The sequence below is a fragment of the Corylus avellana genome, chromosome ca2 (genome assembly GCF_901000735.1).
Source record: "Corylus avellana chromosome ca2, CavTom2PMs-1.0".
In the NCBI taxonomy this organism is placed as follows: domain Eukaryota; kingdom Viridiplantae; phylum Streptophyta; class Magnoliopsida; order Fagales; family Betulaceae; genus Corylus; species Corylus avellana.
Genome location: NC_081542.1, coordinates 9093279 through 9164277, shown reverse-complemented (window position 1 = coordinate 9164277; position 70999 = coordinate 9093279). Strand labels below are relative to the sequence as shown.

Here is a 70999-nt window from a genome sequence, read left to right as displayed (position 1 = left end):
TCATTTCCAACTCACAGAATGCATTCATTGGGGGAAGGCAAATTTTCATTGCTAATGAATGCCTCAATAACAGGATCAAATCTGGGGAGTTGAGTGTGATTTAAATTGAATATTGAAAAGATTTATGATCATGTGAATTGGAGTTTTTTGTTGCATATGTTGAGGAGGTGCGGTTTTGGAGATAAATGGTGTAAGTGGATAGCTCATTAAATTTCTTTGGTATGTTTCCCTGTCTTGGTGAACGACACTTTGATGGGTTTTTTTATTAGCTCTCGTGGCCTGAGACAAGGAGATTCTTTGTCTCCTTCGTTGTTTGTCATCATTATGAAGGTTTTAAGTAAAATGATTTCTGCTATAGTGAAGGAGGTTTGTTATTAGGCTTTTCTATGGGGTCGAGGAATGTTGGCGGGCTTAACTCTTCATCATGTGCCCTTTCACTTATTAATAAATTTCGATTACCTATAAAAATAAAAATAAATATAGCTTTTAACTTGTCTACTAAAACCACCTCCCTATTGAAAGTTTGATTATTTCTTTCATGCCAAGTAGTCCACATAATACATAGGGGATGACTCTTCAAAAAACTTTTATGATACACCCCTTTTCAACAAAAAAGCACTTTAACAATCTCTTCAGCATCACCCAGTGAACCCCAAAGAAAGAAGAAACAAGGGACCATAGGCTTCTCATAGTGATCAATTGTCTCGCCACTAGATTTACATATGCAACACCAATTTAATTGACAATATTCCTTTTAATAAGATTATCCACCATCAAAAGCTTTCTCAAGGGAAAAGAATAGCAATAAACACTCTCAAATCCTCATAAAAGGTCTGAACATTGTTTCAATTTGGTCTCCAAATCCTCTTATTAGCTCCTTCATCAGACGACATTAGAATACAACTCAAGCAAGGAATCCACCAATAATTCCCAATCATGAAAAACACACACAAGTCTCAAATTTCAAGCTTGAACCACTCCTCCCTCCAAAATGGCCAAATAAGAATCTACCGTTATCCTCAGTTGTAGAAAATAAATCAGAAAAGATGTCTTTTAAGGCAATCTCACCACCCCACATGTCATGCCAAAAATAATCCTCTTACTGTCCCTCGTCATATACTTAATAAAACTAGAAAATTGCTCCATCCCTAATACTTTTCCGTAGGGTACACAACTGTGTGGCTGTCATACAAAAGATGTTCTCCAAGTCCCAAAATCCCCATATTTCTCACCACTTACACACCTCCAACACTGCTCCCTTTCTTCACCATACCTTCAAAACCACTTCCCTAGAGTTGCTACATTAGAGGCGCTTAACATCGTCACTTCCACTATGTATGGTCTCCCATTTGCATCAGCTTTTGACGATGCATATGGGTAGTCATTGAAGCATTAGAGACGGGTCAATCTGACCATCTTCATTCTAAATAATCTTGAAATTGGAGATAATCATCTTCATCAAATCTCAGAAAGAACACCTGGTCTTTAATATCTATATTCACTAGGCACAAGGATAACTGGGTAATGGTTTACAAAGGTGCTCTCACTAAAAATATGTTGAATAATATCTTGAGAAATCTGATAGGCAACATTATGCTTGGGTTTTAGAAGAGACTGATACAAACTACTCTAAGCTTCATAAATAAGCGTGCACATATGGTCCTATTTCTGGCCTCTTAGGTGAGAATCCAAGAAATTTAATAACATTTTCCTGCCAAGGTGCTCAAATAAGATGGTGTCTGGTGTCTTTCTGAATGCAATGAACTTCAAATCCTAGCATCTTTACATGGGGAGCAAGTGAAATATCATGCCAGAAATAGGACCATATGTGCACGCTTATGTATGAAGCTTAGAGTAGTTTGTTGTATGAGTTCCTTGTTGTATCCTAGTTTAATCATATGTCTGATTCAGTGTAATTTGGAGTAACTTTGTGGAAGGTTTGAGAAAGTCCTATTTTATAGTTTTTTTAATATATATATTTTTTCCTATTTTATAGTTGAATGCTAAACATACCTTCTTATTTGGGTCATGCCTTAAGATGTGTGACCAGACTCGAAACATTTTACTATCTATTTGGTTGATATATAATCCACAAAAGTAGACCTTCCTGATCTGGAATTTACTAGTGAACCCAGAAAAGCATTGCAAATGCTTTAGCTAATCCATCATCGAGACAGAACTTAGCATGTTACCAAATTGGTTAGAGGAAAAATTGCAATAATCTCAACTGGAAATGGATAAATCAATCCATCAAATGACAACACGTCCAGACATTCCTATGGAAAGGAAATGGTTCATTGTATTCAACAATGATCCACCAAAGGTCCATGTATTATGGTGTAAGCATGGCATCTGAAGAGGTGAAGAAGGTTCAAGGATTAATCTTAATTTCATATGATCAGAAAATTCAATATAACAGTAATTTCTTTACAAGCAAATGTTTTTGATAACTTATTGGCCCCAAGAGGAGGGGGAAGGGGAAGGGGAAATTCAAACAAGTGACCTCCAAGGAGTGGTCGCAAGCCGATTGACCTACTGCTAGGGGTTTTTTTTCTCTACATGCAAATTGAAAGTAGTTTAAAAAATTCAATGAATTGAAAGGGCAATAATTCATTTCTGACAGGTAAAATTTATCACTTCCGATGCAGCAATCAACAAAGTAAAGCAATCAAAACAGAAAACTGATATATACCAAATAATTAGATTACCTACCTGCACGAGCTTCTTGCACATGCTGAAGCTCAGACCCTCCTTAACTTCATTGCTGTTGTACCGCCTACCAGCATAATTTGCTGCTGAGATTGATCCATCTGACTGAGAATCTTTCTCGCTAATCTCAGTTTGAAACTTTATGTAAACATGTTCATCTGGCATGCTTGATCTCCACATTCCCAACATTTTATCATCCTTGGCCTCAGTACCACTCTCCTGAAAAACCCGAAAGATGACAGTCCCCCGTCCATCATAGACATTCAGTAGATATCCAACCATATGCAAAATCAATTGAAAAGCCCTTCTCTCGTCACCTATGACCTGATCAGGCAAAGAGCTTTGAATATCAATCTCAAAACCAAAGCCTTTGTACACGCACAAGCACTTGGCAAGACAAGAAGCTTCCTTGATTATGGAATGTAGCCCAAAAGGCCTCATCTCTAACGGGAACCTTCCATTATCCTTTCTTGAAATGTCCATCACGTCATTTATCAAAGTTGACAGAACATTGCCAGTTTTCACCATTGTGTCAACAATAATCCTCTGTTTGAAGCTCATATTCTCCTCTTGAACTATTGACAGCAGGCCCAGGATTGAATGCATTGGCCTCCTCATTCCGTGACTCATCACCTTCTGAAAGGTGTTCCTTGCCTGACTTGCCATCATTGCGTTCTTCCTGGCTTGTTGCAATGCACGATTTTTCTCTCCCAGTTGCTCTCTCATTAGCCGAGACTCTTCAAGAACTGCAGCATGAGAGAGAGCCACAGCCACCTGGTCGGCAACCACATCCACTATCTCCATTTCATGATAACTCCAGACTCTAAAGTTTGAAGCTGGAAGAACCAAAACCAGTATAGCATAACAAGTGTCAACCAACTCCGGTGTCCCCCCTTTGAAATTCGAAACCTGAAGCATCGGCATTCGAATTGCTGCCACGGCACCTGAAACAGAAGGACCACCACTGCTTGCAGCCCCCAGGGCCGACTCAGGCCTTAGAATCCTCACTCCCTTGCTCCCTCTTATCTCCAACACATCAGGATCATTGATTGGGATAGAATGGCGGAAATTCTCCGAATAACTTGTTTTCAACTCGTGCGTCAGGTTCATCTCTGTTCTACTCTCATTCGGCATCCAAACCACACAATTCTGCAAATCCAAAGTCTTGGAAAGCTCAACCAAAGTGGTGTATAGTATAGTATGCTTGTCAAGTGACTTTCTGATTTCTCTGGTTAGCATTCGTACATGCCAACTCGTTTCCTTCTGTTTCTTCATCATCCCAACCTCTTGATCTAACTCCAACACATTTTGCCTCAAGAAAAGCTCCCTCACTTTTACTTTGAGAAGTAGAGGGATCAAAGTCAAAAGGGTTATTGCAGTTGCACATGAAACCAAAGCTGTCAGGAATTTGAAAATGGTAAGGGACAGCATCAACTGGAACGAGTGAGGGCCATAATAAGTCCATCCGTTGAGCAAATGGGTCAATCCACAAAGCACTATAAATGCTATGAACTGAAGAAGTACCCATTTGAATGGAACGTTCGAGCAGCTAACAAAGTAAAGGAGCTCAATGGGGATCGAAAAATATGCTACTGCAATCAAGAAATCACTCACTTTTTGGCACTCTAAAATGCTTTGTATGCTCCAAAAGCCCTCATCGTCACAGTTCCAGTTCACAAACTCATTATCAACGGCGGCAACGTAGATAACCAGATAAGAAATCAACAAAGAAAGAGCTAATGCTCTTGACATCGCAGTCAAACGCTTGCTTGTTTACTCCAATCTTCTCACCAAAACAGCAATAGCATTCATTCAACCACAGCCCTTGAACCCCATTCTGAATTCTGATTCCCTATAACAGAACTCCTCAAGGAAATACCAACACAACCCGCATTACAGAAACCAATTTTCCGTAACTCGTTATAAAAAAAAATTACTAAGCAAGCTTTGTCAAGAGTTAAATACCCATTAATAGATCCAATGATCTAAGACACCCAATTATCAAGAACGTCTGGTTTCCCTATAACTATGGGTTCTCACATTTTTCTAGTAGCTTATATCTCCTCCTAGTTTTACAATCAACAAGTGAAAAGAATACAGAAAAGGAAATGATTTGTTCAACCCCACATAACCAAAACAACCCATCAAGAAGACGAATTGAAAACCACCCAAGTTCAATCTATCCAAAAAAAAAAAAAAAAAAAGAATAAAAAAAGAACAGAAATAATGATAAAGTGAAAAAGGGTATCTAAAAGCACAAACCTCCTGCCTCCTGCGGCAAAACCAACTTCAAACCTTAAAAGTATTACCAAAACAAATTGAAACACTACACGAATCCTACCACCGCCTTTCCTTGACCCAGTGGGCTATCTTCAAGTTCAACCCTCAGATTACCCAGAAAGAAAAATGGCAGAGAGAGAGAGAGCCAGGAAAACAAAGCACGACCCAATACAAAAAACCCAGAAAAATCAGAGAAACGTTGGAAATAGACAGAGAAACGACAAGGACAGAATAAAGGAAAATACTCAAAAAGAGTAGTGAGAAAGGCGTATCTGAAAGCTGGAGAAGTGGGTTTAAGGTTGGAGTGGGACCCAGGGAGGTTTACGTGAAGAGAACCTGGACTCTCCCTTTCCTTTTCCCTCTGCATACTGCGTTTGACATCTGAGTATCTGACCCCGTAAAACTGCTTTCTTTTATTATATTCTATCACCTTCTTTTTCTTATTACAACTTGTTTTTTATTATTTATTATTTATTGGAAAACAGAGTGCTTGGTGTTTCTCACGAGTAAGCATGTCCGTCCGGTTAACCGTCCGATCTTGTGACTTTTTTTTTCTTCAAAGAAAAACAATCTAGAAGAAGAAGAATATCATTTTTTTTTTCCAATTCTAAAACATATGAAGGGGAGATCAACCATAAGATATTATTATTTGTTCCATGGAAGCTGCACAAAAGGGGCATAATAGCTTGACATGACTATAATAGCACATGTCAATGGAAGCTGAGCAAAAAGGGCCTAATTGTTGGTTGTGATCTTAGTAACACATATTCAGTAGAGGTTGCACATGAAAGTTTTAAATGGCGAGAGCTAGATGCGCTCTCTTAAGTCTGATTAAGCTATAGGCTGGACTCAAGGCAGCTAATACGAATAAGATTGAAGATTCTCTATTTTAGGGAGTCGAACTCTCACCCTAATACGTGTCCAATCACTTTGAGAATTTTTTTTAGACCACTAAACCATCACCATTGACAGTGCAGAGTTTCATATCAATGTAAATAGTAATGTTATTTACTAGATTTATTAGGTAATTATCATACTACTAGAATAATTTGACAGTAAAACTTAATGTTTAATTATTATATTTTTTTTACTAATTTCCAACCCTAAGATAAACCTAGAGGCAGGAATTACCATTTCAAAGGGGTAGGAGGAGTTGAGGCCCGCCGTGGCTCCCTTTGAAGTAGCTCTTCATACACGCTAAATTCTTATTGAACATATGTTGAAAAATACCATCTACTGCATCTACCATTGAAAATTGGATAGAAAATACATCTTCATTATTTGTTATTAGATCAAAACTCCTATTATTTTGTTAAATTTTAAAACTTGGAGCCTTATTTGTTATACAACTTGTTAGGGCAATTTTTGGCTCTAGACAAACTACACGGCTAATTAAACTGAGATGGGCTCTCCTAGTGTAAAAATGGTATGTCTGCAAAATAAGAAAGTTGTTACAGAGTCCTTGGCCGGAGTTAAAGACACTTTGATGCTTCTGATGCTTTCTTGTTTTGCAAGTAACTAAAATTCAAGAATTTATTTTAGATAATTTCTCAACATAAAATGCGAGGAGACGCCGTAGTTTGTTATGGAGACTTGGAAAATATTTTTTTTTTTTGATAAGTAATGTTTATATATCAAAAGCGTAGAGTGGCGCAACCCTAGTATACGTGAAGTATACAAGGAAAACGTCTAACTAGAAAAAGATAAAAGAATAAGGGAATCAAGATAGCTAATTACTAAGGGAGCGAGTTAAGCTGCTGTCAAAGTGTAAAGCGTATAGAAAAAGAAGGCCGTGAGTTCCTCCAAGGATCTCGCAGAATCCTCAAAGCATCTCTCATTCCTTTCTAACCATAGACATCACACGATGCATAGAGAAACTATTTTCCAAACAACGGCACTCTGAGAGCGACCTCTCGACCACCAATAAGCAAACAAGTCTGCCACCTTGTTAGGCATGACCCATGACAAACCAAAACAACTGAAGATGGCATATCATAAGGATGGAATATATATATATATATATATATATATATATAATGACACTCAAATGTGTAATACAACATATTTTAGTGAAGAATACAAAACAATTAGAAAATGATTAGATAAAAAAGCGAAGAAAGTGAATATGTTGATAAAATATCATATTCTCTTTTTAGAAATAAATATGATGCAAGTTGATGAAAGAATTCAATAGTGGCAAGTGGCAACCTCGTGGGATTAGATGTAGACCACATGCCCTGTTTGGGGCTTATTTTATTGTACTTTTACTATTTTGGGGACCCCAAAAACAAACAAATTGTTGTTCGTTAGTTTACGAAGGCAGATTTGAGCATCAAGAATTATGACTCAATGAAATGAATATTGAGGCAGAGGGCGTCTGCTATCGTGCTTCACTCGCAGGGAAATCGAATCACTCTCGGCACGTGTCCTACAACAGAGGGGTCAACCCGACCTATTTATTGTTCCAACAAAAGACGATAAAATCGATTACTTTATTTAAAAAATAAAGAAAAAACCTAATTCTGGAATTTTCTTTTAATTTACAGCCGAATTGTTGGAAATATTACGAAATTAAAAGGCAAAATATGAAGGCAAAATAAAATTGGGACTTCAAAGCTCGATCGTAATGATGATATTTTTGGAATGTACGTATTTTCTCTCGTTTCTAAGTGTTAAGGGATTTGACAAAAATAGTTGACCGATACTTACGTATGTGTAGGAAAATAAAAATGAAGTTACGTGATTGTGCGTCTTTGCAAATGAGCAAAGGTTCATATTTATAGTGATTTTAAACACATTTAATGGTCCAAAACCGTTTGATCCAATGATCACGAATTGTAACTACCAAATCTAATTTACTAGACACTTTAAATTGCACATTTAACCTTTCCAACAATTAGAAAACGTTTAGATTTTCATTAATTTTACATTTGAAACGTCTCATAGCGCTCATTGCCCATGCGAGTGTTGCATCATACGGGCCAATATCTCTTTTCTTTATCACTCAATTTATTGTTAAGTGAGGATGATGAATTATGATTCTCTCCGGTTTATTTGAACTCGTAGTTAGAGTAGATGGATATTTTTGTCCCTTCAAAAAGTGAAAAAACAAAAATACCCCTAAAATATAACTAATTGTTATTCTCAAGTTCATTTGAAATGGAGAGGATCTTGTTCTGATAATGATTCCTTATAAAATAGTTGACTTCTTTGTATCTAATCAATGTGGGACAAAATTTTTTTCCCTACACTTTAAAATTTAGGATCGAATTGAAAGATGTTCAATGTAAAAAAAAAAAACTTTTTGATATAAAATATGTTTAATAATTATTTAAATTAATCAAAATAAATAATTTTATAAATCTAACATATTAGAAAGTGGAAATTCGCGTTGGCGAGCCTCTTCAGATGATAGCCAACGGCCCAAACCCATCTCCCAATTCGGGGGCCCACCAGCTTCAATATTAATATCATATACTAAAAATAAACACACCCAATGGCCATGGCGATGACTACATATCTTGTGTGTGCCAATTATTATTGCATGATTGATGTGTCACATGGCTCATGATTTGTTTTGCACAAATTATTTTTTATTCCATTTGTTGAGGGTTGGGTTGCTTACACGTGTTTAATAGACGACCATGAGGGAAAAATCAACAAACATGTCAGTCGATGAAATTGACTATTAAGTATTAATAAGAGAGTTACAAAAACTTAAATAATGATAAAGAGTAACAATTATGATTATTAATGTACAAAGAATAGGGATATGTAATATTCATACTACTTTTTTATAAATAGATCGTTGTATACAATCAAATGAGAAAGTGAAACAAAAGATGTAGCAAAAAAAAACTTTAATGTATGAACATAAGCAATATGCCAAACTACCTAAAATCTCTGTGTTTCATTTTTTTTCTTTTCCTATTTAGTTTCTTATTTGTTCTAATACTAAGATGGTTGAACTTAGAACCCAAAAGGTTTCGGCACCTCTAGACACTAAGGACCATTGACCAACTGAGTTGTTGACACGAAGCATATTATCTCTTATCCATTTCTTTTATTATGTAATTTTATCTTTTTCCATGTTTATCTTATCAATAAATGGTTAATTAGTAAGTTATACACACCGTCAAATATTTTGACGAAATTTGATTATAGGAACTAAATTGATATTTTGGCCTATTTTGATAATTTTTGAATTATTTTTATTTTTATTTTTATATCCTATAGATGGATTTTTAATTTAGACAACCACATTGACTGATTTTGTGGTTATATATTTTTTAATTTAGGTCTTTTTTAACTGTTTTTTAGTTTTTTATATTTAGTTTTTTATATTTTTATAAATAAATTTATAAGCGTTTTTTAATTTTAATATATTTATATTTTTTGTTTTAATTTTTATTTAGTTTTTTAATTTTGGTTTTTGATTTTTTTTTTATTGATGGTACGAATATATTAATAATATATATTTTTGAATTTGTTTAATTTTAAGGGCATTATATGTAATTTTTGTTTATAAAGTAAGGGTATTTAGGTCATTTCAAATTTTTTAACGAGTTTGACAAATGGAATGAAGGTTTTGAGAAGAAAATTGTAGTATGATAGGATCGGACAATAAGGTTGATAGTTCATGTGAGAAAATTGACAATACGTTAAAGTTGATGAGAGAAAATAATTACCTTATAAATTTTTTGGGGTTATAAACTAGGAACAACTTGAAAGAGACTGTTTGCCCAAGATCTCACTTACATACTATTATTTTAATAACATATATGCTGTAGTTAATTTACTTTAAGAAACTTTTAATAGAAGAAAAAAAATTAAAAATAAAATTAAAAATTAAAAAATTTAATCTTAACCATTGATTAACGGCAACATATATACCGCAAATGAGCCAGATCCGTTTGCCCAACGCCATGATTTCTTTCACCCTTTCTGAAACAGCATAGGAAACTGTGTAGAAGAAAGAGATAGAGATAGAGAAAGATAGAGATCGAGATAGGAAACATGAACTGACGACATTTTTCAGCTTTTTTTGCGGGATTTGTTTTTGGGTACAAGATAAGAGATTTAGAGAGCGACAAGTTGGGTGTTTGAGAGGCTTATGTGGTTGGTGTGGGTGATGCTAATTATGAGCCTTTTGAAAAGGGTTGTGTCATCTGTGAGTTAGGCGGTTTGGATGTTGACTCACCCTGGTAGCCATGATATTTTTTTATGCATCAAGGAATAATTATTTAAGGAGTAATACTAAAATTTATATTTATATTATCTAAATATCTAAAAATGCTATAGTTTTAAATAATTTTTATATATTTCTTTTTATTTTAAATGACTTATTTAAATATTGGCTGAAATTGTTACATTAACATTCTAAAACATTTGTACGATAAAAATATAATTTTTAACGTTACTCATATGTCTTAAGAATATATAAATACATGGGTCAATACAAGCACAACACTATTAATGAATTGTTTCAAAACTCACAATCCCAACACAACATATTCCACAACACATTCAATAAACAAGTCATCCAAGTAAACCATTTAACAAACAAGTTGGGTATTTAAAAGAAGAGTCATATTACACATTATTCTCAATTTCATCTCATATTCATCTATTTTACAAATTCAACATTGAAATTGTCTATCCACTATACAAGACGAGTAAGAGATAAGATGAATAATTTCTATCATTTTTCATAATAGTCGTACTTGGTTGACACGAATATTTTTTCTCCAACAAATTAGTCTTATATTTATATTGCGATACAACCCTAACTCGACGCACAAACATGAATTACCACCCAAAGTCGTGAATGTGAACCTATCGAGGAAGCCAATAATAAGAAAAAGAAAAAAAAAAGGTGATGGGCTCTCTCATGCTGCCTTAGGGTATGCAAAAGGAAAAAAAGGAAAAATAATAATAAAAATTTGATAACAGAAACAAAATAAATAAATAAAATAAGGGGTTGGACAGCGACCTTGCATCTCAATATATTAATTCAATAAATCAGGTCAAAAATGGGCTTTGCATACATTCTCTGCCAACACCACCATTGACATGATGAATAAGGGTTTGACTACTTCAGCCACAATTCAAGTCTCATTCACACATGCTTGTATTTCAATTTTTCTACTAATATTCTATTTGGTAGGGTTGGGGACGCCTCATAGAATGGCTTCAAACAAACTTTCCAAATCAAATGCAAAAATATGACTACTTTTATGATGAAATTTTAAATAAAAACAAAATTGCATATAGCTAGAAGCCTAGAACCCTAATTATTTTAGCATAAACAGGATTTAGCCCAGCCACCCAGTATGCAAATAAACTAGCAAAAATAAACGGCATTACACCATGAGCAGTGGAGACAGGGAAGGGAAATATTTAAACAAAATGCACAAGCATGTGATTTTCATGGTGCATATTATAAACAGCATTAGCTGACACAGCAAAAGAGTGCCGGTGTGCATAAATATCATACATCTATCTACCACAAAACAGTGCCTTCCAACCCCAAAAGCAATCCCCCCTATTCTGGAAGTTGCTCATAGTCCCCATTTTCCCCCTATTCTGGAAGTTGCTCATAGTCCCCATTTTCCGGAGATTGATGCGCTCCACGACCTGTTCTTCCTGCAAAAGAAACCATTCAGTTTCACTATCTTTCTCGCTCTCTATCTATCTATCTAGTATGTTATTTAGTAGACTGCTATACGACTGAATGATGTAGTAGTAAAAATCAGTCATTGGATCAACACTTGTAAAAAAAAAAAAATGACGGGTTAATTTTCACTGCAACATCATCCATCATCCCAATTGTATGACAATCGTATAGTTGTATACTAAATAGCATTACTCCTTTATTTAAGTGGGTGTGTGTTAGAGGGAAATGATACCTGTCAAATCATAACCAGCAGCACTTCTAGCATCAGGACCAACCCTCCAATCTGTGGGCCGTGAAGTTGTCATATGCATTGCCTGAATCATGAAATGACTTCCTCCAATAGCTTGGTGATCATCATTTCCCCTTACTGAATTTCTACCAGACGCATCAACAGCTGAGTGGAAGCCGATATTTGACATTGATGCCCCACCAACTGGTGATGACATTTTGCCAGCAGAAGCATCACCTTTTGCACCCGCATTGACATCCTCCTTGGTGTCAAACAGAAATGTACCAACAATAACCTGTGGATGCAATTAACAACTGACTCAAATAGCTGATTATCCAACCTGCTAACTAAAACAGAAAATGCCATGAACTTGGGCAAAGGAATCTTTTAATGTCTGATTACATGGTGAAGAATCATTTCAAAAACTAGACACCATTCAAAGCACCAAGACTAAGTGAATGCTACAGTCATGTACCCTACCCATGTCCCTTGTGCGCACACGTGCATATGGGAGATGACAAAAATCTCAGCTAATAGTCATGCCGTACATGATACAATAGGATCTTTTCTTCAACCAAATAACATTTTGACAAAGTACCTGTACCGGGCCTGCAGCCTTTAGTGGTCCACCAACACCTCCTCCAACAATTTGGCCATCTGTACTGGATAGACAAACACTGAGCCCGCCAGTCCTCCCTCCAAGCTCAGTACGTACATAAGATCCAGAGAGTGAAATAATCTCGAACCGACCCTAATATCAGGGCATTCAGGAAACAGTAATACATTGACAAAGCAATAAACAAATTGTAGACGACTAAGAAACCACACTTCAATTTATCAAGTTCTCAAGTGGCACAAAGGAATTAACCAGATGAAACTCAAATTCTAAGTAATGAACAAACCAGAATTAGACTAGTACATCACCTTCTGAGAATTCAGGCACAGAATAATAATGATACAATTTCAATTTTCATAGAAGCTGAAATAATAAGATTTATTCAAAACTAAAGAAGTGTATTTGCTTTTCTTAAAATTTCATAATAACAAGAGTCAGTTTGCCAAATCTCACATTGGGTGGTTCAGACATACAAACAGCTGTTCTAGCCAGCCAGAACCAACTAACTAAATTGGGAAATTTGCAAAAGGCAGTCTGAGCAATTTTTTGTACTTGCATCCATCCATACCACTGGACCATCATCATCAGACCAGAATAAGTGGCCAAATATTTTCAATTTCCAAACAGCCCCTAAAGTCATTTTAGGATCTTCATAGAACTTGTCCAAATCTTAATTTTTTCTTTTCCCAGCCAGATAAGCTGGGAGAAGAAAGAGATTACCTAATCATACTTAATTACAATTCTAGCAATAATTCACATTGACTAATTTTGTGAACTCACAAGCTATAAAATCAACACTCGAAGTCAACACGGAGGTGGTTGACATAACAATGAAATTGATCCTGTCTTTCACATTGAATCGAAATAGACAAGTTGGTAACCTAAAATACCACCAAAATATAAAAAATTAAACAGAACAAAAACACCCACTAAAACCCTATATGCCAAGTCAAAACAGTTTTGAATCAAAATAAACTAATTTAGATGCTGTGAGAACAAACTATAGATATTTAAACCTTAATTAGAAAAAAAAAAAAAAAAAAATGCAACCCTACGGTATACTAAGCATAATTTTTAAAAACCACTAACAATAAGGGGAAAAATATCAACAAAATGCCCTAAGATTAAGCCTCATTTGAGATCCTATACGACGTAGAATTAGAGGCAAATAAATTTGTAACAGGGTGTATAATTAGTGTTACAACATTATGCACCAATCAATAAAACTTTAAATACATTTCTTGGCCTTTTATTTGGAAAATTTAGATTTTTAAAGAGAACATATAATAGATTAGAGACGCATAAGACTCATAAGATTTTTCCTTCCTACCAAAAGACTCATAAGAATTACTTATCACCAAAGTAATTAGAGGTAAAAGATTACAAAATTAGAGGCAAATAAATTTACCTATCAAAAAAAAGATTTTTCCTTCCTACCTAATACTTACTTATCACCAAAGGGCTTGCCTTTGAAAACTGAACATTATAAGATCAATCTAAAAAACTTGGAATAATTAGCGCATGTATCAACATAAGATGTTGTCCTCATAGTTTTTTCTGTCTTATATATTCAGACTAATTTAGTATCTTGTCTTTCCTCTTTTAGAATAACCTTTAACCCCATGATATTGTCCATAATGAATTGAACCCAAAACCTTACACCTTTGAAAGTAGTACACTTGGACTACAAGGCCATTGATATAATATCTTATTATTGGTTGGGGGTGCTTTCAGATTTCAATATCTGGCATTTTTTATAAATGTAGAAACGTTTTCAAAATAGTTAATGAAGGACAAAGAGCACATATGTACTATGAAATAATTATTTTTCTGGCTTGATATTTGATGTGGGGATTGGTCCCTGAAGGAAGTCTTCTTGGAATTATTTCGTATTGCGAGACATAAGGAGGCGTGGGTTAAGGATAATATGCAGATTTCTAATGGTGTTATTCAATGGACTGTACCTTTTTTATGAGTGGCCCAGGACTAGGAGGTCAAGGTGGTGATGGCTTTTTTTTTGGGATGTTGTATGCTCTCCGACAACGGATAGAGGGGGAGGATTGTATTTGGTGAACTCATTCAAAGTGGAAGAAATTAGAGGTGCGGTTAATTTTTTCCCGTGTGTTCTTCTTCAGGGATGTCTACATTGGGGGTTTCTTCCTTTCGTGGAGGAGTATATGGAGAGTTAAAGTTCCATTGAGAGTGAGTGTTTTTGTGTGGACGGCAACTCTCGGTAAGATTCAGACTTTGGATAATCTGCATAAGAGAAGAATTACTGTGGTGGAATGGTGTTGCATGTGTAAGAGGAGTGGCGAATATGTCAATCATCTCCTTCTTCATTGCGAAGTGGCACGAGCCTTATGGAGTGTAATATTTACTCTCTTTGACGTCACATGGGTCATGCCTAGAAGGGTGTTAGAATTGTTAGCATGTTGGCGAGATCAGAGAGGTAATCGTTCAATTATGGATGTCTGGAGAATAGCCACATTGTGCTTAATGTGGACTATTTGGAGAGAGTGGAATGCACGATGTTTTGAAGATCATGAGAAGATGCCTGGCGAGCTCAAAAACATGTTTGTTAAGACCTTATTCAATTGTGCGGGGATGTTTAATGTTTCCCAATTTTCTACTTTGCCTCAATTTGTAGATTTTTGCTCCTCTTTTTGCCTTAAGGGGGCCTTTCTTTGTATACATCTTGTGTACTAGAGTTGCGTCCCTCTGCGTTTTTCAATGAATTAATTATTTATAAAAATAAAAAAAATAAAAAAAAGAAGTTCTTGACTAAATACTTCCACTGAATTTCATAAACTAATTCCATAACTTCATAGTCCAAAGTATGACCTGAAATTTCATGTGAAAACTTGACACTGCCATAATGAAAGGAGTCCAATAATGAACAAGTTTAGATGGGAATTTTACATGCCAATATAAAATTAAGTAATACAAAATTAGTAGAATGTACATATTACTATGAGCAAAAGATATTAGAAACTAAACTCATACCTTTAGGCCACTTCCAACGAATAATTTGAAAGCCTAGTTATTAATTCAGTGCATCTACGTGACTTCTTCCAATTGTTGCCCACCAAGAATATTTGGGACTAAGGCAAAGCAGTGGCCAGCCAATGCCCAATGCCAATGCGATGCTTTAAGTGCATTGGCACAGGCATCCATGCTCATACACACAACATTTATGAAAAATGCTGATTCTATCTACCCAATACTGAATAAGAATTACCCCCTTTACATCACAATATAGATTTTTGATATATAAGAAAAGGTTTTTTGCATTACAATATACCTCAGTGAAAAGATTCACCTATAGGTAAACTGGAAAACTACGCTGGAATCCCAAGACTTACAAAAGTTAAGCGCGTGTCTTTGGACCTGGGCTACTGTGAAGATATTTACTGAAAAATAAATGAGTGTGTGATAACACCCACAGAAAAAATTGAAGCATGGCACGTTTTGCTACTAACTTGAATTTACTGGTCAAAATCTAATAATCCAATAGAACCATGTTGTTTTCATCAAGTAACTTCCACTCTTGAAAGATCCTAACCTTGAAACCTCTATAAGAAACTCCTAAGTTTTGTGCTGAAAGGATATGAGATGGCACACATGAAATAAATTCTCACAATTTCTTACAAATATGAATATACCGATCAGAATCTAAGGATCTAAGTCAACACTGAGCTTATTTTTGACACAGGCTCTACCTGTACCTTCTACCCCTGAAGAAGCCCAAACTTGAATTTCATCAAAGACCGTGTGAGTGTGGGTGCGTGTTAATAGTGTCATGCATCTTTTTTTTTTTCCCAGTTCAGTGTAATCACATAATACAACATTAAAGCAAACTAACAAGTCACCATATAATGGACAAATGACAGCATACTTGATTAGGGTACACAAGATTCTAAAGCATCTGTTCTTTCTAATATTTAACCTAATTTCTTGACTCACTTATTAAAAAAAATAACTAATTTTTTTTCACTCAAATTAGGCATTCTGGTAGTACTCTTTTGACAAATAACAGAAAATCTATTTACCTCATATGTAATGTTGCCTCCAGAAGTTGCTGGCTGTCGGAGAGAAGCATTAGAGATCGAACCAGATGCAGACAAAATGCATATTTCACGCTTACTTTGTTGCATGAAAAACATAATTTTCTGGCCCACATCCTAGTGAAGGCACCCATATTTTGTGTTAGGAGGTAAACACTTAAACATATCATCCAACTTAACTAGTTAAACATGTAATGTTAATACCAACAAGCAAGGTAAGGATAACTATCAAGGATAGATATACATCTGTGGTGAGATGCAGCACGCGATAATGAGAAAAAAAAAAAAGTGGAAACCAAGCAAGTTAGGCTGTTCATCAGATGCAAGGACAAAGCTGACAAAAAGACTATATCCAACATTGGCACATGCAGTTATAAGATGAAAATGTATCAAAATATTTTCATGCACACAATCAAACTCGTGGAAGCTGCTATAAAGTTTATTCTATTGGATTTAACTTCAGTCCCTTTCATAAAGTGAAATGACGCATCCTTTACTTTTAAATTGGTCCATGCATGACAAATGGGACCTTCCAGTATCCAGTTGACCTGTGCAGTGAAGTGCTGGTGGGTCCCATATTACACATGGCCCAATTTGAAGTAAACAAAGAATTATGTTAAAAGGAACACAACCGCGCCCTATTCAATGAATTTGAGATAAGTTTATAAATTAGGGAAAGATATTTCCATGGATAATTCAAGTTAACTGCCTTTCAATACAAAAAGAATAAGAGAACAAATGGATGAAGGTAACCCACCAATCGAGTCATAGTTATAAGAACCATGAAACTCCTATCAACAATCAAATAAATTTTAATACAATGATTAATTCAGTAGAAGCATGCTAGAAGCATCTAAAATATAGTATAAAATTTAATATCAGCCTGAGCAAAGTTCTCCAAGCACTAATTCCCTTAGGCTGGGGTTAATCCGATACAGATCACCTTCAACTTCTACTAGATTACGACAAACCATGCATGACAGGTAATGTTCCATAATTTGTCAACCTGATATTTTCATGTTATCTATCCTACGTTACTTTCAATATTTCCACAAATCATTCTATTATTCAGATAATAAAATTAACATTATCAATATTGAATGAGGCATTCTCTATAGATGTGACTTCTCAGATGAATTACAAGCATTTCCAAACCATCTCTATCTCCATCAATATTCTCTATCACCTTCATCATAATCTTCAATAGTATCTTGTAATCATATTTTTTTTTAACGATGATGTCTTCTTTTATTCTCATCTTATCTCAAAGCAGTACCTAGTATTCATAGTTTAATACCGAGAGTTGTCCAACCCTTTCAATACATTGCATTATGGGGCAGAACCACCATTCATCATTGATTCCCGTTTTCATACATTCTAACAAATTTCTCAAATTCTCATGTGGTTCTATCATGATGAATGCAGAAGCTCCTTGACTGAAGCGCATCAACGTATTTACTTGGTTCTATTGGAAGTAAATACAATTTGTATCCTTGCTTGTTGCATATCACGTTGATTGTGCATCTGATGTAATCAAAGATATCCATCCATTCACGACTATCACATTGATAACCGACTTTTTTCTTGTTTAGATCCGTGTTTACACAAATATTTGACTGATTTGGAAGCCAAAGAAACTCGAAAGAGCCAAATTAACCAAAACTGACTAACAGAAAAGATGAACCCCCTGAAATACTGCATGTACTTATTTCTAACCCCAAATAATATATATATATATATATATATATTCCCAATCGAAAAAGACCTGGAAACCCCTATAACATTCTCAGTTTCCCTTTGAAATAATGACTATTCATGCTTGGAGATTTTTCTTTTAAAAGAAAAATCTCAAACAATAAGAACTGAAAGCTATGTAAATTTAATTAGAGCAGTAACAGCTATCTGTAACAAACAACAGTTACAGACCCAAAGAAGAAATGTTGACTAGTATCCAGAAAACTCCAAAAAGTTTCATATGGCCAAGCTGGATGCAAGTAGTACTGGTCATTGTGGAGACCAAATATGGAACTTCCACTCCCTCTAACAGAGGTCGGGGCTTCTACACAGACCAGATTCTGTCTCACAAAGACACATGGTAGTGGTACCCATGTTCGACCAACTGCACCAAGAGGCACAGGCAGGTAAAATAGGACAAGGAGCCCATCTTCTATGCCTAAAACATTGGCAAACTTGATGTAATTCGGAACAGAATTCAAAGGTTACAAGAGGTGATATGTCCTCGAATAACACTCAAATATATGGCCTAGATGCTTGCAGATTTGTTTTTATTGATGATTCCCAGCAAGAATGTCTGGAATTTCACAAGCTATAGGGCTCAAAACTAAGTTTATATTTTGAAAAAAAAAAATGGTTTATGCTACTTTGACAGCACATATGAATAGACTTTTATCAGACTTGGCCTCCAAGTTACTAATTTGCAACCACTTTAGAGTTTAGACCATAAAATTTCACTCTTAAAACCCTAAACCAAAACAAAAACAAAAAAACGAAAAAGGAATTCAAAAGACTAACCTGATCCATAACTAAAAAGAGGAAATTGAACTTGAACAGAAAGTAAATAATAAAACCTAAATCAACTTAACCCTTGCTAAGACTATGCGAATGTTATAAGCATGTGCAATAAGCACACATGGATATACATGTGCATCTTCAAGAATGTGTTGCATGCCTGTGTGCACATCTACAAAGAAAAGAACATTAAAAGACTTCAAGCAATACAGAAAATGTATACCTCGCCCGCAGCTACGTTAATAACATGTGGTGTAAAACCTTGCCCAGCATTGCCTGCATCAAACAGTTGCAAATAGGGGCACCACATAAGTATTGTAAAATAAACCTAATGATCAGAAATCAATACAAAATAAATAAATATAAATGTTATCCGAAAGAACATCCAAGCAAAGCAGAATAAGTTTACATCAATTTTTGTTTTTGGTCAGGGGAATATGATATTGTTAAATAATATAAATGTTTTAAGACAACACAAATACATTGACCACCTCTTTGCGCGTTGTTGGACGTACATACATACATATTTACATACAGTGACAACCTCTTTGTGCGTTGTTGAAGAAGACACATGGCACACTAGTAGAGCAAGAAATCACGGCCATAAGTTATCAGCAAAATTTAGGTGTCATAAAATAGAACAATTAGGCCTTCTTGAGCTATTGCATTAAGTTACCAACAAAATCTGCTACAGGTCATGATTTGTCACTCATTTTAAATGTATGCTATTCCAGTGGAATTATCCATGCCACTTAGCCCCTACATTATGTTTACTATCTGAACCAACACCAGATTTTCTCAGAAGCTTATTGTTCAAATTTTTTTCAAGCTATTGCATTCCATGACAACCTTATTGTCTCAACCACATCCACCTACAGGAATTATTAGTTTAAAGGTTAATCAGCACTTTTCTCACAAAATAATTATTTGTTTTGTTACTTCACTACAAAAATTCCTATTGTTTAAAAAATGAAAAGCACATAGCAACCATAAGATATCATTTTTATTCCCAATTCCCAGCTATAACGTCTCAAAGAACATCCATCCTCAACCAATCTGATGTTACTAACAGTCAACACACACCAATAAATGTGGTAATTTGTATAATTGACCACAACTTACTGATCTTAAATATCACTAATATTTTTACTTCTACTTGCCAAACAAAAAAAAAAAAAAACAAAAAAAAGGAATTTTTAGTTCTCTCATCTGAGTTCTATATTATATTATTATGAGCCAAATAATATCAGAAACAATAACAGATTTCAATCATGCATGCAAATGGCATTCTGGGCTGCCATATTTGAAACCAATTTTTTATTTATTTTTTTTCAAAAAATAATAATAAAATAAAAATTTGCAACAAAACCACCAACAGTTACGAAACATCTGAGAGAGCTAAGAATAGAATCTCAACAGCATAGTAAGGCACGCAAAGCAGGGACAAAAAACCCCATATCACATTCAAAAATCTGAGTGCACTGGAATTGGTAAGAAAAAGAGGCGTACCGGGAGCGAAGTGGGACTTCTTGGAGGCGGTGGGCTCTTTCCTGTCCTTGGAAGAGGAGGAGTGGGACGACGACGTTTGCTGGGCCTTCCTGGCGGCCAGGGCCTGCTCGGGCGTGCCGTACTTCCTGGGCCTCCCTCGCTTGCGCTTGGCGCTGGCGGTCCCTTCCAGGGCAGAAGACGACGTCGTCGTGGCGGAGGAGAAGGGAGGGTGAGGGTAGACCGCGTGGGGCCCGCCGCCCTCGGGAGGTGGGAGGAGGCCATTGGTCGGTGAGGCCCCGCTGGTGGCAGTGCTGGTGGGGTTCTGGTGGAAGTAGGAGCTCAGTTGGTTCTCATTGGGTTCCATTTGAGGAGTGAGAGAAAGCGTGAGTGTGTTGTGTGGAATGAGGATTTTTTATTTATTTTTTTATTTTTTTGTTGGGAGGAATTGATTTTTATGTTGTGAAAGAAACGAAACACAAAACAAAAACAAAACAATTGTGTGTTCTCAGCCGCTGGATTGGATTTGTGTTTTCTTTTTTTCCTTTTTTTTTTATTCAGATTTGACTTTAGTTTTTTGACTTCTATTTTAGCGTATCTTCGTCGCTTTTTTTTTTTTAATGATTTATTTTATATTTTAAGCGCCCCACATTTGTGAGTTGCGACCGTGGATTCATTTCTTTCCCACTGCTTCCACAGACCACCATTTTTTTTTTTTAATCCTAATCAAATAGCAAAGGAAAAGAGGTGGGGACCATTACAATATATCAAACACATAAAAATAAAATAAAAGATTAGACAATCCAACAATAAGCCTCAAATATAACTATTGTAGTGTGGGTAAACATAAAATAAGAGTGAGTGTGTCAAATGAAGGACACGGCCATGTGAATTCTTTTAGCATAGAAGCCAAGAAAATTGGAACTGCCTTAACTAGCGATTTAAGAAAAGATAAGGAATATGAATCTTGAAAGATCATTCAACCCTTCCAAGTGGTACAAGAAGGAGTATGAACCTCGAAAGGTCTTTCAACTCGTCCCGAACTCTCGTTATGAAACCACTATCTTAGCACATTGGAAAGAGAATCACATCAACAATAATGGCATTGATGGAGGTCGAATTAGAGCTACTGGCGAAAGGCACTAGCTTGATGCTCGAAAAACATCTCAAAACCACATACAACTAGATCTAGAAATCACCATGAGCAGAAACAAGAAAATAAGGAAATTTGGTGTGGGAGAGAGTAGGGAGCCAAAGACCAGTCGCGTGAAACTCAGAACAACAAGAAAGGTAGTGGCTTGTCCACCACGAGCATGTCGGATTTGCACATGACAGACACGCATAGAGGCGAAGGTACCGAAGCGGAGAAGAACATGCGGGAGAAGGGGTTAGTTAACACAGTGGCCACACAACGCCAACCAAGGCAGGTAATCTAGAACGAAGAAATGGGTCAGAAGGCTCGCCAACAATGGATCTGGCAATACCACTCTAACGCTTAAGTCAAAAATGGTAGGTAAGATGGAAGTTTAGCAAAGTAAGGATATGTTCAATTAGGTGTACTTGAACTAGGGTCCTCTCGCCTCTTATATAGGCATTGGTGGCCCGCCCTCTCCTTTAGGGTTTCAGAAATTTCCTCCAATAGTTTTGTACTGATGTGGAGATTCCTTCCTAGGTTTGTCAGGGGAGGGAGCGCATGGCATGAGCAGGCTGTTTCATGAGCTAAGAAGGTCTTTAATCAAATGCTGGAAATGGTATTTTGGAGAGGGTGCATCTAGGGTCCTTGTTGAACTGCTTGGGTGGCGGGTCTTCAAGCCCTTTAGGCTTTAGTTGTCGGTTGCTGGCTCTTTAGGCCTTTAAGCCATAGGTTGCCGGTCCTCAAAATTGGTTTTTGGCGGGTGGATTTTAGTGGGCTTGCTAATAGTAACCCTCCAGGAGTCTCCTAATTCATATGAATGACTTGAGTTGGTAGTCATTCATAGGAATTTATCTTGTGAGCCCATCAGTAGTTCGACTCTCTTGAAGTCCCTCAATTCCTTTGAATAACTTAGGCTGGTAGTCTTTCATCGGAATTTGTCTTGTGGGCCCGTTAGTAATCCGACCCTCAAATTGCATTGAAAGGTATAAAACATAAATTTATGGTGTACATGTTGTCAATGATGAATATGTTGTCCTTGTAAGCGACTACCTACCTGAAGCGCTTAATGTCCGAAAACCATTCGGACCATATGAAAAGCACTAAGCGGTTTTTAATAGGGCTGGCAAAACGAGTAATCGGGTAGACCCGATTAGGACCCGTTAAGACCCGCGACCCGATTACCTGAGATACGAACACGACCCGTTTAGATAAACGGGTTAGCGGGTCTGACACGATTATAACACGGAAAATATCCGGGTAACCCGACACGACCTGATTAACCCGTTTAGCATAACCGGATCATATCGGGTAGACACGACCCGACACAACTTGTGCACTAAACGGGCAACACGACTCGACCCGTTTAAAAAAAAAAAAAAAAAACCCTTAATCAAAATTGGAAAAAATAATTTAATAAATGGATCTCTTAGGCCAAAGGACTAGTCAAATTTATCCTAACCATCCAAGAAGAATAAAAAGTTTTAAAAGACAATGTTTTAATATATAGACCCACATAGAAAAAGTAACGGAAAAACAAGGAATAGGCCAGTGAAGTGAAGACTATGAAGTCGTGAAGTGAAGAGTGAAATGAAGCCGTGAGTGAGTCAGTAAGTATTAGGGTTAACTTAGTTAGAACTTAGACATAGGTTTTTTTTAAAAAAAAATAAAAAAATAAAAATAAATAAAAATAAATTAATTAATTAATTAATTAAATGGGTCTGGCGGGTCACTCGAGACCCGCCAGACTCATTTATTAAACGTGTTTGGCGGGTTGACCCGTGGACCTGCCGGGTGAACCCGCTAAACACGAATTCAATCGTGTCTTAATCAGGTAGACCCGATTAAGACTTGAACCCGATAAGCCCAAACCCAATACCTGTTAACCTCGTGTCGTGTTCGTGTCGGGTTCGCGGGTCGTGTCAAAATTGTCAGCCCTAGTTTTTAACATTGTTCCAACGGTTTCGTCACATAATGCATTTTTGAGTTTTTCACCCAACCAACTCCCATTTTCCAATCTCACTTGGTCCTTGGGTGGCGTAAAACCCCACTTGTATCTAAAGTGGGGGCTACCATATCTTGTAACGCCCAAAAAATGAACTAACTAGTAGTTAACTCAGCCCGCCTTCCAAGACTTATTTACCACATAAATAAGCCATAAAAGTTCTCTTAAATTGTCAACTTTGCATTTAAGTAGTGGAAAATTAAATACTTTTTTCAAGATAACAATCTAAATAAACAATAAAGCACTAAATTACTATATCAAATACTAAATCTCCAAAATCTCACAAAAATAAACTTCAAATCTAAATACAAAACATACTCCTCAAAACATCCTTAAAACAACATAAAATAAAGTAAAGTCTCCCAAAATGTCTCACTAAAAATCAAGGTAAAACTTGAGAATCTGAGCTATCTATGTCTTGAGAAATCCACTCCAAAGCATCAGGATGACACCGAGCAAAGTAAACCAAAAATAGAACTTCCATGAAATCATTAAGTTTCCTATCAAAACCATTCCACAATCTAGGCTCTATGTCCTCAAATACCATTCTCGCTAAGTCCTCCACAATCATATGCCTTCTCACAAAGCTCGTCATTAGTTGTTGGCTAACTGTAAAACATAAACATGTTTTATACAGGAAAAGAAAATCGAGTATAAGTTCACGATTTAGTAATTCAACATCACATGAAGGCAGTTATCTATGTTGTGAACTCAAGAGTTTAATAAAAATTTTCCATATCAAAAGTATCATCGTGTAAGATAGTTCTTTACCAAAATATTAATGGAATAATGTTGGAATCGTTTACGTAAATTTAAAAATAAATTCTTTTTACGCAGCGGAATAAAATACGATCCCCAAGACCTTTTACCATAAACACAAACATGTTTAGATCTAAGACAAACACATAAGTTAGATTACTTACATGTAGCTTCAACTTTTCCTGGGCATTGGGGCGTAGGAGTGTGCATTCGTTCTTCCCATGGTGTTGGACTGAGTAGTTGAAGTTCCAACAAACTTGAATACTTCAAGTATAAGTCCATACTCATCTCACATTCATCGTGTTCTTCATTGTATTTATAAAGAACATCTTGAAAACTTTGGGAGTTTATCAAGGTCTTCAAGATCTTCAAACAGTTGGGGAGAAGATTGTTCCATTAGATTTTATCTTTGATGACTGAATATGACTCACAAAGTTTTCTTAAGAATAAGAGAAAACTAGATGCAAAACTTTGAGAGAATAAATCTCCCTAGTGGCCATGTATTCACTCTTGTGGGAGAGCAATGTTGTGTTTTTCGTTTTCACAAAAATCACAAGTTTATGAATTGTTTCAGGCACTTTGCTTCTCAATTGAACCTTTAGTTATAATATTAGGATCCCAGAAGAAAAGTATTTTTAAACCATGTGGGAATGGGATTAGAAATCCCAGTCCTCGTAGAAGTCGGCTAAGGGACTCAAAAGACTTCCCTTTCCCCTCTACTTACACGGCCATGGGGAGAAAATACATTCCCCATGCACCTAGGCTAGGGCTATAAAAGCCCTAGCTTACTCCCACTTGGTTTAGCACTTGGGCTTGAGTTTTATCTTCAAGCCCAATGCTCATTTCGCTTAACTTTGGCCATTGAAATTAATTTCATTAATCCCAAAGTTTATTTACAAGTTTAAATAATTAAAATTATAAGCCCAAGACTTATTTTAATTCTTTAGCCTGTAGGAATTAAATTATGAGCCCAATGCTCTATTTAATTCTCAAACCCAATTTCTCCAAATAACCAATAAGATTAATAAATATTATGGTCCATGTTTTATTAAAATAAAACATTTTAATAAATGAATAAATAACTGAGGAACAATATAATTTATCATCCAATTTATATTAGCTCAAAGAGGGACCTAAAGGAAAAATATCACTAGCTTAATAGGTTTGTGACCATATCTTCCTAGACCATGTCACACGACTCTATTTAATCACAATTAATTCCATTAAATAATTGTGACTACACGCTAATGATTATTTTTATTTAATCAATTAATCATTATGACGTACTTCTTAATAGCATGTTACCCCTCTATGGAATCATTCCGTAGTCGAACTAAAGTCTATCAATTGTCACTTTGTTCACTACCTCTTTTCCTTGAGTCGCTGATTTAAATTCATGATTATTCTTATGCACTTTGTGAGAATACATCTCACCTTGTACATGTATAAGATTTTCAGTCTACCTACTGAAAACACTTGGGCTTGAGCTTTAGGATAATCTTTCCTATTAAATCTAAAATAAGAGGAAAATTGCTTATCACTTTGTTTTCTGACAAAGGATTTGGATTCCTTCTTGAAGTTGGTGTTCCCACAATGTTACATGCGATTACCCAACGTACTGAGGTTGTTTCGACCGACGATAGGTCTTACTCTATGATACATCTAAGTAATTAACATTTCACATTTGAGTTCATGAACTCCTTAGGATTTAGAGTAAATGTTAAGTCTTCGTGCATATACATAATTTGTTATGACAATATCAACAAATGATAACTCACGTAGTCGTGTTCGGTGTATGACATAACCTTACAAATATCCCAACATATTAACCTGAAGCCTCCTTGCTTCTCATGACCAAGACAAGTCATTTGAGGTTTAATATGTTATGGTCTAGATGGCGTTTCTGTAACGCCCCCAAATCCGGCCTTGACCAATCTAGTAGGATTACTAGCAATTATCCCAGTTTAGCCAACTGGTGGCTAAATGGGGAACCGCCCCTCTAAGCATCATCAGAGTTAATGCACAGGAAGGTGAAATAATCTAAGTAACCTATTAGTCATCAAAGGAACAAGTATAATCCTCAAAATATGAACACATAGCAACTAATAATAACTTAAGCAAACATGATAACAATGTGAAGATCTTTCTTAAGCAAAGTTATTAGTGGCAACCGTGCCACTTTTTGGTTCTAGAAACAGGTTCCCTACAAGAGTAATAACCGTGTAAATCTAACGACTTAGTAAGTAAACCTCACAGTTAGGTACGACATGAGCCAGTTACCAATAAGCATAAATAAACGTGTAGTGTTGGTAAACAGTTGAAAGAGGTGTTGTCTTCATTAATACACCATAAAAGTATTGTTTGGTTGATAAAAGATGGTGTACTTCCGGCGGTAATCGCGTAAGTATTTTAATGTAGAAAACTAATGCTTCATAGGTCATAACTATCATATATGGTCTACCCGAGATACTACCCATTGTCAACAGGGTTAACTCTGTCTTGAGGGACCTGTAATACAATGTTGGTGCCCCGGCCATTATACGCTACCGTCTATAACACTAGCAGCCGGATCGAGTTCGACCTCGGGTGGCCCACGCTACTAATGATGTATGTCCTGTAGTGACCTGCCTGTTAAGGCTGCGTCAGTCACGAAATAATCATTCGATCAAAGGCCTATATATCACATCCATACACAATTTGACCATAGAATCAAGTCTAAATAATAAGCTCATTGCCATTATACCGCGCGTACTAGTGTCCCATGTCATACAATGCTCTTATCAACCAATTGTTAAAGCAGTTATCAAGTTGTGCAAAATATAGGCATGCTCATATCATACGTGTGCTCAGTCAGCTGACATATCACACGTTTTTAAGGAAAATGTTCGTAAGTGTTTACTTACCTCGCTCGCTTGCTTAAGTCCTCCGACATCACAAATCCCTGTTATAACGAAATACGACATGTCGTTATGTGCAGTACTAAAGAACTCATATTAGTAATGTACTAGGTCCTATCTAACAAAAAGTGTCGTTAAACCCTAATATTACACATTTGGAGCTAAGGGGTGAACGCCTTGCTTCCTGGGCAAACGCTCGAGCTTGAGAGTGAACGTTCGGCCAGTAAGTTAGAAATCTCGGCCAAAAGCTCCAAACTGTGTTTTGAGGCTTCTATCTAAAACTAAGGGTTGATATATCTCACCTTATGCTACTAAGTAGACACATGCACAATAACGCATCATGCTATCACGCAACTCAAAGCAATAAAAGAAGAGTTTAAAACTATTTCGAAACATTCTTGGTTCTTGTAAGAAAATAGGTGCAAGGACTTGTCAAAACATCTTTAAAACTTGTAATGCTAGTAACAACAATAAAAAGGTAGGAGGGATGGGTAAGGAAATTACATTAGAAGATGGCAAAAGTACCAAGCTTTCTTCCTTCTCTCTCCATGTCACTTCTCACACTAGGGTTAGAGCTTTTATGAGGTTAGGGGAGGCCGAGGGTCGAAGGCATGGTTTATGTAGAGGCTTGGGGTGTGCCTTGCTCTGAAAAGGTGGAGAATGGGTTAAAATTGCTTTTTAGTGTGTCAATGAACGTTCGTGTAATATTTGGGTGAACATTTAAGTACTATTACATGTTGGGTAAAAGGGTCCAAGCGTAAGTTCTAGGGTATTGTCCATTAGCTCAAAGATTGGTCAACGAACGCTCGTGGCAGTCCCCAAGCAAATGCTCGTACTTAAGTTAGAAGCGTACGATCGTGTGGTCCCCCATCGAATGTTTGGTCAGAGAGTGGAGTTCTTAGACTTTGGGCTTGGAAACCTCAAGGGGTTGTGCTACTCATAAGGGTTTTAGGTCTTTTTGTTTTAAAACTTTGTTGTATGGAAACATTAACCCTTTTTTGTAGTAAGTCATTAATCTATTTAAAAAGGGTGTTTTGTTGGGGTATTACAATTGCCAGTTCCATTTACAACTACGAACAACATGTTTTATAAGTTGTAAGGACCTTTGAGTATGATCTTCTATGATACCCACACCATCACTCAAATACAATGCATCTTAGGAGTCTCACATGCATATAATTAGATAATACACAATCACGCGTATCGGCCATCCAAGAATAAGTCTATATGTCTTTTGTTCTAATCAAAACATTATCCAAAGAATTGGAGTTTTGGACACCATTCCCAACAAATAATGCAATGTCGCATACATGTATGTACATCATAAGTGGTAAAGTAAATCATAGCTCTACTCCATATAGTATATCCGAACCCTTAACCCTTTTTCAGTAGGGTTTACACATTATCGAAAAAACCTTTAGTAGAACACTAGTACACTAGCAGCCTAACCGAGTTCGACACCAAGTACTAGTGATTCCTTGCTATCATGACTGATAGCCGCTGAATGTTGCACATTCAAGCCCCTTAACTCACATATGTTAATTCATTAGCATCGTTATCTTTTTGATTTTGTGTTGTTTTAGTATTTTCAGGTTCTAAATAAAGATGCAAGAAATTCCATTGATTTTGGGTTTAAAACATGACATTTTGAGACGCTGAAGCCAATGGGCTCAAGCTCACCAATAGATCGACTGCTCGAGCACACAAGTGGCCTCGAGAGCAACATAATTGGGCTCGAGTGCATTCGCATAGAAATGTCAGACAATAACACATAACTAAAAAGGAAACAATTTTAGGTCTTCTAATTCAACTAGAAGACGAAAGTATGGTGTTTCTGGAATTCCAAGGGCTCCTAGGGTTTATTTTAATACTCTATAAATATGTCATAAACTCTTCCTACAAAAGATGCCCCTGGGGGGTGGGGGGTGTGGGAGAAATTACACAAAAACATTCTTGGAGTCTTGAAGAGTTGAAAAGAAGATAAACATGACATAAGACCATTCCGACACCACTATGAGCAACTAAATTTGTAATAAAGTATTGATGTAACCATTTCTATATGACCATATGCTGATCAATTGCCCAATCTAACGTGGGATATAAGACAAATTTCCTAATGTAATCTAATTTGATCTAGGGTACATGGTTACTTTCCCAATTTATCATGGGGTATATGACCAATTTGATCTAGGGTACATGGTTAGTTTCCGACTCTAGTTCATGCCCCTTTGTAGGATTATGGGTGTTTGACGGCCTTTTGCCTATTTAACAACACATGCGTATGTTCACTATGTTGTGCAACAACCTCTCTTTCTTTCTCTTTTTGGGGGTTACCTGGGGTCGTGGACCCAACATTTGGGCCTTTTTCTAATTTTCGGCCCACATTATTACGTGCGTATGTTGCGAGTAATCAACTTTTTATTTATTTATTGTTATTATTATTTTTAGATTTGAACCTGACTTGTTGGTTGTAATGAAATTATGTTAGTTTGTAAAGCTGTCATGTAACACCTTTATGATCATGTGTGCTTTCAAAATTTAGGCCACGAGTCATTTTACACCCTAAATGTCTCCTTTTCCACTGACTTTTTGCCTGTACTCAACATTGGAGGAAAAAAAAAACAAAATTGGAGAATATGAAAAACATTTTTAGAAAAATAAAAAAGATTCCGTCAAAACGAACAGAGTTTTTTTTTTTTTTTTTTCTTTGACCCAACATATTTTTTTGCAATACTAATCACCAAAAAAATATTCTATACCAAACAAAATAAAATCTAAGATGAAATAGAATATATTAATCTCTTAACAATGTTGAGTTTAGGAACATTTAAACAAGACCGTGGGTCATCTTTATTAAATTTTCATTAGCATAAGATGGGATGATGTGGATGATAAAACGCATATATATATATAATAAGCGAAAGCCTTGTTAGATAAATGCAAAATAGTAGTGGCAGTTTTTGACGGTTACAAAAAAAGAGCAAGTTAACCTTTTTAATTTCAAACAAGAACATAAAAGACCCTCTCCTCTCGATCCCCTCCTTCTCTGTCTGTCATGTCCTGAGATGGGTGTTTTTCAGTTTTCTCAAAATTTGGCCCATTTTATCTCACCAACCATTTTTCTTGAGAGCAAACATGTTCTTAATAACTTCATACTTGGTTCAACTTGATCGGCAGCAACGCAGGGAAGATGGAAGCACAGCCTTTGTCTATGGAACACCATCCTAATAAGAAAGTTACATTCTTGGACCAAGGTTATTGTCTTTTGTCCATGCAAACAAATGTGCCATCGACGGAAAGTGTGAAAGAAGTCGGTCCGTATACGACCGACTTCTGTAGTTTTTTCAACCGTTCAGATTAGTTTTTCTATTGTAACTTTTTGCAGTATTCTTGGGATTTTGTTTTTTATTTTTATTTTTTATTTTTTAATGGTGGTGTTGTAGGTGGGGATCATGAGATGAAGGAGATGATGGTTGAAGTGCAACTCAACGGTGACGCAGGGAATTTCAGTTTGCTAGAACCTGCAAATGTAGGGCACTCCGGTGGGCTTTATGATAAGCCTCTTTCATGCTTTGGTTGTGGCATTGGCTGGTTCTCGTAAGTTTTCTTTTTCTTTTTCTTTTTTGTTATTCATCATGTTTATCATAAAGTTGGTTCCTTAATTTTCATTCTTGAGCGACATAAACATGAAACAGAGATTTATGTGTCAGATTTGTTTTGGGATTTGCATTTCCGCCACTCTGGTATTACGCTACGGTGCTTTATTTTGGAAATTATTATCTCAAAGACCCGAGGGAACGGCCTGGCCTCGCAGCGTCTGCAATTGCTGTAAGTTTATTTTTACTGACACGTTATTTCAATTATATATCAATCTACTAAATGACATTGTTAAATTTATACTGATTTAATTTTACTTGCTTGCAATAATCTTGCAGGCATTAATTTGCTCCATCATTGTCTTGATTTCCCTGCTTGCCGTTTTCTGTTAGCATAGACAATGCACATCTTGGAAATTTGTCTTTCCTTCTGTCCTGCAAAAATCGACCAAATTCTCAGTGTTGGGCTTCTGAATGATTTTGGACATAATTGTAGCCAGATGAATGACTTTGTAACTCTATTTTCAGAGTGGGATCTATTATTTGCAATCGGATAATATTTTAGTTGGCTGTTTAAGGAAGCCGATTTCAAGTTCGGCAACGGGAGTTTTACTTTTCTAGTTTCCTTTCTTCCAATGCATGTTAAATCTATAACAATCTACTAAAGAACATTACTTTTACTGGAATGAAAGAAGAAGAAACAACTTTTCGGCAATGGGCATAACTTAATGGGAATACATCATGTCATATTCTCTAGCTAAACAACCACAGAAATACAACAAAGAAAAATGCTGGAGGGGGGTGGGGGGGATGCGGGCTGAAATCGAACTTCTATACTATTGAAATAAGCCAAATGTGAAAGGCCCCCTCCCTCCTTTTCTCCAGGAGAAAACAACCAAAGGGAAAATAACACAAAGATAAGTCCGGGTGGGTCCGTGCTATGGATACAACACTCTGGAAAACAATGGTTTCTCACTTGTTCAATTCAGCATAACAATGTAAAACTTCTTCCACTGCTCCTTCAGAACCCATCCTTGTGAGCCTCCCCATCAATGCTCTCCTTTGTGGATGCCATTGCTGTGGCATGTGAGTTCTTATGTTCCTCCAACTGCAGCACAATTTAGAATTTGGTGACTTGAATAAAGGCAGTGATATGGCCATAAAGGGGAATGCATCGCTAAAAAATGAAACAGTTGACAGCAGGAAAGATTGTCATGAGGCCAAGTCATTATGCTCAAATTTTGACTTGTGGGCACCCACCTGTAAGAATAACTATTGAGTTTATGTTGCAAACATCCTTTTTGGCAACAATTTTTGAACATCAGAAGGATAGGAATAGTTTCTTATTGTTATTCATCAATTACACTGGACAATTATAAAAATGCACATCTTTTTTTTTTTTTTTTTTTCCGTAAGGATGTTAAATGCAATCTCCCAAGTTCATCAGTGTCAGAGCAAAAGCAGTTATAAACACACCATATAGTTTCTGATTATCTTGATCTTCATTTTGTGCCTTGGTTAAGTAGGTGGTGGAATAGTGATGAGTCTGAGGAGAACCTAATGTGAAGCATACAGAAGAAAGGTTATCTACCATGATCCACTTTCACCACGTACGGATGTTGTCACTATGAACAAAATTGCAAAGTACCCCAAATCAATTAAGGCATTGTTTACATGAGACGTTATACACTTAAATCACGAAAACATCAAAATTGGGAACCATAAGAAACGTTGTACTAGCTTGTCCGATCTTCAACAGAGCAAAACGAGCAAGATTTCAAGTGATGAAAGTGAGTTCGAGCTGGGGTAGCATTCCAGTCTTAAGCAAAGGCACCCTACCCACTGCCCAGCCATATATCCCACAAACCATTAAAGCTGCTTATGCCTGTAATTGATAAAAGCAGTGTCCACTTCATAACTGCTTTAATCTCAAAAGCATCTAAGCTGGACATTTTCACATCTATCACTCTCAAGGTCCAACTCAAGCCAACTAAGCCTTAGTCCTACCCAATTGGGTATTCCATTGGTAGAACTAAAAAGTAATCTTTCTTGCTAAAACTGAGTGAAGGAATGCCTCATACTTGATCAAATTAGTAAGTACTTTAGCAATGCTTATAAAAGACCATCATCAAAAAAAAAAAAAAAATAATGGAAACTGTACTTATAAATAGTAGTCATGAAAGTAATCAAGGGTTTAGACATAAATATCAATCAACACACATAAACATTGCTTATAGAATCGGAGGCTAGAGACTAATAATTCTTTTTACATGTGAAAACAAACACATGAAAAACATTCCAAATGTTTCCTTTTCCTAAGGAGTTGAAGAAAAAAATCATCATCGTTTAAATAAAGATCTTTAACTAAATGATGTTTGCTTGAGATCTCTACGTAATTTCTCTTCTATTGTATATTAGTACTTTCCATTTCAAATGCCAAAATACCAAAGGCCAGGTAAGTGGCAGATATAACTCCATATCAAACAAGAAACTCTCAGTGCATCTGAACATGTCAGACAAGTCTTGTATGTGTAAAAATCTAGAGGATTAATTGAATTCCAACAACATAGTTTACATATCAATGACAGTAGTCAGACACATAGTGGCAGGAGAAAAATCGGTCCTTTACCTCCACAGAGAGCATAATCATAAAGAAACATTAATATAATATATTTTACAGAGACTACCATTTCAGACCTGGTTGCCAGCATAATTTTATCATTTTGTGTTAAGGTGGGTACTGGCATTTAGGAATGATTTATGAATGTTGTTTCATCATAAAAATTGAGGCACTTTGATCAATTCAAATAGAGGTGATGTAATCACCTAAATCTACAGCAAACTTGAAAAGCAGGGAGCTTGAAATCCAAAAGATTTTTCTTAAGAAATGAGATGTCTCCTAGCATCAAAAACCCTTCGCTAAATTTGTGTTATTTAGCTTAGAAACTTGCTGAAGTAAGAGATCAATAAGGAGGATGAATTTCCTCACCACGTCCATATAAAGCTTTCACTAAATTTGCCATTTGACCTATTCATACCACTCAACCTATATGTGCACATATGCAACAAGGAATAAATAAAACCAATAAATCATATCAATTGATGATGATCTATGAGCTAGCAATATTGTATTAAAAGTCTATATTGTGGAACTTTGGCAGTGCCCCTTGGATCTTTGATGAATTTACTACTAAAAGAAAATTCTGTTTAGTGAAACTCTGATCACAGACAAAATGATCCACATTTGCACTGCAACCTATCCCTCAAATTATATGATTTTGTACTTTTTTTTTTTGATAAGTTGAAAGTAAATTAAGAAAGCATTTGGTAAGAAAATTGTACTTTCATTTAACAAATAGCACTTTTGATGATGGTGCCACCATAAACTCATCAATGTAGTTATTAATCTTTACACTCAAATTTCTGATCAACATTTTCTTTTTTGATAAGTAACTTCCTCCGAAGGTAAGTGAGCCAGCAAAGGCCTTCCTCTAAAGCCCCCACAGGCTGAGCATATGGCCCAAATTGAAAACCTTCTGATCAACATTTTCTTAACTGCTTTATTCATCTGCACTCATTTTAGTTATTTTCACATTGTTTTATCACCTATTGACAAGTGCATATTTGAGATCCAAAAATGAGGAAATAATCCGATATTATTAGCCACTATTTGTAGAAAGTACAAAAATGCTGGCATATTTCAAAATCATAAACGCACCTCTTTGCAGGTTTCCTGGTGTTCTGCTACAAGCTCGTCATATTTTATTTGCAAATTTGACATTTCAGCTTGTAGCTTTTCATATTCTGAAGCAGATGGACCACCTAATTTTTGTTGGATGAATCTGCCAAAAGAAATAAGGAAGATATCGTATCTGAAAACTTCTAAGCACATGCAGTCACATGCACAAGCATAAGCATTGGCATGGTAACTCTTTTTATGATGTATATGGCATTGATGTATTTTATCCAAACAAGCAAACATAGAATGATGACTTCTCAAATAAACTGAACTCGGTATAGAAATGCTATATATTTGTCAAGTCAAATTCTTAACTATCTTCATTATACTAGAAAGTTAATCTACGTTTTTCATTATTATAAGTAGATTATTACTTATAATAATGAATGAACCTTTTTTATGGGTCTTGTTTATAACTGCCCTAAGGGCATTGTTTAAGAAACATTTTACTTTTGAACAGCATCACATTTAGCAAGAAAAAAATATAATTGCTCTTGTATACTCACGGAAGATCTGATGTTTTCCCCTTAATAGTGAATAAAAAGTTGACTTTCTTTTGAAAAAGGGGCAGGTAGATTAGATGCTGAAATAAAGCATTTAATGCTTCTTAAACAATGCCCTAAGAGCATTCATTAACAAAACCTTTATTAGAAATGGGTCTTGGGCCTAACTCAACCCAAAAGCTAGCTCAAGAGTTGAGGTTTCCCCTCAACCTTATAAATGACCCATCTCCTTAATACCCAGGCAATGTGGGACTTTCAACACGCCCCCTCACGTGTGGTGGGAGGACATCCAAGCCAACACGTGCAACAATAGGTGACGGTAGGCCACAGCTAATTGGGCTAGGCTCTAATACCATATTAGAAATGGGTCTTGGACCTAACTCAACCCAAAAGCTAGCTCAAGAGTTGAGGTTTCTCCTCAACCTTATAAATGGCCCATCTCCTTAATACCCAGGCAATGTAGGACTTTCAACAACCTTTTCCATTTAATTGGTAAGTGGCACACACCCAGTGGATCTTGAATCGACAATCTCTCTCTACCATGTTCTTATAGTGGAGAAGGTGTCATTCAAGCTATAGCTTATTAGCAATGAAAATGGTTGATCCTTGTTACCAAATGCGCTCATGCGCATCATTACATATCATGGAAAAGATTCATTTACTCTTTGAATACACATGAATAGAAAATAGATTTCAGCTTTAAATCTTCTTAATCATGCAATCCTTTAACACAACTTTACTATTTCGTAGGAAATCAATCAATTTGGACAACCAAACACTCCAAAAGACGAATTTGTAAATGAAATAATTATGAATAGCTTTATGTTTGCAATTTAAGGACAAACATGTTAAAGTAATGGTTAAGTGATTAAATTTACCTCTTTCTATAAGCTTAAGCTTTTGGGATAATTGGTAGTTTAACATAGTATCAGAACCAAAGGTCCAGGGATCGAACCTTGACTCCATCAATTCACCTCCATTTAAATTAAATATTCCATGTGTTAGGCATCACCTATTAAGAAGGGAGTTTGAGCCCACATTTGAGGGGAAGTGTTTTTTTTTTTTTTTTGACATGTCCACTTTTTTTGATATGTCCAATGGGGAGATTCGAGCTAGTGACCTCCATTTTAAGTAATGTTTAAGTAATTAAATTTACCTCTTCCTATAAGCTAAAGCTTCTGGGATAATTAGTAGTTTAACAAAACAAACGGGCCCTCAAACATTGCCTAGTTTCTTGAAAATGTCTATCAAACATTATATTATCCTCCTATTTACTTAAGAGACAGATCAAGCATTTACCGTGCAATGAGAAATTTTCTGTCTTAGCGTGTATATCAAAATTCATTCTCATTGAAATGTCACCTAAAAAACTAAAAATAGGATTTGAACAAAAATGTCAATTTTTATAAAGCAATTATTCATAGTTATCATTAGATTGCATGATGCAATAAGATCCGAAGATCTTTCCTACATTTTCTTAGCTTTTAAAGTAAATCCATGTAATGCTAGCCATATGGTTTACTCTGGAAACCACTGCACCCAACACTTTGAAATGGATTAAATTCTTTGAAGAAATCAAAAAATTCGTTAAAGTGATGGGCACTTTTTTCATCCATTCAACTAAATCAGACAGACCCATCTTCTTTTCTGCCTCTCCTGCTATTCATATTTTAGTGATCCCAACACAGCTATAGAAGAAGAAATTTCCATAACCAGTTCATGCCCAAACCACATATATTTGAAATCAGATCAATTGGTTTCAACAAACACATTTGCTTCAAAAAATAAAAGAAATGAACTTACTCAAGGGCAGAAGAAGGTTTGTCATTCTGCTCATACAATGCAACCAGAACTGGAAAAGAAAAAAATGCGCAAAGAAAAAACAGATAAAGATTAAATACTTACCAATTAGCAAACAAAACAAAAGCAGACAAAAAGTAAATACACAACTCAACTAAAAAATCATATGAAAGTACGTATTTTGAAGAGACAAGAAAGAGACCTTTTGTGAGAGCATCAAGAACCCCACTTGACTCCAAGTATTTCCTAAATGCCTCCTTCTTTGCCTCTTTTTCCTATATATACACACAAATATAATGTGAATCTTGGGAATATAAATGCACAACAGTTATATATTCACTTTCATACCTCTTTGTATTGCATCATGATCTTCTTCTTCCACTTCTTCAGCCCTCGAACACTGACGTGAATCTCTTCTTTGGGTATTTTTTATTTTTGGGTCAAATCTTCTTATATGTGATTTTAGGTGCACCTTTTGTTTCGCAAGGTACAGTGGACCTACCTGAGGAAGACGAACTACTTTCTTTTACTTTATATTTGGTAGAGAGATGCAGGAGAGCGGGGTTCTTGATGCTCACTTTTTTCGCTTTTTATATAGTATTATTTATTTTTTATTATTATTTGTTGTCAATTGTTGAGGAAAGAAAAATACCAAAGAGAGTTTTTTTTTTTGACATGTCCGCACAAGTGGTCCCAGCCGATTGAGCTACGTCTTGGAAACAAGAGAGTTAATTTGAATAGAAATTTGCTAGTTCAAACTAATCTAATAAAGTGACATATGTCACGTAGCTATTAAAAAAATATGTAAGAAACACTTGTTATTTTAAGTGACATGTGTTGTATAGATATTAAAAAAATATGTGAGAAACACATATTATTGTACATGCTAAAAGACACATGTCAGTTTATTAAATTAGTTTGTATAAATTATCTACAAATCCGTTTATAGCAAATTTTCATTTTGCTTTTAACTCACTTGATGTTTCTCTCCCCCTAAACAAATTTGGTATGGACCCAAGGATAGAATATATATATATATATTATCAAAGTTATAATATATTTTTATCAGTGATATTTATGATGCATTTGACATTGCGATTTTGTAGATAAAAAGTGAATCATTTGGAATTATATTTTTTTTAAAAAAAATTGCAATTTGAAAACCTAAAAAATATGCATTTTCAAATTGTAGGCAATGAAATGCTTTTTTGAAAACCCACAATTTTAAATGTTAAATTACGATTTTAAAGGTCAGACTGCGACTTTGTCAAACGCTTAATTACGTTTTTAAATCGCTATTTTAAAACCGTACTTTTGAAATCGCACACCCAAATAAACCATTAGATGATTAAATCAGTCAAGGTTAAGTGGCCAAGTTGATGAACTCATTACCACTTGAAAAAAGTGAAAATGAAGGAAAAGAAAGATAAATCCAAAGATGTATGGCCTTAATAAGTCTTTCCATTTTTTGTAATTATCTAATAATTGATGTGCTTGTGGGGCATGCAATCATGAACTTACAAAGAGAGCATCTTCTTTCACAAACAAATGTGAAATGTGTTTACTTCGAGTAGAGACACAAAGAAACCCCCAAGGCTTCCATTGATAGCTTTGGATAGCTAGGAAATATGTCGCAGAGAGACTCACAGGTCATGACATGCAAAGGTATGCCAAATTCAAGGGTGAATTGAGAATGCCACATCAATTGAACATGAGAAAATGCAAAATATTATTTCTCTAGTTAAAACAACTATTTTAAATCATTAACCCCTCTCTCTTTCTTTCTCTCATTTTTTGCCGTCGGTGGGTGGCGGCCGGCAGCGGCGGTGTGTTGGGGAATTGGGGAAGCAGTGAAGGTGGAAGAGATACAAGTAGATCCACCAAAATCAACTGAAGTTCGTATCAAAATCCTCTATGCTAGTTTGTGTCATACGGACATCTTATGCAGCAAAGGGTTCCCAATTGTTAGTATATCTTTCTTCTTTGCTGGATTTTGTGCATGTCCATATGCTTGAGTATGTTTTGATATTGTTGCTTGTTGTTCTCCAGCCTGTTTTCCCTCGAGTTCTAGGTCATGAAGGTGTTGGGTGAGCCATCCTTTTAAGTTTCTGACCAATAATTATGCATGATAGATAAACTTGTTGAAGAAAAGGATTTTCATATTTTACTTTTTTCTTTTTTTCTTTTTTCCTCTAAATAATCACTTATTTTAAAGTTTAAGTTAGTAAAAAAAGTGAATTCAATCATTTAATTAGGGCATGTTTGGGTTTGCAATTTAAAATCACAATCAAGCATTTGGCAAATTCGCACTTTTGACTTTAAATGCCTTCGATTTGAAAATGCAGATTTTTCTATATTTCAATAATGATTATTTAAAAAGGCACTCCCAAACGATGCATTTTATGTAATTTGGTTTAAAACCGCACTTTTAGTCTGCAAATCACAGTGCCAAACGTGCTCTTTAGCACTTTTCTCATCACGAAATAGATGGTCAAGTATAGAGTTAAAGTTCAAACTAGAACCCCATAACTAATACCATGTTAAAAGCTTAAACTGATAAAATAAAAAAATAAAAAATAGTAAATTTATTGTTGTAAAAAATGTTAACCAGAGACACTAAATATTGAAATGGAGTACTTCTATATGAAGTAAATTATGCAATTGCAGTGTGGTAGAGAGTGTGGGTGAGGAAGTAAGAGGTCTAAAAGGAGGAGATCTTGTAATTCCAACCTTCATTGGTGAGTGCCAAGAGTGTGAGAATTGCTTGTCAGGAAAGACCAACTTGTGCCTCAAACACCCTGTGCCCTTCAGTGGCCTGATGCCTGATAACACTTCAAGAATGTCTATCAAGGGCCAGAGGCTGTACCATGCTTTTAGTTGCTCGACATGGTCTGAGTACACGGTTGTTGACGCTGATTACGTTTTGAAGCTCGAGCCAGGTCGTTAAATTACTGCTTATTTCAAAAGTTTAAACGGGTAAAAAATGATTAGTTTAGTTTAATTTATATTCTAACACGCACAGGTATTACTCTTCCACATGCTAGCTTCATCTCATGTGGATTTTCTACTGGATTTGGGGGTGCATGGAAGGAAGCTGAGGTTGAAAAAGGATCTACTGTGGCTGTTTTTGGTCTTGGTGCTGTTGGATTAGGGGTATGTATGCCTTTCCCTTTTGTTTTGTAGCAGGATACAAAGAACATGTGTTGATGCAGGATGAAAAATAAATAATTGGGTCTTTTAGTTTATTTATTTATTTATTTATTTATTTTTATTAATTAATTAAGTTTTTAGTATTTAATTTTATACTTAAGAGTTAGTGTTATTTTGTAATCCAATAATGAGTTTGGCACAAAATCAGTCAAATTAAGGTCATTTTGTATTCCAATGGAGATAGATTAAAATTGATGAAAATACATATTTTATTCTTTGAAAGTTGTGATTAATCTTCTCATGGTGAAATACCATTTACTTGGAATGATACCAGATTCTTCTGTTTGGTGAGACGCCAATAGTTTATCTTTCTAGTTCTTGATTCATGTTGCGTCACGTGTCCAAATCCCAAAAGGTTCAATTCTAAAAGGAGTTACAGATAAATAAATACTTTAATTGCAATGACCAAAGAGATAAATAGTTCACCCTATCAAACTAGGGTAAAAATTAAAATTGTGATTCAAAATCTCTTCTTTCTTTTTTTTTTTTTGGTTTTTTTGTTTTTTTTTTTTTGTTTTTTGGTTTTTTTTTTTTGTAAATTGCAGGTCCTAGAGGGGGCTAGAATGCAAGGGGCAGCCAAGATAATTGGCATTGACAAAAATGAGAGGAAAAGAATAAAGGGACAAGCTTTTGGAATGACTGACTTTATAAACCCTAACGAATATGATAAATCTATTTCTGAGCTGGTCAAAGAGTTAACTAGTGGAATGGGCGTGGATTATTGCTTTGAGTGCACCGGAGTCGCACCCTTGGTCAATGAAGCTCTCCTCGCAACAAAAATGGTATGCCTACTAATTAATTCAAATATTCAAGAGTATTTATTTGAAAAATATTTGTGGTGTTATAGTATTTATTTTACGAACTATTATTTGTTCTTTCTCTTGTCTTTTTTTTACATACAATTTTTTTTTTTATTAAAAAAAATCAATTATTAGATCTGTAAGACTTATACCTTCACCTATATAAATCGTACAGTTTTAATAGCTGATTTTTTTAAAAGTTGTATGAGAGATGGGGAAGGAGATGGACGTTTTAGGCTTTCTCTTTACTATAACTTCGTTATAAACTCGAGTGAGTGCTACATGGATGAAATAATTAAACAACAAAATTTGACTAGTAAAATTTTTAATTTTTAATTTATTTGTTTTTAACCTTTGGTGATGGTGGTGATAAGGGAAAGGGACAAACAATAATAATCGGCGAAGGAAATCATGCAACGGTGGAGATCAATTTCATTCGCCTCGTGTTTGGCGGAAATTTGAAGGGGTCCATTTTTGGAGGGATCAAAGTCAAAACTGACCTTCCTATTATAATCGAAAAATGCAAAAATAAGGTGACTTCTTATTCAAAAAAAAAAAAAAAAAGCCCTTCTATTAATTGCTATTTTTTATTTCCTTCCCTTATATTGATTTTTTTTTTTTTTTTTTGAAAAAAAGAGAAGTAGTTGAAGTTCCAAATTATATTGTGTATAATGCTTTATGCATGTATTATGTTCCACAGGAAATCCATCTTGATGAACTTATGACCCATGAAGTTTCATTGGAAGATATACATAAAGCATTTGAGCTTTTGGATCAACCTGATTGTGTGAAGGTTCTTATCAAGCTTTGAGATCTTGGTAATAACAAGAGTGTTTGAAAATCCGCCCCTCGTCAAGTGAAAACGCTACTTGGCTTGTTGTCGTATGCTATATATAAAAGCAGAAGCCTTCAAGTGAATAGCTTAGAATTGTAATAAGCAGCCGTCTAAAATGCTGACAAGTGTCATTTAAGTTAAACACTGTAAATATGCTCAAGTGAATCGTGCGTTTATGGTAATATCCGACGATGTATTAATGGCAGGAAGCATATATATAAGCACTAATCTATATCAATGTATTGTAGATGAGAAGCTAGATGCAATTGCCTTGGAGGAAAATGTTTGAATCTGCTTCTTGGCATCTGAAACAGAAAAAGCACTTGTCAAAGTAAAAAGAACATAAAGAGGCATATTGAATCTAGAAAGTGAAAGAAAAAAATGTTGACACATTATCCCACAGTAAGTAACCATGTAAAATGTAAAGGATATATGAAAGGAATTTGTTCCCTTAATACATTACTATAAAGATAAAAGAGATGAAGGACGAATCTCTTTCTAAACAGGAGGCTGAATCATTTGAAATGATGGCAGAGCATTATCACAGTAACACATAACATGGCATTCCAGACCAAGATGAATATAGCTTCTTCTTCTTCTCTCTCTCCCCCCCCCCCTTTTTTTTTTTCTAATCAATATAGCTTGGAAGGCTGATAACCTTCCTTGGTGTTAATGCAAGGATCATCCTTAGTGGCTCTTGACCAACGGGTCCTAACCACCCCTCTCCTGGCCGTCTTCCAGAGTGGAGCTCCGCTTGCAAAATAGAAAGGGGTGGTTAGGAGGCCGTTGGTGCAAAGCTACTGTGGATGATCTTTGCATCAACACTAAGTATTGGAGAATAGTAGGGTGGTTTTTTTTTTTTTTTTTTTTTTTTTTTAATGAATGAGAATTTTATAAAAGAAAAACACCCTCCAGCAAAACCACTAGCTATTGCTACACACAGCAGCATAAAACCAATCCAAATCCAAACTAATCAAAAGGTAAACAAATCAACTAAACAACAACACCCTAGAATGAACTACTTACATATCAACAATTAACAAAACCGTATTCTATACAACTCAAGAACATCTTTCTGCAGCAACTCATCTATTCTGCAGCAAAGTATTTTATTTGGTAGCTCCCAACTGCAGCAGAGTTCTAAGTTTCCCTTTGTCCTTTTAAATCAACCTTTTTCCTTAATCCGAGCTCTAACCTCTCAAGTGATGTTCTGCGCAATTTTCTCTTCTGATTTAAGCTGATTACCATGTTTTTAATTATTCCTCTGCCTCCATATGTTGTACAATGTCGCACTCCAGCTCAACTTACACAAAGCAGCTTTCAACTTCCTGCTTGAGTCTAATCTTTTAATTACCAATGCAATTATCTTAGTTTATTTAAGCAATTAATCAGCTCATGATCTTTATCTATGAACCTAAAAAGTTGACAACCCAAGTATATGTTTGCTTTGTATGTGAAAAGTAGTTGCAAAAATTTCTATCATCATTTAGACACAAAATCATAAAAGTAGATAAGTGCATTGACTTGTGAATCAACAATGCATGATAATTGTTTTTAGTTATCATTTATTGGTTTGGAACATTTGATGATACTGGTAAACAACCACTTTCTTTATAGTGAATCCTCGTGTTCTGATCATGATAATTTGATAAGTTAATTTCATATTTGTTACTAATGTTGTTATCATTAAAAATTCCAAAAAATCCTAAAAAACTATCCAATCAAAACACCACATAACAAGAATGATAGAAAGAGGTGAAGCAAGATTTTCATAATGCCATTGATAGGAAGACATAGGAATAAATGCAAATAATATATGTACAAGCAAGAGTTTCAACCCTAATCAATGTATATTTAAAGAGATTATATAGAAAGAGATTCTCTCTCTCTAACACATGAAAATATGCTGGCTAACTAAGCTAACTATAGCAAGAAAAGACTTTACTCTCTTTTTACTTAGTTTTTGTAAACAATCATATCCCCACCTAAAAGGACTAATCCTCAAGTGAATATTGATTATTGAATTTGCATTGAATACATTCTATAGTCAATTCTTGAAAGGACTCACCACAGACATCACATGGATGGGAATGTTCAGTCTTTTGGACAATAGTAAGAGGATGCTGATGATCTTCATTTAAATAAGTTCTTCCAAACTTAATGGACAGATTCTCCCCCAACAATGCATCGAGGATGAGCAGTGAACTTACATTTTACACAGTAATAGAACCAGTAGTCTGGATCTCGTTCTTCTTCACAAATTAGACAATAATATTCTTCAAAATCATCTTCACATGTAGAGGAGAGCGTTAGGAGATGTGTATCATGTTCATATCTAACTATGAGTGGAAGAGTTGTACATCTAAAACACATGGCGAACTTGCAATTAGTGCACACGAATTTCGCACCATCTTCACCACAAGCACTGCAAGTTTCGAAAGAACTCATAGCAAGGAAGAGAGAGTGTTGGTGAGCTTCATATTTAAGGGTTTCTGGAATCAAACAACACTGAACGTCTAAGTTGTACCATCCACATTCGTCACATTTATAGGTGAAGCCATGGCGAAGACGTCTACAAGCTCGACACCGGAACAATCCATCTGTGTGCGGTGCTCGTGGGAAGAGTGTTAGTGGATGTTGGTGAAATAACCCTCGCTTAATCATTGAGGGGAGTTTAGCACATCTATTATGAAGGAAGAAGTTGCATTTGGTACATCTGTAAAATGTGGCGCTAGAGATTATAAATTGCATACATGCCTCACAACGCTTGTACTCTGTAAGCTCTTCATTGCTGAGGAATAAGTTATGTTGTGGATGGCTGAAATGTTTGATCTCTCCAGGGCCAGCTTTTTCATCCTCTGTTAGATTGATTCCCTCCACCAAATGAACCAAATGAGATTCATAGCCAACAGAATTAGTGGGCACCGACTCAATGGTTGAACTAGAATCTTGGACCCAATATGCACAATTCAAGTGAGTAATGTAACTGCATTCCCGACAAAAGTAAGCTGCATGCTCTGTATTCACCTTTTTATAACATAGTTTACATAATACGTTGTCCTGCTTCTCAACTTGACGAAGAGAATAGGTGCGAATAAGGGAGTGATCATGCGTATAAGTTTTAATGGTGTGTGGAAATCGATCACACTTACGATGAATCAAGACCCGGCAAACGCTACATAAGTAGGCGATACCCTTGCTTTCCTCTGCACAAGCTTCGCAAGTGAACTGCATCTGCTTCCGCATGGGGATGAGTGTATGTTGGCGGCATTCTTCATCACTAAATCGCCAACGGGAAACACATTTGATGTCAACATCAAAATCGCAGGGGAAACATTGGTAGAAGAGGGATCCACCGCAAAATGATCTGCAGACATCGCAACAATTATTCATTGATGGCACTCCAAGAGTAAGGGTGTGCTCTGGGTGCACAGGGTGCTGTATCATGTGGGGTAGCTCAGTGCACGGTTTATGAAGGAGAAAGGTGCATTCAGGTATGGAGCATTTGTAAGCGGGACCAAATACTGGTTCCTCGCATCCCAAGCAAACAACTTCCTCCTTCCCACCATTGTTCAGCTCTTCTATGAACATCAAGTGATGTCTTTCCCTCAAATTATGTTTCACCTCCATCTTTATTGTGTGTGTTGGCCCGATGCACGATTTATGTTGGAGGAAGTTGCATTCCAAGCATTTGTAGGCGGGACATCCCAATACTGGTTCTTTGCACAGCCAACAAACAACATCATTCTGGTCATCGTTTTCCATCTCTTGACAAAAGATCAAGTGATGCCATTGACTACAATCTTGGAACTCCATCTCTTTTCTAATTTTTTATTTTTTATTTTATAGCAACACAACTTTACAAAAGTCTTTTCAATAGACAGACCACCGGAACTCAAATCAGCAATTACACTCCAAAAACCTCAAACTCTCAATACAGAGAGGAAACAATTCAGATCTCCAAAAACAACAAACAATCTAGACAACTAAAATTCACACTAAAAGCGACTAAACAACACTACAGCAATCAAGAAGAGACCAAAAACATCACATATGCACACAAGAACTTACAAAATTTTTGGACCTCCATATATCTCTCTCAGTCTCTTATGCACACAAGCACAAAACCCAGATGTGTGAGAGGATCAAATCCACAGCATGATTTATATACAAACGTTATCAAATTTGCTACGGAGTGGTGCATGCCAGCTTTTTGATCTTCAGGAGGAAAAGTCGAACAAGGTAGTTTGTTTTTCTTTTACACAAGCCAAAATGAGGATATGTATCACGGTCGGCAGGGGAGAGTGGAGACCAGAGAACTGACCTAAACTCAGATTTTATCAGCTGGCAATTGGCAAACTCTGACGCAGTCAAATGCTGCTCAAATGCTGCTCATAATAATTACATATGCAACAGCTCTACGATAGTATGATATAATTAAAAATTGGGGAAAAAGACAAAATATTTCAAAAATTCTGGCAGGTCATGTAATTCTTTGCCTTTGGTGGGAGTAAAGTTATAAATGGTGGTTATGACCAAGGCTTCACACTGCTGTTGATCGGATTGTGGCCGCAGGATGCGTCAAAGGTTTCACAGAAGTCGGAAACACAAAGGTTGATTGTTTTGAGGTGGCATGTCCCTTAGGCAATAAAGATTAAGTGGCACCTTCGAAAGTTTTTCTATAAAGAATCGGCTAAGTTGTTGGCTTTTTATTGGGGTATGGCTCTAGAAATTGTTTATACCCGTAAAGTATTTAACTTTAGATCTTAAAAGAAGTAAATCCTTCGGACCAAGATGTTCACCGCTTGAGCCAAATATGAGCTAAACGCTAAATAATATTTTTAGCTAAAATAATTTTCATTGAATTTAAAAAGAAAAAAAAAAAAACATTTTAGAGAGAAACGAACCAAGCGTAAATAGATGGGACAAGAGAAGTATGAGACATATGAATCTACCAATTGAATGGAGGCAGCGGAGTACTTCTCCAAGGACTTCGAGTGGGAGGAGCTGAAAGCAGAGGTCGAAAACGACTCTTCGTTTCGCTTCCACTTGCTCCCGTTCCAACCTCCAAATCGCCCTTCTCAAACGGCAACAGAAGACGATTCAGCGGCATGGAAGAGATTTCACATCCGTCACTCCTCCGGCAAATTCTTCAAGGTTTCAATCTTCTCTCTCTCTCTCTCTCTCTCTCTCTCTTTTTTTTTTTAAGCACGCTTTGCTATTCAATCAAGATAAATATTGAATATATGGTGCTTTTTTTAATTAATTAATTTTTTGTTTTGTTTTTGCAAATTATCATGAAGTTTAGATTTTGGTTATGATCTTATTTTTAACAAATTGTTGCTTGGAACATCACATTCTAGAACTCAATGTTGCATAGCTTTGATTGGGAAAAGAAAATAAGAAGAAAAGTAAATTGAACCTCACATATAAAGCTCAAATTTTACCCGCGAATGCTTGCTTAGGATTGCAAATAATATAGAAGTTATGACGATTATTCTTTTTGTGATGAAATCATATTAATGTTGATCTTTCAGGAGTTGCTCATCAGTCTTGTTAAATCCTACTTCTAAAGATAACTTATAGAACACGCGTACAAGTCCATTAGGTGGTAATCCGGGAGAACATGCGTCCTTAGGCTTTGGCTCCGTAAATTTCCGGGTGCAAAAGGTTCGGCTTTCCTTACCTAGCATGTGACTTATCTAGCATTTTCCGCCATTGAACTGCTATCTCCTTTGACTCACAAACCATACCTTCCACTCTTTAGCATAGTTTCGGTTCGAATTGACTCTTTAGCCACATGGCTTTACTAGGTTGCTTTGATACTATTTGTAACGACCGAGAGAAAGCGCTAACCACATCTGTGTTTTGACTCTAAAAGGACTAGTCAAGTTGCAATCAAAGCTTCCTATAACCACTTATAAAGCCCAGTTTCATTTTTTAAGGAATCAATGTGAAATTTAGCACTCATGAATATCTTTATAAACCTTTCACTTTATGTGGGACAAACTTTCTGGAGTGTCATAGACTCTCCAAACTAGAGTCCCAAGCAAGGTAACCTCCACATGCATCATTCCATGTCAGTACAAAACTTCAATACTAATTCCCAAATTAAGATTGAGTGCTCTGGCTAATTATTCGTCTAATCCACCACTTTTGGATCTTGAATCCATGGATTATGAAACAGATTAACTTGCTCATCAATTGCATCTTTTTCCCTGACACTTCTTCCTGTTGGTTCGAGGTTTCATGCTCACCTTTTGGTGCCTCAATTTGGGATCTTGTATGATCTCCATGCAGGCTTTGTCTCATCCTTTGCATTTGCAACACCTCTTGGGTCTAAAAACTCTTGGTTTTTGAGCTATCACAGCGAAAAAATATTGATTTTCTGCTCTGATACGAGATTGATATTGGAAAAACCTACAAAACCCATCTGCTTGGTACTGGAGATGCTTAATGATCAAAGAGAGAGCAATAGAGATCAAAATTACAGCGTCAAAGGACTGGTCTTCTAAGCTAAAGAGCCAAGAGAAAGAAATAAAGAATTTCTTTGCTGGACAATGATCAAGATCTCAGTAAGAATCAGTTTAAAGCGCTTAGACTCACATTTATACCATAAAATCTAATTAAATCAAACCCTAGCCCTTGAAATAATAAGACCTCAGTGGTCTGAAGTAAACTAAATAAGGTGCCCTAAAAGACATAAAAATCCCCAAGTATAAAATTGCTACAGTACCATGAACATTCTTGTACTACAGTAAGCAGTGATTTTCTTGTTTCATTGTTTGTGTTTTTATTTTTCTGGTTTGCTGCTCGTGCATTAGTGCATCAATGTTTTGTGAAGGCAAACTGAGAGTCTGCGGCCAAAGAAGAAAGAAGGCTTGTGAAATGCTGGTTGTACACAATCCAGGAAGTTTGAACTTCTGGTTGAAAGAGCATAGATTGTAGTTGTGGAATTTCTCTTCAATATTTACTAATCATTGTTTTTTCTTCCTTTCTTTTTTCTTTTTTCAATATTGAATGATGTTAGGAAGGTAAAGTGGAGTTAAGAAGTCGGGACAACACCAATATTAAGAACATAGCAGTTGCAATGTAAATGCTATTATTTAACAATAAAGAGGCACATCAAGAATAATTTTCCATTTCTAGTTCCTTGTCAGAATCTATGATTAAAAAGTACTACTTATAAACTTATACTTATTTTGTTCATGCTTCTTAACAAATACAAAGTATAGTGACCGTTGGGGTAACAAAAAGAGAACAGTGGCTTTCTTTGCTTGGTCTGTGTTGTTAGATACTTATAAATCTTAGGAAGTCTAACAACATTATTTTATACTGATGTTGTATTTGCTAAGTCTGTAGCAACACAATGGACCATCTATTACTGTATTGCTCCATTTTTTTGAAACTTTAGTTACTTGTTTATCATTGTTTGGAATTATGTGGGTGATGCCTCAGATGGTTGGGAGAATATGTTGACATATTAGAAGATGCATTTTCGTAGGGATTGGAGTCGTGCAATTTGCAATGTCATGCCCTTGTACTTCACTTGGTGCATCTTGAGAGAAAGAAATACTTGTACCATGATGGCACTGAGCTCTCATTGTCTAGGTCGAAGCTTTTGACTCTGTGATTGCTGTATGACTTGATGGTGGCTTCAGCTTGTTCTCTCTTCTTTTTTTTTTTTTTTTTTGACTATGTTTAATTTAGGTCTTAACTTTGTGCATTGCTAGTAAATTTTATTACTTTCTGAAAAGAAAAGAAAAATGAAATAGGATAATGGTTTGTTCTCTTGTCCTGTTCATTGCATGTTTATCTTTGGGTGTCCTATGTTGTCTTCCGTGAGAGAGAGCAGTGTCCTTTGTGGTCTTATGTGACCAAAATATGAGCATGATGAAAAAGTTATGATCAGAAAGATCTTGCTGTTGACGTGTAAGTAATTTAACAGATAATGTAAACAGAATATCTAGCATAGAGATGTTTGATCTCAGAGTAAACTAAAGTGTCAGAATCAATTCAAACAAGTCCCAAGGCTTTCTTGCAATTAAGATATCATCATTATAAATTTAACATAAGGAGACCTAAAGTTCCGAATTATTCCTATTTAAAGCATGTATTTTGGTTAACAGGGTAGCGGTAGAGATTAAAAGGATAGGTCTTTCTTGCAGAGGTCCTTATTGAAAGGCTTATTTTTTTCTAATCCAGTGCTGCATAGATTATTAACTAACAGCAATATAAGGTTTTTATTTATTTTTTCACCATATACAATTATAATGTGTTTGATTTTAGATAATCTGATAATATAAAAACTTAATTTAATTGGGTTTTAATTTTATGTAGATTATGGACCTGTCTCTTGTGTCTTACCCTTTTTGTTAATTTTTAAGTTTTGACCTTTCATTACGCATGCAGTACATTTTAACTTTATATATGTAAGATTTTTGTTTGGTTGTCTTTTGTCTTACTTTCTCACTTTGGATGTAGGAGAGACGGTACTTACTGAAGGAATTCCCAGAACTAGTCTCCCGTGGAGAATGTTCTAAGGTTTTGGAGGTGGGATGTGGCAATGGCAGTACTGCTCTCCCAATTTTGCGGTAACCTCAAGATGGCCTCAAATTGAATGCACTGTACATCAATGTTTTTCTTAAATTATGCATAATTATAGAGAACTGCCTAATCTATTCAGTTAATTATTCTGAATTAGAGTTTCATTATAGTAGCTCCTGCTTTTGAAACAGTATATTGAAATGAACCCAAGAGACTGTTCCTACAACCCTTGATGGAATTTCAGGTTTAGAAAAAGTTTGAACCTAGATTGAAATTGAGGTAGAAATTAAATCACTGCAAAGCAGAAAGAGGAAAATGATTTTAAAAAAGTTGTACCCTTTGTGATGGTAACTTATGATTTTATTTATAATTGTTATAACATTTTGATCTTAAACAGTAATGTCCTACTTTTAGTGTAATTTATTACAAATGATGGGAATAGCAGAGTGAAGTAACAAAATAGAGAAGCTGCAACTGTTATTTAGTTTTATTGAAATGGACTAGCACAGCTAGATCAAATTTTGAGTTATAGTAGTTAGTCTTGTCGTATGCATTACTAGCCTGCCTTGGTCAACTCGATGTTGTAGATATGTCGATAGATGGGGTTAAAGTGTGGATACTGCAGAAAAGCCTGATATTCATTCACTATACTAGAGGATGAAAATTTGATTGACGATAAACTCTGAATTTAATAGAATCAGAGCACAACCTAACTTTTACCACAAAAGAACGTGAGCAATCTTTTGGAAATTTTCAATTTTCAAGCTTTTACTTATCAAAAAAAAAAAAAAAAAAAAAAAAAACTTTTGGAATTGAAAAAGAAGCACTGAATAATGTAAGGCTCTCTTTGGGTCGAATTTTTTCCTTTGATTTTGAATAGCAGTTTTTTTTTTTCTTGATAAGTAAATAGCAGTTTCTTTTATAGTTATACTATTTAGATATTTTTGTGGGATAAAGTACTTATCAAAAATTTTTGTGGGATAAAGTAAAAATAATATAAGCAAAAATATGCTTTGTAAGTCTGTCACTGATTGAGCTGAAATGTTCAAGATAGAAATATACAAACCCTCCTAAGATCAAGATGCAAAACTTCGCCTGTTTTTCTTTTGATCCTCTTGGTAGCATAATTTTTTATTTTTTATTTTTAAATGCTTAAAAGCAACATTTTTCGTTTGACTTATCAAAAAAAATTCGTTTTCAGTACATAGCCAAACAATACTTTTTTTATTTTTATGTGTTTTTACATTGTAACAAACAGCTTTATATGTACAAGAAATCCCTTCTAGTTTTTTATTAGAAAGTTTATCTAGCATCACAAGTACCGAGAGATTTTAAATTTTGTCGTGGTGATTAGGGAGGACTATGGAACATATTCAGAAAACTGGCAGTAAGTCACACTTTTAAATGCATCAATTATTAGAAATATTTTTAGGTCTCTTTATGGAATTCTTTATCACCATATGGCTTGAGTTTTTAACAAAATTGCCAGTTTTGTTGAAACAGGCAAGCACAAGGTGCAAATTAGTCATATCACATAATGAATTTGCATTAAATTTTGTTGATTGGAAAAATGAAAATAAATATCATAAATTTAATCAAGTTATAGATCTTTGTCGTAGGCTCCAGATCATGCTGCTAGCCTTCTACCTGATTCCTGACAGACTTCAATTTCCTGTGTAGTGGCAATGAACACATCATTGTTTATGCATGCGATTGTAGCAGTGAGACTCTGGAGAGGGCTGAAGGGATTATAGATGCCGCTACTTCTGCATCTGTTAGACATCGTTTCCATACATTCTATTGTGATTTTTCAATAGTTGGTTTTCCAAAGTGGTTGGCCTGCCATACCTGCCAGGAAGTTTTTCTGCAAAAACAGCAAAGTTTCTTGTCAGGTTTTGAGCTTCACCTGTTCCCTTGCTGTGCACTGTTGTTGGCCACCTATGTGAAATGTACTCAAGATTTCTTTTTTTCTTTTCCAGATGTGAAAGAAAGTAATGGAAGTTATTTTAATGATTCGTGTCCACCGGAAGAAAGTGGCTGTTGCATTGGTGGTGTGGATTTTGTTACCTTGGTATTCATTTTTATTCCCCAAAACCATTTTGAGTTCACATTGCTATGGGACCTCTGGATGTACCTTGAGAATGTAGAAAGATAAATTAGGGGCCCCGTATCTTACACACACATAGGGAGAGATAACTCTGTTTAAGTGAGTTAAGTTGATTTTTCTCACGTGAATGATCATTCATTTAAAAATTGCAATATAGCTTCTTCATATTTTCATTTGATGTTTGTGATGATGTCATTGCATATCCCTACCAAACAGAAATATGTCCGTGGCTTACTGGTAGTACTTACCACTCATGCTGTTTGAATTTTTTTTTTAAGTGAAAACCTTTGTGTTGGTATCCTGTCTTTTCTTAGTGCTCTTGTTATGTTTGATATTGCAATACATGGAATCTGGATTTTGCCTCAAGTTCTCTAAGTTTCTTACTATTTTGGATCTTTAAGTCCCCTTCTCAAATTCATCTGATTGGTTCTTATTTCCATTCATGATGTATTGTTTGATTGTAAGTACAACTCATGCACCCTCACAGTATTGAACGTCTGATCTCAACCTACAACTCTTATTTATTCAGGGTGGGGGATATGCTATTTGGTGTTAGGACCATTGGCAACCAGGTGAGACATTGTTGTCTACTGTCCAGTGATTGCATGCATCAAATAGTATAAATGATCCCATATTTTTATTACACATTTCAACAGTTGTAGAGAGAGAGAGAGAGAGAGAGAGAGAGAGAGAGAGGGGTCGCTCCCATTGTATATAGCATGTTGTTGTCCCAATTTAGGCATCTCCTGAATATTGCATGTTGGTGGCAGATAATAAAATTGTTTTATATATGAAAATGAAAAACATTTTGACTTCTGGTACATACAATTTACAAGCCAAAAAATGTTCCAACGAGTCAAGTCTCAAGGTCAAATCTTTTGAACAATATTATAATTAACGTACACATGCATAGAGCTTTATATCAGTACCACAGTCGTTAGAGGGAAATGATATTTTGAGTGCATGTAGGAATATCCTGTTGCTAAAGCTAATGAGCTTAGCTCAAATGGTGCCTCCTCCTTCTATAAGAATAGGTTGGAGGGTGTGGTCGTGGATTCAAGACTTATTTGGGTGCGCATGTAACTTGTCAATGAAAGGCAAAAAGAATAACCTCATTGCGAAATTCAAAAGAAAAAGAAAAGAAAAAAACTATGGCTAATGTAGAAAACAGAATACCAAGTTTTGTGTTCATGTATTACAAGTTGGTAACCTATGATGATATTCAATGTTATATAAATATGTTGGGGAAGTCATCACCTGTGTCTTGCTGTTCTCAGTGTTCTGCATGGCTTTCATGGTCCACCGTCTTTGTTATCGTGATTGAGACTCCTAACTTGCCTGCTGATGGAGATTAATGTACTGTGCACTATGAAATGGTGCAAGGCATTGCTTCCAACATTTATTTTTTCTAATTTGAAGGTAGTTGTCATCATGTTTTCTTTTGATTATTCATTAAAGTATGTTGCAATTTTTTTCTTGAGTCTCGTGCGTCAATGGACTTATTCAGGAATTAATTTTGTGATATCTCGATAATCATCCTTAGTCACAAAGTTCATGCAGAACATGCTTCTTGCGTATGGTTCTATGTTAATACTTGCTTTGTTCCTCGATTAAGAGTCTTCAATCCTGCTTGAACCTTTCTCGCTAATCAACACTACCCTGAACATCTGCATAGAGCATGGTCTACTTTTACTCTGATTCCATGAAAAAAGTATCTTCATTTTGATATCTGAGTTTTTATTGTGGAATATGTCAGATATTTACTCTATCAGCTGTACCATTCCAGAGGATGCCAACATCCATCAAGGAGTGCTTTTCCGTTTTAAAGCCAGGAGGCATGCTCTTATTCAGGGATTATGGTAAATAGTTTTTTAAGTTAGTAGAAGTTTTTTGATCTTTTGTCCTTACACTTGCTGACACCGGTTAAGCTGAAGAATTCAGGTCTATATGATATGACTATGCTTCGATTTGAGTCTGATCAAAGAGTAGGGTTCAGGGAATACATGCGATCGGATGGAACCCGTTCTTATTTCTTCTGTTTAGATACCATAAGAGATCTCTTTGCAGGTGCCGGCTTCATTGAGGTATACTCTTAATTTTGGGTTGATTGGTGCTGATTGACAATCTTCAACAATTAAATTTTATACTTTCCTCCCCCCCCTCTTTGGTGTTTCAATCTCTAAATAATTTCTACTATTTGGAGATTGAAACTCCAGACTAGTGCTTATTTTGAACTTCTTATGTACCCATGCAGCTTGAGCTTGAATATTGTTGTGTTAAATCTGTGAATCGCCGAAATCAGAAGAGCATGCGGAGAGTATGGGTTCATGGGAAGTTTCAGAAGCCCATGTGAAGTGATTTGTCAGAGATACCTCTGTTGTTGAGGTACCATTTGAAGAGTTGATGAATTTTTCTTACCCTACGGTTTAGGGCTGCAATCGAGTAGAGTCGAGCTGAGTATTGTTCAAGCTCTGTTTATTTAATTTTATTTTGAACAAGAGTTGAACTCAAGCTAGATAATTTGTTCAAGCATGACTCATTTATTTTTCGAGCAAATTCGAGCTTGTTCACGAACTTCTTAGTCAACTTATTCATTTCTTCTATAAAGTAAATATCAGGATTGTTTTTTTTTTTTTTTTTTTGTAAATTCATACTAATTATTAGTTAATTAACTATTGTTGAGATTTTATCATTTGAGTTAATTAAACAAATTAACTTGAATCTTGAATAATTCAATCTCAAGTTTATATGTATGTATATCAATTTCATTATGCATGAATGACCACATACATATTTATATCAAGACTCATAATAACAATTCAAGCTATATTTATTATATTAAGAAGAGAATTCTATCTTTACTTAAGCTGTTTTAATTATGAAATTAAAGTAACACAACAAAAAATAATAAACTTCTATGCTGGGTCATGTGTGGAGTCTTTTTGCTTGGTCAGGTTCTATTTGGGTAGCTTGGATAAAAACTAACTTCTTGAAAGGTAGGAGCTTTTGGAGTGTTGGTGTTACTCAAAATTGTTCTTGGATTTGGAGGAAAATCCTCAAGTTAAGGAATATTGCTAAAAGTTTCCTTAAATTTGAGGTTGGGAATGGGGAAAGTATTCATATGTGATAAGTTTGGGTATAGAGTTGTCTATGATACTCAAAGTAGGTTGGCGGCCAAATTATCTACTGTTTTGAAAAATGGGGATTGGTATTGGAGGCCAGTCAGATCTGAAGCTTTGGTGGATATTCAAGCTAGACTATCGAAGGTTAATAAGGGCCGTTATGATAAACCGGTTTGGATAGGTTCCAAGAAGGGTGTTTATGTGAGTCTAGATACTTGGGGGATTCTTAGAGAGATTCGTAGGCAGGTTGATTGGTGGAAGTTGATTTGGTTTCCTTATGCTATTTGTAGGCAGGGTTTTATTTTATGGTTAGTCTTGAAAAATAGACTTACAATTAGTGAAAGAATGGCTAAATGGGGTTATAAGGGTGATGTCTAATGCCTGGCGTGAACCATGTTTTTATTTTTTGTGCTATAAAACTTGTTATTCATCCTTAAAAATAATAATAATAATAAAAATGAAGTTATACGAATTTATAGGAGTATAGTTTGTTTAGTAATCGAGCTTAATTTTATGTTTACAATTGGCTCATTTATTAAATAAAACGAATTGGAGTTGAGTTTATATGAAGGAATATCGAGGACTTGTTTATTTTTAGCGCCATCTGTTTTGTCGAGATACCATTTGAAGATACAAGGAATTTTTCTTACACTACGGTTTGATGAAAAACTGTTCTTTTGTATTTATAAAATGCTGCGCAATTGTTTTTATAAAATTTCCAAATGATAATATTTGGTCTGCATGCTGTTTGTCTCATGTTGAATAGGGAGCTTGTGTCCCTTGCATCCTTTTCTTTTATTCTAATTGCTATAATTAAAGATTAGAGAAAGTATTTGAAGGGGTCGAATCTTTGTCAACTTGTCATGAACTGACCTCAATTGCAACATGCGATTGGAGATGTTACTTACTGAACCTCTAATCTTGTCATAAAGATTAGAGAAAGTATTTGAAGGGGTCCAATCTTTGTCAACTTGTCATAAACTGACCTCAATTGCAACATGTGATTGGAGATGTTACTTACTGAACCTCTAATCTTGTCATAAAGATTAGAGAAAGTATTTGAAGGGGTCCAATCTTTGTCAACTTGTCATAAACTGACCTCAATTTACTGTAGAAATTTTCTATGAATTCCACATCTTCTTCTTCAAAAAATTTTAATTTTCTCTCTATATATATCACATGTTATAGACCTAACTATCATTGAGATGCAGTAATTTTAACTTCAAATAATATCTCTTTTTTGAGCTCTCAGTACTTAGTTTTTCTATCATGATTTGGTGTGGTTAAAACACTTTTTTCTTTTTTTAATCTCACCCTTTTAATATGAACTGCATATTTTTAGAAGTTTGGACGTCCTAATTAATAATTACTAATTTACTATGAAGTAATTAGAAGAAGCTAGTTTGAATTTTTAATCTCACTAATCATCCCTCTCGGAGAGAAGAAAGCCATAATTAACTTTGTAAATTATATATAAACCCTAGACATTAAAATATTCAATGAAAGATATTAAAACAAGTTTACTTAAAAAAAAAAATATTCACAAAATTCTTATAAATTTCCACTCGTTTTGACATTACCCTCACAAAGTTTAAAAACTCTCAATTAAGGATATCGAACTTTCGATTTCTTTTAATTGTCTCATTAGGATTTTCTATTAAATTTTGTCAAAATTTCCAAAATACCCATTTTATTTATAAAAATAAATTAAATAAAGCAAAGATGCTGCAAAAATATTGCAAACATGTTTTTATTTTTTATTTTTTTATAAAAAGAAAAACATTTGAATCTTTATAATTTTTATTTTATTTTTTTCTAATAAAAATGGGTATTTTGGAAATTTTTAACAAGATTTAACGAAATTTTTTAACAGAATTGAGTAATTAAAAGTTTGATACCCTTAATTGAAATTTTTTGAACTTCAAAAGTACTTTAAAAACACGTAAAATTTCAGGGAGTTTTGTGAAAATTAAGATATATATGTATAAGAAGTATTCGAAGATAAATTCCCAGTTATATCACTGCACGCGTGTATGTGTATCCACGCCACGTCCATGCATATATGTACTTTCAATCACCCTTGGAAATTTGGAATTGTACTTACAACCCCATATTTTGTCTTTTTTCCTATATTTGTCCTTATGAAAAGAATATTATCATATATGGGTTATCACTTTCACTGAATCTCACTTGTGCACCCTTAGAAGTTTTGAAATATCACGGGCATCCTTCAAGATGTGTGCGTTTAATTCCCTTGTCTTTTTTATTTTTTAGTTAATATATATGTGTGATTTGTTCTCGTCATGTCATGTGGTTAAATTAAATAAATAAATTGTAACGTACATAACTTTTATGCAAGTTTTTAAAAACAAATTATCAATAGATCATACGCAGTTAAAAATAATTTAGACATACCTTCAGTTATGTAATTGTTCAAGCTTACTATTGATTTCAAGTAGAAAATCTCAGTAACATAAATCTTGAAGAAATTGTAGAGAGATTCTGCTAATCTATGCCTTTTGCCCATATTAATGGAATATATATATAACTCTTTATTTTTAGGTTAGGTTGGAACCCGGCCTCAATTAAAAGTATCACCTTATTTATTCTTCCCATTAAAAAATAAAACCTAATTTCATAAATAATTTTTTTTTTAATTGTGAATAAATTAATGCACCCCTTAATTAACTAGTGTTTAATTAAACTACACTAAATACATGTTGAACATGTGCCACACTTTATTAGGAAATTTTTTACATTTTTCCAACTTGGCACACAACATGTGTACAATACTTTATAATATAGTAACTTGATGTCCATAGACCAATAGATACGAATAAGTATATATAGTGAATTAATGAGTCTCGTATGATCCACATTACTTTTATACTACTACTTTACCAGTAAACTTTTAATCATGGGATTTACAGCCATTAATTCAGTACTTATATGCTCAATAGACACTTCATATTTCTTTACGTTTTCTCTCACGTACGCTGAGATATATATTGGGTGTCGATATGCTTACTTCTGCTCTTATTATTCTTGGAGAAAAAAACTACAACAAAGTTATTGCAGAAGTTTGCCAATGTCAAAAGTGTTAAGTATACTTAAGAGTTACCTTTAAACTTTAGTAAGTGTTAACTTAGAGTTACCATATTTCAAAAGTTTGTCAATGTCAACCATTTTGTCCAAATTCAACTTTAAATCCTAACAGAAAAAGTGAAATCCCCAAAATACTCCGTCCAAATTCAAGGTATTTTTGTAATTTTATGAACATCTTAAGGGTATTTTGGGAATTGCGTTCATCAACCGTATGATTGAATGCTGAATTTTGACCAAATGGTTAACATTGCAAACTTCTAAAAGATAATAACCCTAATTTAACACTTTTCAAAATTTAAAGATATAATTACAAAAATAATAAAAGATTATAGCAGTGAGTAATGAAGTTTTCCCATTTATATTATCAACAATTATAGCCCAAGTCAATGGATGATCAAAACCGCGTACGTAACAGATGTCATGTTTCACCCACGCCTATATATATATATATATATATGATAGTTCTTAATTGGGTCAAACAAGCTTGCTGAAAAAAAAAAAAAACCCTAAATTATTGAACCTTCCTGAGGTGGATTTCTAATTTTTAAATTCATCTAAACCAAACCCACCTGATGATTACAGAAATTCACGTCAGTCCAGTTTGAAAATGAAGACATTATCTCCTAAACAATACTTAAAAGTTTAATTTTAAAACAATAAAAATGGCATTTCACATCATAATTAGCTTCACCTAATTAGGCTTTATAAGAACTTGAAACCTTGAAATTAATACTACCACTTGTGAGTTTGAAAAGTCAGGTTAATTAGTTCTATATATATCTTTAGTTTTTAAATATTGGAGCATATCTATGACTAGCTACGGTCAGCAATATATAAAATGCTCATATCATATCTTTCAAAATCATTTTTGTTAGATTTATTTAAAATAAAATAAAGAATGGGTATTTCAAATAATTATGAGAGATATAAAATATGTCTAAATTAAAAGTTTTATGTACATTCAATTGAAAGATTTACATCTTTCACGTAAATCCAACATTTATAAATTGAGTGAAAAGAACTTTGGGCGCTATATATGAGTGGATTGTTTATATTGTACTTGCATGATCATGTTGTACCATGCTGCTTAATTTGGAAATTCCATACTGGTGAAATGAAGTGAAAGGGGACAGCTAGAAACATGTCTTTTATAATTGTTCTCTACATATATATAAAAAATAAAAAATAAAAAATAAAAAATAAAAAATTATATGTAATGGGGAAAGTGTGCTTCATCAATAGAAGAAGTCTTGCCTACTTTTCTCCTGTCAATAAATTAAAACGTTGCCTGGTTTTGTAATCTCAGAGCCCTAACATACTTTTTGGTACGTTTAATTAGGTGATCAGGTTTTACTGAAGCAGAAACGTTGATATATATATAGACAAATATTTCATTTTTGAAATGTTTTCTACAATCTTATTTTCTAACAGTTGTTCATACTTAAAGCAGGAGAAAATTAAACCAAAGTAAAATATTGTGAGAGGGCTCTAAACTTACGTACTTCTTTTGGCATTTATATTTCCAAACTTTAAAAAGTAACACTCAACGTTCTTCAACTACCACTTTATTACGGTTAACATACACCCTCCGTTGGCATTTTTCGTCAAATTGGACAGAAATTATATTACATCGTGATACAAACTTTGGGTAAAACTCACCATTAAAAACTGGCTTACAAAGAAAGGATTTCCAAGAGTTTATATACACATGGTTAAGATTAGACTTAAGCCATATAGGACTTTAGAATCATAACATACCACCACGCTTCCATGACCAACGTTCATGGCGGCCCACTCTATTAACACTGACCCAATGGTAGTCCTTTCTCTTTTGAGAGCTCCACTCATTTATTAGTATTTTAATCTAGCATATAAGTCGCCCCCTCTGTGGCTCAATCACAAAGCCACAACTCATTCGATCGCATACTCGATGAATTGGGTCTGATCCTATACTCGACATGGTGACTAACTCTGATACCAAATGTTACAAACATTGGGTAGAACTCACCATTGAAAACCGGCTTATAAGGAGATAGTGCCCAAGAGCTTATATACATATGATTAAGATTAAATTTAACTCATGTGAGACACAAGGATTGTAACACACATCGCCAGCACGTGATTTTTTTAACAAAAACTCTCCAAACTATCCCCTTTCTCTGAGGTTTCTTTGTTGACATTGACCCCTTAAAATTATGGGGGGGGGGAAAAAAAATTTCTGAATGTTAAGCTTCTCTGCTGCTGAAAACTTGATGAGTAATAACAGTAATAGATTGCTGGTTCGATTTTGCACCATTTCTGGCTAATGTAATTAATGAATTTGTTTGTTTGCAGTTGGAAGCCAGTCTTGCAATTGTCATGGGTCATGAGTCAAGTAAAGAAATCAAAGTGATTGCTTTAAATGGGACCCTTGAAAAACCTTGTCTCTCATATATTGAGCAGATTTTGATACAAATGCTCGGTTCATGCATGCGACCAAATTTGTGAAGAGATTGATCCTGTGAAAGAATGCTGCATGCGACCAAATTTGTCAAGAGTTCTTAATAATTAAAAAAAAAAAAAAACACAAGAAAATTGTTAAATATTTCTCATATCATTGAAATGATCATCGAATATCCTAGAGGTACATGCGTGCTACGGATTAGGATCTTTTGACTCTTTCTTCTCATCTTAATTGGCTTAACAAAAACACCTTTTTACAGTAAGTTCAAACTTGACAGACTGGGAGAAAATTTCCTTAAACTCGGCCTATAAATTTACTATGTGTATCTAATTAATTAGCATATGAAAAATACATACTTTTTAATTAACACAACTATAAAAACGAATTTCAAAGAAAATGTAACACATTATTAGACTCCTTCAACTTAATTCGGAGGAAATTAATTTCGGTCCAAATTAAATTTATGTCCCTTTCAAAAAGCTGGGGTTATTGGATAACGGTGTTCATTGTGAGTGACCTATGATGAAGACTAGTGGTGGTTTAACCAAATAGGAGTCGATGACCTTTTAATAATACAGGCGGAGGCGTGCACTCCACGGCAAGTCATGCATGCAGCAAATATATATATATATAAAGTTTGAGCATCTTAGGAGTTGGAAAGTGATCAACATGCTCCCAATTTTTCATTGCTGATGCATGATTCCATTGTCAATGTTTATTGAAATAATAATAATAATTTATTTTAGAAAGCTTTTTATTGGGTGGTCCACATTTCCTTAATTCGTGTGTTTTGGATTCCCTTTCATAGAATAAATTAATGGTTAATTGGGTGGTTAGTCTTTGAAAGATGCCTAGGGCTTGCAAATGTTGATAATTAAAAACTCCACCTAGAAAGACAAACAATGCAACGAAAGGAGGCATTGTCTTGTTAAAGGGTTATATTTCATGAATTTTTAAACCCTAGGTGGGCTCCGTCAGCTGGAGCACCTGCTTTTTACCGTTTGAATAATATTGATTGGTGTATATATGCAAGTAATAAAATCAGGGTTGTATGGCAGTGACATGTGAAGCCATGTGATTTGGGTCCTCCATGTTGCTCCAGTCTAGGATCCCTTGAGTGTCAACAAAACATCCTCTCTAGCTACTAGGCATTATATGCTAATCTTGGCCATAAAGTTGTGTTTATATATAATTAAGCACTTTTTTTTTTCTAGAGAAAAATAGTTGATCAATATTCTCTATGGTTTCATTGAGCAAATAGCTCCATAGGTACAAAAAGTTTATGAAAACTCGCTAGGGCAAGCAAAAAACACAATTAGGTCACCAGACGTATCTTCCGTTTGAAAATTTGATGGAATCAGTTAATAAAAACCTTGTTTGATGTGTTTATTAAGGGTTGGTTAGTTATTCTTGTTTGTTTGATTCCTTAATCAATGTTAATTTTTTGTTTGATATAATTTACTGCATTGTGATTCTTGGATATATATGGTGCTTAGGGTATAAAGAAGTTTTTCAATATATATATATAAAATAAACAAATATAAAAAATTAAAACAAAAAAGGGAAAAAATAAGGGGGGTGGTTCAGCCTCACCCCTAAGCCGGCCAAAAAGGGTGGCCAAACGACTCCCAATTTTGAGCGAAAAAGGCCACCGTTCCCCCCTTTAGCCAATTTGGGGGTGATCCGATCATTCCTTATATTTTTATTACAAGAGATGTGTTGCAATATTATTTGCGTTGACATGACACATTGATGGATTCCGTCAAATTTTCAAACGAAAGACATGTCCAAGGACCTATTTGTGTTTTTTTTTTCTTACCCCATAGAGTTTTCGATCAATCACTTTTTCTATCTCGGAGAGCTATCCGCAACTCATTGAAATACTAATTAAGGACTCATTTTTTTACATTTTTTCCATTTTTTTCTTATCCCTAACAAACAACATAACATATGATTGTAGCAAAGTAGTGTCTTCAGCAGGACCAGAGAGGCATCTCTGCAAAAAAAAAAATAAAAAAAAAAAGTATATACTCATGATCATGAGAATGTAAAAGAAATCTTTTCCATGTGAAATTTTCGATCAACTTAAGGTGACATAGCATGTTTGAGACCATAAACTATTGCAAATAAAAATATATGATCAGCTATATTCTCATTTCTAATAGGTCCACTGACTCATAGAGATTGAACTTTTATCTTGTTATTGTTTCTATCAAAATTTTTGGACAATGGTGGGGGTACAGGTATGTAAGGCTGCCCTTAATTTCCTAAACATTGTTTATTTATTTATTTATTTTTTTAATGCTCCTATAAATTCTATTTATATTGCTCTCTTACCAAAAGTAAAATCTCCTCCTAAAGTTTATGAGTATAGACCTATTAGTTTGTGTAACGAATTGTATATGATAATTGCAAAAGTGTTAGTTAAGAGGGTTAAAATGGTGTTGACATGTATTATTTCTTAAAAACAAAGTACCTTCATTCTTGAGAGGCTCATCTCAAACAATATTCTAGTGGCTTACAAGGCGCTTCATAATGGATGCTTAGATGAAGGGGAGTGAGGGAAATATGGCTCTTAAACTGAATATGAGTAAGGCCTATATATTATATAGAGTGGAATGAGATTTTTTTTTTTAGGATACGATGAGGAAATTGGTTTTGTGGAGAGATGGATTTACTTGATTATAACTTGCATCATATGTAACACCTTGGTCCCATATTGGGAAGAGGAGGAATAGCCCACATAGAGTGGATGATTGATATAGATGCTCATGAGTGCTAAGTCTCACATTACCTAGTTACTAGGTGAAACTGGATTTACAAAAAATTCTAGGTAAGCTTTAAATTAACTAGTCATTTTAGGGCAATAGCGTAGATGTAGTTAACACTTTTTTTTTTTTGGTTTGTTACAATCAAGATCAATTGGGCAGCTACAATTGACAAAATCGATAAGACAATGAGGGTGGGAGCAATAGCTAGAGATCATGAAGGAAAAATGTTAGCATCAATGTGTTCTACATAGCCATACATATCCAACCCACTGGTAGCAGAGGTGTTGGCGGCTTAGAAGGTTATATAGACTTTAGTATAAACATAGGGTTCCAAAATGTCAAGATTAAGGAAGATGTGTTGGAAATAATTAATGATTAGTGCAAGGATTGGAGTTGGTGGAATCGGAATGGACAATTGGTTGATGACGAAAAAATCATTATAAATAGTTTTTAGTCATAGTCAGCGGTGTATACAAAAAGAGAAGCCAATGAAGCAACTTATAAATTAGCAAAGGTAATTATTCATATATCTTTAGAGCAAGTTTGGATTGAATATTTTCATGTAATCATTTGTGATATTGTTCTTGTTGAGAAATGTGTTTATTCCTGATTTATTAAATGAATACTATTAGTTTACCTAAAAAACAAAACACACTTCCTCTACAAGTTTTCTTATCCATCATCAATGTATTTTCTTGTCCATTTCTATAGCTTTCATGTTGTTCTTGTTGTTTTTTTATGTATTACAAGTTTTAAAGATGCCTTGACAAGTTCATGTACCTATTTTCTTAAAAAGAGCAAGAATGTTTTTAAAGGGCTTTAAACTCGCATTTGATTTCTTAAGTTTGTATGTTAGCATATTTTGTTATGTTACATGTTTCCGTTAGGAGTCTAGGATGAGATGTACCACATCCAATAAGCATAAAACCATATTTGGGCCTCTGGCCAAGAGTTTTCACTCTCTAGCCAAACGCTCGCCCATGAGCTCGAGCGTTCGCCCAGAGAGCAGGACGTACGCCCAGTAACTCAATTATGCGAGTTTAGGGTTTTAATAGCTCTTTTTGTTAGATAGAACCTCTTGTGTCACTCGGAGAGTTCTCTAGTACTGCATATAATGATATGTTGTATTTCATTATAGTTGATATTTATGATGTCGGAGTACTCAAGCGAGCGCACGAGGTAAGTAAACACTTACAACCGCTTTCCTTAAAAATGTGCGATATGTCAGTTGACTTAGCACGCGTATGATATGAGCATGCCTATTTTGCATAACTTGGTAATTATCTTAATAATTGGTTGATAAGATGCATCATATGACATAGTACACAGGTACGTGCGATATAATAGCCATAGGTTTACTATATAAACTTGATTCTATGGTCAAATGTGTGTGGATGTGATATGTGGGCCTTGAATTCAATGATTATTTCGTGACCAGCATAACCTTAATTAACGGGTCACTACAAGACGTACATCATTAGTAGCATGGGCCACCCAAGGTCAGACTCAGTTGGGCTATTAGTGTTATGGACGGTAGCATACAATGGTTGGGGTACCGACATTGTATTACAGGTCACTTGGGACAGCGCTAACCCTGCTGAGAAAGGGTAATATTTCAGGTAGACCATACATGATAGTAATGACTTAATAAAACATTAGTTTTTTGCATTAAAACTCTTAGGTGATTGCCACTGGAAGTACGCTCATTTCTTTCAACAAAACGATATTTTTATAGTGTATTAGCAGAGACAACACATCTTTCAAACCTTTGTCAAGTTGCATGTTTATTTTTGCTTAATAATAACTGGCTCATATCGTACCCAACTGTGAGGTTTATTTACTAAGTCTTTAGATTTGTGCAGTTATTACATCTTGTAGGAAATCTCTTTCTAGGAAGAAGAGAGTGGTGAGAGTGCCACTACGGATTTGTTTAAGATAGAAATCTTCATGTTGACGCCATTTTTGATCAGGTTATTATTTTTATTAGTTGCTCTATATCTATGTTTCGAGGATAATGTATGCTTCCTTTGTGGTTATTAGATTTCTCATATTTATTTCACATTCTAATGCATTAACTCTGATTTTGATTAAAAATGTGGTTCCCTAGTTGGCTACCAGTTAGTTATATTGGGGTAATTGCCAGTAACCCTACCAGATTGGTCAATGCCAGATTTGGGAACGTTACACTACATCATGACTTGATTTTGTTGCATCATTTGGTCCATATTCTGAGCCATATGCGCAGCTAGAGCTCCAGTGTAGAGATGTTTTGGTCTTGGGGGTTCAATTGAACCAAAGAGCCAACCTTATCCATTCTAACACTCCTCGACCTAGTAATCAACATGCAATCTTAATAAGAATAGAGATTGCCTAATCTCACTTCCCACAAAAGATACCAATTGATGATGCTGAAAATAACACAATTGAGCCGAAATGATGGTAGTCTGAAAAACAAAGTAAAGGTCAACTCAAAGGCTTACATGGTGGTCAATGGGAATAGCTCAATGCCTAAGTTGGTCATTGTTTTCTTGATTAATTGTCTAATAGTGAAATATGGTAAGAGAGAGTAGTGTGAATGAATGTGTACCTTCGAGGGGAGCCCACCTTTTGCATGGGCTCTGCCATGTGTCATTCTATGATTGGGTAGCATGTGGACTGATCATGGAAGGGCACATCCTAATTATGTCTTCAAGAGGTGTGTATGATTGAGATGGCATTAAATACCACCTAGTACTATGGCTTGGGGTAAGACTTGACGCCTCTATTCCGGCCTTGGTATGGTGTAGCCGTTCTTGGTTGTCTTATGAAGGCATGCATGATTCATGTGGTATTAAATGTCACTTGTTGCTATGATAGAGGGTAAGGCTTGACACCTCCATTCTTGTCCCAATATGGTGTCACCAAATATGTAACGACCTAGGGAAAAACGCTAGCCACATCTATGCTATCACCCTAAAATGATTAGTCAATTTGGAGTTTTTATAGAATTCATTATGAAGCCTAGTTTCACCCAATACCTAGGCAATGTGGGACTTAGCACCAATAACTATTTTTATAAACCACCCACTCTATGTTGACCTTTTCTCATCTTCCCAATATGAGACCAAGATGTTACAAATTCTCAATCTTCCCGACGTCCTCGTCAGGACCACGTCATGCAGAGCTCTAATCCAACATGACCTGGCATTACTAGGTGGCTTTGGTACTACTTGTAATGACCCGGAGAAAAGTGCTAGTCACATCTGCGATTTCGCCTAGTAACTAGGCAATGTAGAACTTAGCACCCAAGACTATCTTTATAAGCCATCAACTTTATATGAGTTTTTTCTCATATTCTCAATATAGGACCGGAGTATTACAAAATATCTTTCTGAAAATCCAGGAGGTTAACACTGTGGAGGTTGGGGAATTGATCCTATGCTTCGTGGTTGGAACGTGACATGGTCAGTAGGCTGGGCTATCTGACTTACGTTATTTCCTCACGCCTTGGGCTGGAGTGTCTAGTTCCATTAAGAGCTCTTCGGCCCAAGCCCGACCTCGGTGAATAATGGTATATCAATTACCATTGAGAAGTGCAAGATGGTTCTCACGTTGAGTTAATATAATCTATACTAAAAGAATACAATGAGTGAATAAAACGTCTAGTACTAAATCATTAGCGTTTGAAATTTGAAAAATGCTACACTTACTCTCACTTTTTTATACAATTTTTGCACCCTTACAAGTGGCTATTAAAACCACCATTGGATATGAGATGGATCTTTATTGGATTTTGATCCAATTGTGGTTTTAAAAGCCACCTATGAGTGTGAAAAAATTGTGTAAAGAAATATGAGTAATTCCAAATAAGTGTAGGATTCCTCTTGAAATTTAGATATTAGTAACCTAGAGTGCTGAACAATATTGCATGCAAGAAAATTCACCTGATTAATTCAATTATAGTAGATTTTCTTGTGTACCTTGATCAATTTCAAGGACAACTATACTGTCTTTCCATGGTAATTAGAATGAATTATGCTACTATTTTAGAATTTAGAAGGTTGAAAAATATGAAGAAAAAAAAAACGTGAGAGTTTTGGTAGAAGCCTTTTTCTCAACCGATATGACCATGCACATTATTTCTCTTTTGTTTTCCCCTCCTTCAGACACAATGGAGCCAGAATCAAAAGGGAGTCGAAAAGATGTTTGCTTCATGCAAGCGAAGACCCAAGTTCTTGTCGGGTCACTACTCTTATAAAAGTCTCAAGACAAACACTGAGGAAACAATTTTGAGGTTGGAGTTTCCCCAAAATACTTTTTCAGCCTCATATTTAATATTATCCACCACCATTTTTCCTGAGAACTCAAACTTCAAGAATGATATCCGAGAAAAATTGTGTGAGTGCATTGATTTATCACACTTTGTTATGCTTTCTCAAAGATTGACCTTCATCATGATAAATAGTCATTTTCCTTTCTTTCTCTCTCTTTTATGTGCATAGAAAAATGTTTGCTTTTATTTTCTTTTCTTACACATTTCTTATCTATCTAGCTCCATAAATGAGGCGTGCATGTCCTATATATAGATTTAATAATAGATTTGCAATAGACATAACAAGAAATGTGCAAGAGAATGGTGATTCCTTAAGAATAGGAATGAGTAATGCTACACACACACTCATCATTTTATCTCTCGAAGCTTATGTAATTTTTAAAACTATGAAAAATGTTAGGGGTCAATATTTTTCTCATATTTGGCTCATCTCATTTTACAAATCAATAATTAGATTTGTCAACTTATATTAACCTCACATAAGTCAATAATGGACCCCACAAATCTAATTGTTGATATATTGAATTTGTATAAGAATATAAGTCAAATATGAAAAACTTATTGACTCCTAGCATTTCTCTAAAATTATCATTTGATCAAAATTTACGGATGATTTTAAAAGCCACATCAGCTTTGAGGGATAAAAGGATGGTGTATAGCATTACTTTACTAGGAATACAAGAAACTGGAATGGAATGATCATTTCTATTCTTTCGTTTGGTGACATGCAACACAACAATGACCATTTTTTTTTTTTTTAACTGAAATTAAATCATATTTTGCCCAAATTTCTTAAATTAAATAACTTTAAAAATTATTTCCAAAAAGTCATTATTATTTTAGGCCAAAAAAAAAAAAAAAATCCAAATTGGTGGCCGACCACGCGCCTCCCCAACAAAAGCAGAAGTCACATCACCCTCAAAGCCCTTCGGAAGGGTGGTCACAACCACCCTTGATTAGGGTTAATTGTGGCCACCCTTGATTTCCACCGAGTATGGTTGCTCCACCCCTAATTGGCACTGAGGGCGGTTCCCCTTCCACGAGGAGAATTTTTCTTTTCTTTTTTTGCCCAGAAAATAAAATAGAAGATTTTGTAGAATAAAAAAAAAATTAGGGCTATTTTATTCCCCATGAAAAGTAGCAATTCCTCAGAATTAAGACAAGAATGATTATTCGGAGAATATATAAAAGACAAAGCCAACCATAGAAATGGTTATTCTACTCCTGGACCTATTCCTGTCCCAACCGGCCGGAGTACAGATCGATATATATCTTATAAACATGCATTAAAGCTTGGATCGAAAAATTGGAACCATATATATATTCACGTTAGACAAAAATGGAAAGCTGCCTAGGTATATAGCTCTGTCTAATTTTTATTCAATATATACTTATCCCATATATACTAATGACCTAGCCAGTTAGTCTTATGGGGGGATCGACCTCTTTAATTAATTAATTCTTTTGGTATGAAAACAACCATAATAATAAATAGTTGATGACAAAATTGAAAAATAGGGTCTATATATAACACAATTGTGTTCTAACTTCTTTTGGGAGATAAAGATCAAATTAATTATATTGCACCAATATATTGGAACAAGCAAACCCTAAGTAAGTAGCTGGCTACTTTTGCAATTAATGCATATATAGATCGATAATGGTAGCTAGGAATCTCCCTCTTTGAATTACATATATAGGAAAGAATTGTCAATTTCTTGAGTTTAATCCATGGAGAAAAGACAAGATGAAACTCTGAAATATAAGACCCTAGCCTCCAAATCTGTAAGGATATAATTACCAAAAATAAGGTTGAAGAAAACCATATATTGTCTTATTAATTAATAGAATATATATATATATATATATAACGACCATCAACATTAGTAACTCAGAATGAACCTTAATTATGATCACATATGTTTAAGTAATAAGGTACCTGTTTGCTTTCTTCAATCTCGGATATCTTGAGGAAGAAGCTCAACTTCTTGTATTGCAGTCAGTGGAGAAAGAACACGAGAAGACTAGAAGATGAAGAAAGAAAAAGGAACTCATGAACACCATGCCTTACATTTTAATTAAGTTAGGAAACTAAATATATAATTATTAAAAGAATAAATAAAATCATTAATTTTGCTAATCCAATATTACATAGAAAGTAGCTAGAAACCCTACATATATATTCTTTCCCTAAATCTTTTCCCTGTAGAAATTAACAATAAATTAAACTAGCAGGCCACACTCCATTATTTAACATATTCCTCCACTGATTATATATGGAATAAAACACATCAGCCCAAAACTTAAAATATATTGAACGTCAAAGATCACTTCGAAGATCACTTTTTTTTTTTTCTTTTTTTTTTTTAACTTTTATGAATAATTATACAAGCTAGCTATATCTATAGTAGAAGGGCAAAAAGTAGTAGTATAAGAAGAAGAAGAAGAAGAAGAAGAAGAAGTGAAAACATATATAGAAATATGCAAAATATTATGTAATTAATCCATGAAATTCTCAGTTTTCTCTCTGAGAACAACACACACACAATCATGACAAGATATTCTAATACTGTGGCCGGCCATGAGGCCAAGGGTAAGAGTCGTGGTTCAACTGCCCGCCGTTGGGAACCAAATTGGGAGGCAAATTATTATAGACAGGCATCGAGGAAGCCTCGCCCATTCCGCTGCCGCCAATCTCTGGTGGAGAGCTTCCACCCGCCACTGCTCC

The 70999-nt window shown here is 35.0% G+C and overlaps 8 protein-coding genes across 11 annotated transcripts in view; 3 read left to right on the top strand and 5 right to left on the bottom strand.

Annotated features, from left to right (window-relative positions):
• The window catches only part of LOC132170399 (protein EIN4), a 9107-nt gene extending 3740 nt beyond the window's left edge, over window positions 1-5367 (bottom strand). Inside the window, exon 1 of the mRNA XM_059581376.1 lies at window positions 2713-5367. Within this exon, the coding sequence (XP_059437359.1) occupies window positions 2713-4461 (1749 nt within the window). The 5' untranslated portion in view covers window positions 4462-5367. The remainder of the gene's footprint in view (window positions 1-2712) is intronic.
• A 6003-nt stretch (window positions 5368-11370) lies between these two features.
• On the bottom strand, window positions 11371-21013 carry LOC132170494 (AT-hook motif nuclear-localized protein 14). Its single transcript, XM_059581491.1, has 6 exons — window positions 20613-21013; window positions 19327-19379; window positions 16560-16691; window positions 12493-12645; window positions 11898-12189; window positions 11371-11634 (listed from the first exon to the last, which is right to left on the bottom strand). Exons 1-6 carry the CDS (start codon window positions 20953-20955, stop codon window positions 11570-11572), a joined length of 1038 nt encoding a protein of 345 aa, XP_059437474.1. The 5' UTR covers window positions 20956-21013; the 3' UTR covers window positions 11371-11569.
• Window positions 21014-30423: 9410 nt separating this feature from the next.
• LOC132173026 (large ribosomal subunit protein eL20z-like) lies at window positions 30424-31437 on the top strand. The gene is made up of 4 exons (XM_059584588.1): window positions 30424-30635; window positions 30825-30978; window positions 31092-31209; window positions 31317-31437. The coding sequence occupies exons 1-4, from the start codon at window positions 30572-30574 to the stop codon at window positions 31368-31370; spliced, it is 390 nt and encodes a 129-aa protein (XP_059440571.1). The 5' UTR covers window positions 30424-30571; the 3' UTR covers window positions 31371-31437.
• A 231-nt stretch (window positions 31438-31668) lies between these two features.
• On the bottom strand, window positions 31669-37570 carry LOC132172043 (uncharacterized). The gene is made up of 5 exons (XM_059583470.1): window positions 37368-37570; window positions 37222-37294; window positions 37023-37071; window positions 34696-34819; window positions 31669-32085 (listed from the first exon to the last, which is right to left on the bottom strand). The coding sequence occupies exons 1-5, from the start codon at window positions 37383-37385 to the stop codon at window positions 31999-32001; spliced, it is 351 nt and encodes a 116-aa protein (XP_059439453.1). The 5' UTR covers window positions 37386-37570; the 3' UTR covers window positions 31669-31998.
• Window positions 37571-38567: 997 nt separating this feature from the next.
• On the top strand, window positions 38568-42102 carry LOC132168805 (alcohol dehydrogenase 1-like). Of its 2 annotated transcripts, none has more exons than XM_059579864.1 (8): window positions 38568-38684; window positions 38841-38983; window positions 39069-39106; window positions 39687-39958; window positions 40042-40172; window positions 40775-41011; window positions 41404-41562; window positions 41730-42102. In XM_059579864.1, exons 1-8 carry the CDS (start codon window positions 38648-38650, stop codon window positions 41838-41840), a joined length of 1128 nt encoding a protein of 375 aa, XP_059435847.1. In that variant the 5' UTR covers window positions 38568-38647; the 3' UTR covers window positions 41841-42102. The 2 variants fall into 2 exon arrangements, with proteins under 2 accessions (XP_059435847.1, XP_059435846.1); XM_059579863.1 differs by having other exon boundaries at window positions 39669-39958.
• Window positions 42089-46240, bottom strand: LOC132168804 (uncharacterized). 2 transcript variants are annotated; one of them, XM_059579861.1, is made up of 2 exons: window positions 43933-46240; window positions 42089-42169 (listed from the first exon to the last, which is right to left on the bottom strand). In XM_059579861.1, the coding sequence occupies exon 1, from the start codon at window positions 45678-45680 to the stop codon at window positions 44022-44024; it is 1659 nt and encodes a 552-aa protein (XP_059435844.1). In that variant the 5' UTR covers window positions 45681-46240; the 3' UTR covers window positions 42089-42169; window positions 43933-44021. The 2 variants fall into 2 exon arrangements, with proteins under 2 accessions (XP_059435844.1, XP_059435845.1); XM_059579862.1 differs by lacking the exon at window positions 42089-42169 and adding an exon at window positions 42593-42617.
• A 117-nt stretch (window positions 46241-46357) lies between these two features.
• Window positions 46358-55150, top strand: LOC132168806 (uncharacterized). Of its 2 annotated transcripts, none has more exons than XM_059579866.1 (7): window positions 46358-47021; window positions 50349-50458; window positions 52092-52303; window positions 52391-52482; window positions 54275-54377; window positions 54460-54602; window positions 54821-55150. In XM_059579866.1, exons 1-7 carry the CDS (start codon window positions 46827-46829, stop codon window positions 54869-54871), a joined length of 906 nt encoding a protein of 301 aa, XP_059435849.1. In that variant the 5' UTR covers window positions 46358-46826; the 3' UTR covers window positions 54872-55150. The 2 variants fall into 2 exon arrangements, with proteins under 2 accessions (XP_059435849.1, XP_059435848.1); XM_059579865.1 differs by having other exon boundaries at window positions 46370-47021; window positions 54773-55150.
• Window positions 55151-70834: 15684 nt separating this feature from the next.
• The window catches only part of LOC132171996 (AT-hook motif nuclear-localized protein 20-like), an 852-nt gene continuing 687 nt past the window's right edge, over window positions 70835-70999 (bottom strand). The window contains exon 1 of the mRNA XM_059583414.1: window positions 70835-70999. This exon is cut by the window's right edge and continues 687 nt beyond it. Within this exon, the coding sequence (XP_059439397.1) occupies window positions 70835-70999 (165 nt within the window).

Coding starts and splice junctions, on each gene's coding strand:
- LOC132168806 (XM_059579865.1), top strand. CDS start 46,827: ATGGAGGCAGCGGAGTACTTCTCCAAGGACTTCGAGTGGGAGGAGCTG. Junction 50,459..52,091: donor ACTGCTCTCCCAATTTTGCG/GTAACCTCAAGA, acceptor TTTCCTGTGTAG/TGGCAATGAACACATCATTG. Junction 54,603..54,772: donor CAGGTGCCGGCTTCATTGAG/GTATACTCTTAA, acceptor GTACCCATGCAG/CTTGAGCTTGAATATTGTTG.
- LOC132173026 (XM_059584588.1), top strand. CDS start 30,572: ATGGAAGCACAGCCTTTGTCTATGGAACACCATCCTAATAAGAAAGTT. Junction 30,636..30,824: donor AGTTACATTCTTGGACCAAG/GTTATTGTCTTT, acceptor GTGGTGTTGTAG/GTGGGGATCATGAGATGAAG. Junction 30,979..31,091: donor TGTGGCATTGGCTGGTTCTC/GTAAGTTTTCTT, acceptor TTTATGTGTCAG/ATTTGTTTTGGGATTTGCAT.
- LOC132168805 (XM_059579863.1), top strand. CDS start 38,648: ATGTCGCAGAGAGACTCACAGGTCATGACATGCAAAG. Junction 39,107..39,668: donor CTAGGTCATGAAGGTGTTGG/GTGAGCCATCCT, acceptor TTCTATATGAAG/TAAATTATGCAATTGCAGTG. Junction 41,012..41,403: donor CTCTCCTCGCAACAAAAATG/GTATGCCTACTA, acceptor GGTGGTGATAAG/GGAAAGGGACAAACAATAAT.
- LOC132170494 (XM_059581491.1), bottom strand. CDS start 20,955: ATGGAACCCAATGAGAACCAACTGAGCTCCTACTTCCACCAGAACCCC. Junction 16,692..19,326: donor TTAACGTAGCTGCGGGCGAG/GTATACATTTTC, acceptor TGCCTTCACTAG/GATGTGGGCCAGAAAATTAT. Junction 12,190..12,492: donor AGGCTGCAGGCCCGGTACAG/GTACTTTGTCAA, acceptor TTGCATCCACAG/GTTATTGTTGGTACATTTCT.
- LOC132172043 (XM_059583470.1), bottom strand. Junction 37,072..37,221: donor TCTTGATGCTCTCACAAAAG/GTCTCTTTCTTG, acceptor TTTCTTTTCCAG/TTCTGGTTGCATTGTATGAG. Junction 34,820..37,022: donor AAACCTTCTTCTGCCCTTGA/GTAAGTTCATTT, acceptor TTCTTTTGGCAG/ATTCATCCAACAAAAATTAG.
- LOC132168804 (XM_059579861.1), bottom strand. CDS start 45,680: ATGGAGTTCCAAGATTGTAGTCAATGGCATCACTTGATCTTTTGTCAA.